Below are 72,089 nucleotides of genomic sequence, written 5' to 3'. Positions count from 1 at the left end.
CTCTCTCTGGCACTTTCCTTTGGCTATTCAGCTCTGATTAACAGGAAGCTGCTCCAAGACATTCGTAATAAAAAAAATGGACCAGAATACCAACTCCTCCTTTTCCATCCTGGTAATGAATTAATTCTGCTCAACTTCAAAGCAATCAGCAATTTTATGGGTGTTAAATGATGTTAAGTCCTTATTTACCAGTGGAGCTGTTCACACAAATGAAGACAGATTACACAATAAAAACGTCCTGAGTTACATCCCTAAATAATGTCCAATTACCATTAGGTTTTGCTGTTTGGGACCTATCTTGAGAACGTTGAATGCTGTTGTATTGCAGTATATTTAAAATCTCTGACTTTATGAAATGATATTGGTACAGAGTCTCCTGTATTTCAGAATTGAATTATTTTACAATTTATTAAATAAATCAGATTCTAGCACAGCATGCAGAATGGATTCCAGTCACTGGTATTTATGATGCTTTGCAAATGAAAACAAGCCATTGCCAATTATATTTATGACCTTTTTTATTTGTAATTTTGTTTATATAAATAACAGCTGTTTATACAAACAGTAGCAGGCAGGTTGCATTGCAAGTGAACGTGTGTATACATATGTGGAAGATGTATGGTACATGTATCAACCTCTTGTAATATTCAACTAAACTTTTACATTATCAGCTTTTTTCCCCACCTATGGTCATGAGACTCTTCATTAAATTATGATTTGGTCTGTTAGTATAGCATAAAGGCAGTTCATCAGCCTTCTCAAATATACCAGGTTATTACTCATGTAAATCGTTCACTCCGAGTTACTCAGTTTCCCTGAGAACGAAAATATGATTAGACAGAAGCACCACACAGTGCTTTGGAGGTGAGAACAAATGCATTAAGTGTGAAATAAATGTAGCAGAACATGGCTCTCACTTCCCAACAGCTTTTTGGCAGCATGATGTGTGGATGTGACAGTAATGACAGCATACTGTCCTCAGAGGCAATAAGGCTCGTATCTAGACAAGCACAGAAAATGCATCAGAGTTTCAGGGAGCCCCAGGACAGACGCGTTGCTGCACAAGATGCATCATTTTGGGTTGTAGGAAAGCAGGGAGCAGGCATTCCTACAAGCAGCAGTGATCTCCCTACCCAGGTGGGAAAGCTTTAGCGTTGTGCCACTACCAGAGCAGTGCAGTTAGTAGATAGAGCAGATTTAATAATATATTCTTATTCTTTCTTGATGTTGGTAAATACTAAAATATAGAACTAAGGTTCTATTCTGGCCTCCTTAAAGCAACAGCATATTTACTTTCACATAATTTAGTCAATTTGAGAGAGAGAGAGAGAGAGAGAGAGAGAGTCTGCCTTCCCCCGCTCTGTCCCCCTCCAGCTGGAGGCTGCTGCTGTTGCTGACAAGGGAATAGGGCAATGCACCAGAATCAGGATAACCATATGAGAGAAGTGCAAGACCACTGACAGCTGCTAGTGGAGCATGAGAGAGCAAGGCATGCGTATAAATCTACAGCCAAAAAGCCCAACAGACATGTCCAACACAGAAGGGGAAGAACAAGTATTCAGTGAGCTCTTTACATGGTTTCTATTATACTTTCCTCTGGCAAGTGCTTCCTAAAAATAACCCAAGTCAGAAAAAATTACAAACATAGCAAAAACCCATTCATCTGCAGATGTAACCACCCTCACTTGGGAGGAACTGTGCTCTCCCCCAGGCAGACTTTGCACGTAGTCTGTGTGCGTGGGTGTCGACACTCCAGGCCCGGCTGATCGCACCAGGACGCATCTTGCTACACAGTGGGGGCTTTGCTGCCTGGATAACTCAGGGATGAGCCTTCAAAGGGGCCTCCCCCCCCAGCGCACATCAGTGGGGGTGCTCAGTGAAGGAGCCATGTCTCTTCCTCAAAGACTCCCTACCTCAGGTACCACCAAGGACCTTCTCTTTCAAAGAGAGAAACCATGCACAAGGTGCCAGACAAGGACTGTAAGAAATAAGGGCCACCAAAATGCATTCGATTCATCTTCTCTACCAAAATTAATGATGAGCTACATGACCCCTCAGGTACAGTGCAGTTGATTATAGCTCTATACCATCACCTACCCTTTTAACTTGGGAAAAGAAAAAAAAAAGCAGCATTTATCAGTGATAAATGCTCCTGGATTGGGGGGGGGGGGGAACTGTTTGCCCTGGGTAACTAAACTGAGGGTCTTTGTCAGCTCGCAAGGTATTACTTTCCGTTGCAAGCACAAGAAACAGAAGAGAAATGCAGACTGATGCATATTTATTGCAGATTCCACCTGGAAGTTCTGAAGGGCTACCACTGCCAAAAGATTGTTATTAACCATACATACGCATTGAATTTCCTACAAAGTCCATATTTAATTACAAACAGACAAGTTCCATATCCTCCTGCATACCAAGAATTTTTTTTAAAGTATTAATGTAAAAACAGAGATGTAATGCATTCTTAAATACTAACAGAGCCTTTGTAAACCATGCAGATGCACCAGCAACAGTTTAATTAACTTGGCAATGCCAACTGGTAGGAAGAAGTCATTTTTCTTAGAACCATTCTCCCTTCTCTACTTTCCAAGAACAGTTTTCAGGATACAGCATGATAGCTGTTGACACCTTGTTGGCATTTTGGTTTGATAAAGGTAGATTTGGGATACTGTAAGTCCAAATAATATTTAATTATTTCTGCTTTCTCATTCAAATCGAAACAGTTGATAAGAATCATGCTTGGAAAATTTGGGCATCTTGTTCTTCAGCTAGCAGTATTCTGCTTTATTCTTCATAAAAAAATTCTTCAAAAACAGGTAAGGTAATTAATATTCTGCCAGTCAGTCATTGTATTTCAGGGAGATTAAATGGATTCTTAAGAAAAAAACAGTATTAGTGACAACAGAATAAGTGAGTTCTCTCTGGTACATGCTCTTCAGGGCATGCATGGGAAGGAGGATGGATTCAGAGAAAGCTGAAAGGCTAACTTGTTTATGAGGGTTTTTTAAAAAAACTTTTTAAAGCAAATATAATCTTATAAACAATTTGCCCAGAATAGAAGCTGATTCACTTTGCCATACTTTAACCATTTATAAAGCTAATATCTAGTAAAATCAGTATTCATCAGCACTACTTATGTATGCATTAAGTGTCATATTCAGACAATTTATACTTCAGGGCAACTGTCTTTCAGCCAATGCAGCAAAACATGCATGGGCTAATAAAAACAACGATAAGATTATTTAGCACACAGGATGTGGAAAGATTTGGCCAGGCAGGTATTTGCTACTCTCCAGGAAATTCACATTGAACGTTATGATTCTCTGAAAGCTAATTCCAAAAAGCAAATATGACCCAAAAGAAATCAAGTGTGTTTCAGATCAGGATCTTCATTGAGACCTATACACATTGCACAGTCCTCACCTACAGATACAGCTATATTTTGCCGTAACAAACAGAAATATTTAGAAACAGATAGAAGAAGCACCAAAGCTGGATAGCATCACAAGGAAGATGGAAAGTAGATAAATGATCTGTTATGGCAGATGCGAAAATGATAGGATTAAACAAATGGATATGTATGTATCCAAGGTTAATGCTCAAGCACAGTAGACAAGGAACATTAATGCAAAAGACCATTCAGAAGAGAGAAGTCAGAGGTTCTCTGTGCAAGGGACTGCAAAAAGACAGAATATCAGGCAACTGCACATGGAACAGATTTTCAGGAGAGCACGGTAAAAGAGTGTCTTCCAAAAACTCAATTCCGTAAGTGAAAAATAGTTTTGCCTGCCACCGATATAATCATTCCATCAGGACTCAGGATCAGAGCAAAGGCCTAGATAAGGTCTATCAATAGGCTGTTACCTGTCATTTTCCACAGAAGCAATTCGGTTTTACAGCACATACAAATCCACATTCTGCACAGGAGACAGTTCACTGTAAAGAACCACACTCATTCAGTTACTAAGGTGAAGTATGAATTTTCTGAGGCTGAAGAACAGAGTAAAGCAAATACTGCTTATATATTTCTAATCTTTAGCCAAGCTCTCATTTATCAGTATTAGTCATTTCGGACTTGCTAGCATTGCTCAAAGTGGAACTAGTCCCACTGGATCTCTTTTTTGTGCTCGACTCTTGCTGGTGTTATCACAGACCTCCTTGGCAAGCATGTCTCTGATGCTGTGGCTATGACCACTGCATACGTTAACTAGCACAGTAAAAGGATACTTAATGCAACATGTGTTTTGACTAAACAGCTGTGAATAAGAGCAATCTGCTGCTTATTATGCAATAAATGCCATAATTAAAACCAGATACATGTGAGTACTTCACTTGTTTTAAACAGTAAGCTGAGAGATATACTGATATATTCTGAGAGGTCAGAAACAAGGAAGACACTGATGAGGAGTTTTCTTATTGCTTGCTGTAAAATAAACAGACAAGCACTGCTTTCACATACAAAAAAGATATGGCAAGGCTGCACACCAACTTGCTGCTTATAAGCAAAATGTATTTCTTCAAACCATTAAGTAAAACAGATGAGCATTTTGTTAACACTGAGTTAGAACACAAAGTTCACTTTGTCCAAAATAGAAACAAATAATTTCAAGTAACTGGCATTTCTCTCACTGCTTTGTGCTTTCCCATGACTGCAGACATTACTGTATGTAAACCTACTTTTCAGAAAGACTGTTGTAAGTAAATCTGCTCTCCAAAACCACGTAGCATACCCATGGAAAGTGATTTTCTCAGACTATGGAGAGCATCATTCTAATACCTGAAACAGCAAACTCTTGCAAGGACACAGGAGGATAAAGTAGAAAAGATGTTTAAAAAAAAAATATGACAAAGAAGATAAAGTTGAAAAGATGTTAAAAAAAAAAATCACGTGTTAAGTATCAAATCTTTCCATCTTTTAGCACAAAGGTTTAACAGAAAGCCACAACCCAACAACAGGACCAAGCAGTGATTAAATGAGCTGCTTCCTTGCTGACATATCTTGTTTAATTGAATGAAAATTTACAAGGGAGCATATGATTTTCACAAACATTTTTCTGAGTGTTTTATCCTCCCAAGATTGAAAACACAGGAACTTTTCCTATGGACAGATATACACTGTCTGGAGTATGGATTCCTTGTCCTGTGTTTTTTTGTTTGTTTTGTTTTTTTTTTTTTTAAAGCTTACACCAGTGCAAAACAACAATTCAGAGAAATTAAAATTAAAGCACGGTTAGTTGGACAAAATAAGGTTAGCATGGACAAATTTCTGACACCGCTGCACAAGAATCAGTAGAAATACTACCTATAAGAGAAGGCTATTGATCAAGGAGTTTTGCCTTGAGCAAATGATATATCTCAAGAAATTTCATTCCAACGGCATCTCTGAGCATACAGAAACATTGGCAGTTATCCTAGGACAGGATTTACATTAAATATCCCACATTTGTAACTCTTCAGATTTCATCAAGAGGATGAATTAGTTATTATTTTCATGCTGTCACCATTCCAGTAAATTAAAATGGAAACACATCCCATCTCTCCCTCTCCTGCATGATACCATATTGTGCTCATTTCATTTCCAAGTTATACCAAAAAACAAAACAAAAAAAAATAGGACAAGAGAAGTGCCAGACCTTTTACTTCATTTTGTTCACAGGACATTTACATATGCGCTTTAGAAGAAATAGCCATATGGGCACCTGCGGTTCTGTTTTCAATTTTTACTGTCCTCACTGATGAGCAACATTAGATAAAAAGCTGCTCACCCAAAATCAACTGTAACAGAGAAAGAACTTGACGGTGTTAACAAGGTAGCATTTCTTTTTATTAGAGTGTCATTGAAAGGGTCTTTTTGCATTGTTTAATATAAAGCTTTGATTTCTGGGAGGAATAATCAAAGCTAGCATCTTCAGTCCCTCATTGTTCATTTAAGTCACTAACAAAGACATTAACTTTACACTAAGCAATAGAAAATAAGCTTTAACTGACATTTCAATAGCATTTCTCTATTAATGTTTAACGTTGTTGAGAAAAGAGTATCATTTCTCCATTAGCAGCTTCAAGGGTTGATGGTCCTCCATGAGGGCTGACTCTCTTGCTTTGCCTAGCACTGCTAACAAGATGCAATTTTTAGATAAAAGCCTTCAAATTTTACCCTAGAGTGCAACAAAAGCATTCGCACTTAACTTTTCATGGGTACAAATGAGCCTGCAGCAATGAGAAATCAACAGCTTCATTCCAAGTTAAAGTTAGCTACTGTGTGACATCAACACCGCCAATTCCAGGAGACAGCAATGATGTGAGGTCCTGATGCAGAGCATTAGCTTGCAAGAGCAAGCAAAGCTCGCTACCCCATGGCTCCTAACCCTCAATACATACAAAAAAAACAAATACCTCCAAAGATACAGAAGATCTTAATTGGGATTTACCTAAATCTGACATAAAAGTTAGAAACAAAGACCAACAACCTGCCTTTAAATTCTTAGTTTTTCCTCCTGAGATGTTTTCAATAATAATCTGAACTTTTACAACTCATTAATTGTACCAGGACTTACAATTTTGCTTATCTAGGTAAAGGAGATTCAGGTTTTCCAATACAATTGCTCCTCTAAAAATCTTTCCTTCTTAGCTGGAGAGGAAGTGAAAAGGACTGTAAATAAAAATAAAGCTAAAAACCTCTGTGATCTCATACATGCATTTAACTCTCCAAATCTTATTCAGTCCAAGTTTCACAACGTATAGAGCTGTAAAATAAAGTACATATTCTGAGAAAAAGAGCAGTCAAGTTCTCTAGACTCAAAGTCAAGTTCTCTAGACTCAAAGACTAATTCAAGATAGCAAATCATCTTCACAGATGAAGCAACTTAAATTATGGAAAAAACACAGTGCATATCTCCTTACTACTAGTAAAATGTACAAGCAATACAGTTTTCTGAGAGAAACTACATTTTACAAGTATAGATATGTGCCCACCATAGTCTCTTTCAAATCCCTTTTTATAAATAGCTACATTTCTTTCATTTTATTTCTGCCTCCCTTGTTTTTGCTCTCTCCCTGCCAACATTAAATTCTGTGGTTTTTTTTTTTGTTTGTTTGTTTTCTCTTCCTTACGAACACCGAAATAAGCGTGAGCTCTCCAGGGCAAGGCTAATCACAGTGGACAACTTTGCCTTACTAATAAGGGTTAGAGCCCTTCTTCAGCAGTTTTAAAGGTCTTGAGACAACAGGTTGCCACTGAATAATTTCTGGCTGGAGGTTACAAGGCCGTGAAGCAGACTTAACAAAGACAAATACACAGTGGTTAATCAAAATCAGTATTTCTGCCAACTGCTTTAATTTTACTGTTCTCAGCACATCATCAGTTACTACCTGATCTAGTTCAGTACACAACATCCAGACAGCCCAGGTCACAAGGTGCTTGATACTGGAGCTGCACCCAGCCATGTTTATAGCCTCCCAGTTTAGTAATGAACCAAAAGCCATTAAAAAGCAAGCAAATCATGATGACAATAAATAAATAAACCAACAGAAAACTTATCTGACCAGATTGTATCACCCCACTCCCCTTCAGCCTCCCTCTTCACCACTGGGCATTTTTCACAGGTGGGGCAGGCAGAAGTTCATGGCAATTGGGGCACCTCATTAACCCTGCATGGGCTGTCACTATTGCAAAGCTGCTTCCACTATTCAAGTATTTTTAACCATCTGCCATCCCCATCAATCACAATCACTGCAGGTGCCTTGAAGATGTTTTGAAATTGGTAATGCTCTTCCAAGATCAACTTAGAAAGATATTTTTTTGAGCAAATGTGCAACAGTTAGCCAAATGTAATATGTTTGCCCTGATTTGGGGAAGAAGACAGTTATGCAGTTGAAAATACAAACATAATCTAGCAAACTTGATCCAAACTTCTATATTCCTATATGCTTTAGAGACCTCTTACATTTCTTTTTAGCTAGGAATATCCATATTAACCTTGAATAAAACTATGTTCTGATTTCTCAAAGGGAGGTAGGGCTTCTAAAGATACATAAAGACTGATCAGAATAACAACATATACTTAAGCACCAGTTTCCACCCTTGTGAGCTCTACAATAAGAAAACCAGCGGAAGCAAGTTACACATCTTAAGCTGCAGGCATCAAAATTAATTATTTTACACCAATGCATGCCTCAAAAGGGACTACTGTAATTAGCATAATAAGTATTACTGCACATTGTGAATTTTATGCGTTTTTTTTAAGTTTATAAATCCCTTTTGGACATAATTATTGTGTTATTGTTATTTGTAATAAAAACGCAAAAAAAATTGAAATCTTATTAAAATGTATGCAGTTAAACATGGACTAAAGTGTATATAATTATCCCACAACTTCAGACTTTATGGACAATATCTATCATGGTAGGTCTTTAAGTAAATTAATTGCATGGATTTCAAGTACCATTAACATTCATTCAATATTGTTATTCCAGAAAGCTTCCAGGTAGGATTAGGACCTTTTGGAAACAAAATTTAATTTGCAGAGAAGATAATCATAACATTTTAATCCTTTTCAATGTATTAAAAATGAACGGAAAAATCAGCTAATATTGTTTTAAACACTGGAGACCTGTCCCACAGCTTACAGAAATTAAAACCAACCCCTCCATCAATAGCAGGCAGTAGACCAGAGCATAAATGAAGCAGGGCCCCAGCTGGGGCATAGTTCACCATGTACCACATGTTCACTGCTGCAGGGAGGTGTGAGCTAATGCACTTTTTCATGCTCTCATCACCTCAGCTGAGGCCCCTAACTAAGACAGGGAGCAGATGCTGAGGGGGAAGCAGACGGTGCATTAATTGCTTCTTTTAGGATTAGCATTAAAGTGTGTAATGTGTAACATTTAACCCCCACCCTCACAAAACACCCTCTGCTCCTGCACTTTTTGATCAGCCACTAGCACGCTGCAGTGATAGAAAAGAAGGATTTTGCCTTAAGCCCACAGAACATTTATAATCATTTGACTTTGTACAAACAGCATAGCTTAATCTTGCTTCTGTTTCTGCATGCAGTAGCTGTTTGCTTTCAAAAGTGCTATGAGGCAACGTAGAGTCACTGGTGCCAGATACCATATTTATAATTACATCTCAGAGTCAATTTATGAAACAATTTGTTAACATATAATAACTGTTCTTGGTGAGAGGAATATTTTTGACGGGCAGTTCTGCAGACAGTCCCTCTGAAACTCCTGGTACTTAATCTCGTAAATTTACATTTGTTAACCCCAGGCTCCAAGCAATTTTTTTCCTATTAATTACTGCTTTCCTTCCCAATTTTCTCTAAAGTTTTGGTAGTCACAATATGTGCAATTTCCTCCCTCAGATTATTTCACAGCATTACAACTAGCTTTAAAACAACTCATTTTCTGCTCAGAACTTGCTATGTTTTAGAAGTGAACAAAACATTTTTTTTCCTACTTTCAGCTCTGTTGTAAAGCCCAATTAGCACCTGTGGGTACTCCTGTACCCTAGATACAAGCAAAGGAAGAGCAAGGAAAGAGTTCTTGTAACTGCCCATGAATTTCTTCAGGAAGAAAGGGGAGAGAAGTATCACATAGTATCACACAGATTTCTAGGTTGGAAGAGACCTCAAGATCATCGAGTCCAACCTCCGACCTAACACTAAGTACTCCACTAAACCATATCGCTAAGCTCTACATCTAAACGTCTTTTAAAGACCTCCAGGGATGGTGACTCCACCACCTCCCTGGGCAGCCCGTTCCAATGCTTAATAACCCTTTCGGTAAAGAAGTACTTCCTAACATCCAACCTAAAACTCCCCTGTCGCAACTTTCGCCCATTCCCCCGCGTCCTGTCACCAGGCACGTGGGAGAATAGACCAACCCCCACCTCTCTACAGCCTCCTTTAAGGTAACTGTAGAGAGCGATAAGGTCGCCCCTGAGCCTCCTCTTCTCCAGGCTGAACAAGCCCAGCTCCCTCAGCCGCTCCTCGTAAGACTTGTTCTCCAGACCCCTCACCAGCTTGGTCGCCCTTCTCTGGACTCGCTCGAGCACGTCCATGTCCTTCCTGTAGCGAGGGGCCCAAAACTGAACACAGTACTCGAGGTGCAGCCTCACCAGAGCCGAGTACAGGGGCACAATCACTTCCCTAGACCTGCTGGCCACACTGCTTCTTATGCAGGCCAGGATGCTGTTGGCCATCTTGGCCACCTGGGCACACTGCTGGCTCATATTCAGCCGACTATCAACCAATACTCCCAGGTCCTTCTCGGCCAGGCAGCTTTCCAGCCACTCATCTCCCAGCCTGAAGTATTACACGACAATTTTTTCTACCCCCTTTTAATAGAAGCACTGGATATGATATAGCATAAAATTTGACAAAAAGAATTTTCTTGCTAACAACTGTGACTTGTATTAATTGATACATCCCCTTTAGAGAGGGAACACACGTGCTGCAAGCACTGCCTGAAAGGAGAAAGGAAAATTCCACTGAGAATTTGATCTGACACTTACTGTTGCTGAAATAACAGCTGATAGCACAAATCATGCCAACCAATCACACTGCTAACATCTCTCCCATGTTAGTTTCCACTATCCCTATCTGTGAGCTGTTGCTGTATACATCTTAGCTGTTTACCCATGTTACAGATATGCTCCTCAGGACTCGAGAAGCGAAAGGAAACCTTTCTGGTAACATCAGTGGGCTTTGGATAAGATCTTTGAGCCACAGACAAGGGCAGAATAGGCACCTAGGCTGTCTTGAACCAGCAACTATCAAGTCCTTATCTACAAAATCAAACAGAAGAGAAGAAACCTCAGGAAGGTAAAGTTTCAGGACTGGTACCATATGCACGTAACCCAGAGATGTAAGACCGACATTAATTAGCTCACGTGCAGCAGAACATTTTAATTAACTAACCACCATTAATGTTGTCTTTTTTCAGTTAAAAAAAATAAAATCTGAACAGCCTCAAAAGACATACTTCATTCCATTTGTATGGTGGGCGGGGGGGGGGGGGGGCGTGGGAAGCAGGTAGAGGGAAGCAAAGAGAGCATTGGCGATTACATGACACTCTTCAATGTGAGAGAATTATGAGGAAGATAAACTTGACTGTGTAAATTTAAGTCAGGAAAACAAGCATGTTTAGATCTGTCTGAAAATGAAAGGACTGAACTGAATTCAGTAGCATCTGGCTTATGGCAAATCTCACATCATAAATGCCTTGGATAAGTATCTGCTGACCAAACCTGGACTTGTTCAGGACTTTCCAGTAATTGCTATATAGCAGACTTGTTTAGAAGCAAAGTTTAATGTATTAACTTTGGTCTATTTTAGAATCTGTTTGTAGCCTACATAAGGGATTGAGGCATACAAAAGACTAACTACATATTGCCATCCATGCTCCCAGGCCTACCTGAATGTGAATGACTGCCATTAGCCACAAACATGAAAGCAAGCTCTAAAAGTAAAAAACATGAGAGGCTTAAAAACTGGAGGGGGAAGCTCCTGAACTTATCAAAATTGTCAATAAATTTCAGGAAGCAGAATAGGACAGCACTTGAAAGACTAGTGACGCTACTACAGCAGCAATGCTTTTATTTCCTGCCAAAAAGATGGTGAGTGACTTTGGCACACACAAAGCACATCAGTTTTACAACTTTATAGAGCTCCTAAATTCAAATGCAGAGGATGAATCTATGAACGCTGTCCAGGGCCTGTCTTCTAAATACAAACCAGAGTTAATATTGCTGTAGGAAAGAAAGATGCTACCCTATAAAGCATTTTACAACAGGAATAATCAGTATGGCAAAACCACCAAGCACGTACAAAGTAACGTGATTAGCCTGTGTAAAAGACTATACCATCTAGATGCCTCTGATAACAGCAACTACACTGGATACCATGCAGTACCTTCTATATATCCTAAAATCTCAGTCACTTGGTTACCACTACACAGGTATAGTGTAGGCATTTTCCTACCACTTACCTACTGCTTTCTCAGTATCTCTGACAAGACACCAGCCCTTTTCCTGACACCTGTCTTTCAAATAAACATTTATTTGCTCCCTCTCCTAGGAAATTGGCTTTAGCCAGTCTTTCTTGAGCTACCTTTTGGAAACACAACTGCAATTTATGTTCTTAATCACTAGCTACATTTTAAGTTTCCAGACACAGAAGGATTATAATACAACTACTTCATTAAAAAACAAAACAAAACAAAAAAACAATAGTGAACTGAGCACTTTTGGTTCATATCCTCATTTCTTAACTGGATCACCACTCCAATTTTCTCCAAGTGCCTGTGCACCATCCAATGCTTTTCTCATACAGATTTTACTTCAGGAAACAGCTTCATTACATTTTGAATCAGATATTACATTTATGTCTTCTCCAAACTCTTGTGTTTTTAAATACTTTTTACTTACTTATTTCCCTACTCTAGAATTGGCATTTCATATACTCACCTCTCATAAAGCCTGTTTCTTTTCAGTCTCTTGACATCCAAGTCATGTTTTCATTGCTTCTCTCTATCATCAGATTTTTGCAGCTGTAACTCCTCTCCATCCAGCTGGAGTTCAGCCCATTTAAGCCTCAAGGGGGTGAACTTGACCCTGAACAGATTCTTCCATTTTCTCTGCAGCTTACAACAGTTGCTCTCTTCAATGAAGCCTAGATATGACTGATTTCTACTTCCACTTATTTTCACTGTCAGACTAGATCCTCATCTAGTTTCTCTCTCTTTTTTTTTTCCCTTCCATCTATTTTCTCCTAAAGCGAGGCACATGGATGCACCTTGTTCAGCTTATTGCAACTTATTCTTCTGCCACATTTCCACAGCTACATCAGCTACTTCCTTAGGTGTTCAATAATTTCTATTCCTTCTTTCAAAAAATAACACAAATCAATTTTCTCTGCTACTTTTTAAGCATTCATATCACAGTGTTGTATCACTTTCGAAAGAAAGCCATTGCATCCTGCGATTCCACCAGCTTGGACTCTCCTTGCTATACAACAGGGCTCACCAACCTTGTGTACACCACAGTCCCTCTTGTGTGCCTGATAATTTAAGACAAAATTTAAGCATTCTGCTCCCCCAGACAGAAGTTTCAGTAGTCAAATTCAATTATCAGAGATGTTCTACCTATGACTCTTAAAAACTTTTAGCTTTCCTTGGTCTGCTTAAGTAGTGATGGGGCTAGAAGAGTGAGCCTGCCTTGTCCAGGTGCATGGTGTTGACTCCCTCTTTTTTTTTTATCATCTTCTGAATCCTTCCTACAACCTTTTATGCATTTCAAACATTTTTGTCTACATTTACCACCTCTGTCTCCTCTCATTGTATTTGAGCAAAACTGGTTTATTCCTCTAGACTTGTAAATAATTTTGCAGCTGCCATGTGAATTGCCTTTTGGATGAGATAACTGAGCTACATCAATTCTCTGTACCCACTTACCTCATAGGGTTAAAGTGCAAATCTAGCATGATGTAATCTCTTTAATCCCAGTACTTCCCAGCAAACTAATAAAATGAGGCAAATTTAAAAACCAATACTACAGGAACCTCCTACATTTTCCTTAAAGCAGCATGTAAAATGGACAAAAAGAAAAAAAAAAATCAGTGAGCTCCGATCAGCAACTACAGGCATCCCCAAGACAACACAAAACAGCATGAAATAAATCAAGTAGTGGTTCAAGCTTTTTTTCCCCAGAGTTATGCACTAAGAAAAAGGAATATGTTGTATTCATATTCATATAACCTTTGCATTTAAATTTAAAGGCATGAGAATTACACAGGTTAGAATTTGGGTGTCCAAGTGGCTGATGATTCTTGAAGCAAATATTCTTTCTAGCAATGTTTTGGTGAGTTCTTTTTCTATTCATATTTTATTCCTGACTAATTTCACCACTTTTTTTTTTTTAAATAAAATAACATTTTCAATAAAATCCTGTTGATATTTGTTTCTGCCAATTTTGCTCTACTAAATTCAGTTTTGCCTGTAGCAGCATTTCAGTTTTAACTTATGACTTTCACTGGGTGAGGCTAGTTAAGTCTCATGATATCACTTTTACTTAACCTAAACAGAGTTAAGAGTTTCCCTAAAAGCAAACTGGTTTCTTTCTAAGCTATGTTTCAGGTGATGCAGGAATGCTGAAAAAAATACAAGTCCCAGACCAGAAAATACTCCACTGCATTTGCGAGCACCAGCTGTTTTAAAAAAAGCCTGCCAAGAAAGGCTCAAAATGAGTCTTGGAGAGCTTGGAGATAGAACATTTTACGTGTTGGAGGAATTTCAACAAGTGAAAGAGAAAAATAGCAGAAAGAAAAAAGAATAATCATTTCTGGTGTGTGGAGCCTCCTACCCAGGACAGTCTGTTCATTCTCCATGAGTAAGCCAGCGTCCTAAATTCTTGCTGTGAGTTTCTATTAGACATCCTATTGCACCTAAGCCAAGCTCTCATTTTTTGCTATTGTCCTGGTTCCAGTTAGGACAGAGTTCAACAGGAGTTTGATCTGCTTCGGAATTGGTCGGTACTGAAGCGCAGCTCCTCCTGGCACCCCGACTGCTGGTACTAGGCTGGATGTTCAAAGGAAGGGTCCCCTCTACACATCATGCAACTGATGCTACATGGAGCAAGTGGGTTGCACTGATTACTCAGCGGGCTCGAATAGGAAACCCCAGTCGCCCAGGAATCTTGGAGGTGATTATGGACTGGCCAGAAGGCAAATACTTTGGGATATCATCATCAGAGGAGGTGGTCCGTGCTGAAGAAGCCCCACTGTACAACAAGCTACCAGAAAATGAGAAGAAATACGCCTTGTTCACTGACGGGTCCTGTCGTATTGTGGGAAAGCATCGGAGATGGAAAGCTGCTGTATGGAGTCCTACACGACGAGTTGCAGAAGCTGCTGAGGGAGAAGGTGAATCGAGTCATTTTGCAGAAGTGAAAGCCATTCAGCTGGCTTTAGATATTGCTGAACGAGAAAAGTGTCCAGTTCTCTATCTCTATACTGATTCATGGATGGTAGCAAATGCCCTGTGGGGGTGGTTACAGCAATGGAAGCAGAACAACTGGCAGCGCAGGGGCAAGCCCATCTGGGCTGCGGCATTGTGGCAAGATATTGCTGCCCGGGTAGAGAACCTGGTTGTAAAGGTACGCCATGTAGATGCTCATGTGCCCAAGAATCGGGCTACTGAAGAACATCAAAACAACCAGCAGGTGGATCAGGCTGCTAAGATTGAAGTGGCTCAGGTGGACCTGGACTGGCAACATAAAGGTGAATTATTTATAGCCCGATGGGCCCATGACACCTCAGGCCATCAAGGTAGAGATGCAACCTACAGATGGGCTCGTGATCGAGGGGTGGACCTGACCATGGACACTATAGCACAGGTTATTCATGATTGTGAAACATGTGCTGCAATCAAGCAAGCCAAATGGTCAAAGCCTCTTTGGTATGGAGGACGATGGCTGAAATATAAATATGGAGAGGCCTGGCAGATTGATTACATCACACTCCCTCAAACCCGCAACGGCAAGCGCCACGTACTTACAATGGTGGAAGCAACCACCGGATGGCTGGAAACATATCCTGTGCCCCATGCCACCGCCCGGAACACTATCCTGGGCCTTGAAAAGCAAGTCCTATGGCGACATGGCACCCCAGAGAGAATTGAGTCAGACAACGGGACTCATTTCCGAAACAACCTTATAGACACTTGGGCCAAAGAACATGGTATTGAGTGGGTGTATCACATCCCCTATCATGCACCAGCCTCTGGAAAAGTTGAACGATACAATGGACTGTTGAAGACTACACTGAAAGCAATGGGTGCTGGGACATTCAAAAATTGGGATACACATTTGGCAAAGGCCACCTGGTTAGTCAATACCAGGGGATCTGCCAACCGAGCTGGACCTGCCCAATCAAACCTGTTACGCACTGTAGAAGGGGATAAAGTTCCTGCAGTGCACGTAAGAAACACGCTGGGTAAAACAGTCTGGGCTACTCCTGCCTCAGGAAAAGGCAAACCCATTCGTGGAATTGCTTTTGCTCAGGGACCTGGATGCACTTGGTGGGTAATGCAAAAGAATGGGGAGGTCCGGTGTGTACCTCAAGGGGATTTGATACTGGGTGAGAATAGCCCATGAGTTGAATTGTAGTATGTTAATTATTATATAATACTGTATGTCATCACTACCATGATTGCTATATATCATAGATGAAAATGGTGATTAATTACAAGGTATTGGAAAGAGTGTAACCTGAGCATGACATAAATGGTATGGAATAAGGGGTGGATATCTGTCCTGGTTCCAGTTAGGACAGAGTTAATTTTCCCTCATAGTAGCTGGTAGGGTGCTATGTTTTGGATAAGGATGAGAAGAGCGCTGATAACATGCTGATGTTTTAATTGTTGCAGAGCAGTGTTTACACCAGGCCAAGGACTTTTCGGCTTCTCGCTCTGTCCTGCCAGCGAGCAGGCTGGGGGTGCAGCAGGAGCTGGGAGGGGACAGACCCAGGACAGCTGACCCAAACTGGCCAAAGGGGTATTCCATACCATCTGACGTCATGCTAAACAATATATAGGGGTGGCTGGCCGGGGTGGGGGGCTGGGCTGCTCGGGGATAGGCTGGGCATCGGTCAGCGGGTGGTGAGCAATTGCATTGTGCATCACTTGTTTCTTACACATTATTATTATTAATACTATTATCATTATCACTATTATTGTTATTGTTATTATTATATTCCTGTCTTAATAAACTGTCTTTATCTCAACTCACCGGCTTCACTTTCCCGTTTCTCTCCCCCATCCCAGAGAGAGAGGGGGGAGGGTGAGCGAGCAGCTGTGTGGTGTTTAGCTGCCAGCCGGGTTAAACCACAACAGCTATGAATTTCCCCAGTTCCAACCTATAGACACATATCACTAAAAGTAGGCAGAAGTTGCTGAATAGCACTTTTGTTATCTTATTTTGCTCATATTTTCCTTAATCTCTGTGATCTGTCTATGGCAGCACATTGCCACTCAGCTGAAACAACCCAAACTGCTTTCTTTTCATTTTCCCTAATTTAATACATTTGTGGGGCAATCCAAAACCACCTGATGATGGTATTTGGGCACCTATTTTCAACCTAATCAGCTCTGAATTGCTATTTGGAATTCATTTACCCTCTTCTCTCAGCAATAATACAGAAGAAAATGAGAAAAAACTTGCATTAGAGTAACATATCTTCATGCAATTTTAAGAAACCGGAGTTCTACAACAATAAATAAATAAATAAATAAAATCCAAAAGACTTTTTTAAAAAAATAAAATGGGAATGCAGGAGATAGGCACTAAAATACCTGCTTGTGAATTCATATTCTTTCTCTTTATTTCCTGATTATTACAAACTTCCTTTTCTTTTTCTTTTTTCTTTTTAACAGTTCTTAAAAACAAACAAACTTGATGCTTTTACTTTCTTCAGAACACACAGGGAGGAGAGGTCCCAAATTAATGTGCAGGGGCAGACAAATCCTGTAAGGCCTCCATAAATGGAGAAAGGGTAGGAAGCTGCTGCAGAGGAAGCAAAATCATGACTAAAATTCAGGATTCTGAGAAGTAACAAAGCTTGCAATGAAAATGAGACCTGATAACAAGCTATCAGAAAGCTTTCTCCTGCCAGCTCACTACTCCACATGCAGTTGTGGAGAGTTCACTACAACTATAACTTCTAGGTAAGTACAAGCCAACTCTTCTAGGACCTGTTTTTTCCATCTTGGTCCAAATTAGAACTAGCTTTTTCCTTGCCCAGGCATACAGAAGTAAATGGGAAAACTAGAAAACAAAATGCAGTCTATGAGAAACAGAGTGGTATATTTTTGACTCTAAAAAATCTGAACAATGTACTGTGCTGATTTTATGTTGCTTGGATAGAAGGAAAATTACCAAGAATGTTGCTGATTCTGTGAACTGATAAAGTAAAACCGCTATCTTGGACTTCCCGAGGGCTGACTTTGAGCTGTTCAGGACACTGGTTGGCAGAGTCCCTTGGGAGGTGGTTCTGAAGGGCAGAGGAGTCCAGGAAGGCTGGGCACTCTTCAAGAAGGAAATATTAATGGCTCAGGAGCAGTCTGTCCCCACATGCCCAAAGACGAGCCAGCATGGAAGAAGACCGGCCTGGCTGAACAGAGAGTTGTGGCTTGAGCTTAGGAGAAAAAAGAGGGTTTATGATCTTTGGAAAAGAGGGCGGGCCACTCAGGAGGACTATAAGGATGTTGCGAGGCTGTGCAGGGACAAAATTAGAAAGGCCAAAGCTCATCTGGAGCTCAATCTGGCTACTGCCATTAAAGATAACAGAAAATGTTTTTATAAATACATCAACACAAAAAGGAAGACTAAGGAGAATCTCCATCCTTTACTGGATGCGGGGGGAAACTTAGTTACAAGAGATGAGGAAAAGGCTGAGGTGCTTAATGCCTTCTTTGCCTCAGTCTTTAGTGGCAAGACACGTTGTTCTCTGGATACCCATTACCCTGAGCTGGTGGAAGGGGATGGGGAGCAGAATGTGGCCCTCATAATCCACGAGGAAATGGTTGGCGACCTGCTACAGCACTTGGATGTATGCAAGTCAATGGGGCCAGATGGGATCCACCCGAGGGTACTGAGAGAACTGGTGGAAGAGCTGGCCAAGCTGCTTTCCATCATTTATCAGCAGTCCTGGCTATCAGGGGAGGTCCCAGTTGACTGCTGGCTAGCAACTATGACGCCCATCTACAAGAAGGGCTGGAAGGTAGACCCAGGAAACTATAGGCCTGTTAGTTTGACCTCAGTGCCAGGGAAGCTCATGGAGCAGATTATCTTGAATGTCATCACGCGGCACTTGCAGGGCAACCAGGCAATCAGGCCCAGTCAGCATGGGCTTATGAAAGGCAGGTCCTGCTTGACTAACCTGATCTCCTTCTGTGACAAAGTGACACGCTTAGTGAATGAGGGAAAGGCTGTGGATGTGGTCTGCCATGACTTCAGTAAGGCTTTTGACACCATTTCCCACAGCATTCTCCTCGAGAAACTGGCTACTCTTGGCTTGGACTGGTGTACACTTCGTTGGGTTAGAAACTGGCTGGGTAGCCGGGCCCAAAGAGTTGTGTTGAATGGAGTTAAATCCAGTTGGAGGCCAGTCACTAGTGGAGTCCCCCAGGGAAGGCTCAGTACTAGGGCCAGTCCTCTTTAATATCTTTATCGATGATCTGGATGAGGGGATCGAGTGCACCCTCAGCAAGTTTGCAGACAATACCAAGTTAGATGCGTGTGTCGATCTGCTCAAGCGTAGGAAGGCTCTGCAGGAGGATCTGGATAGGCTGGACCGATGGGCTGAGGCCAAACGTATGAACTTCAGCAAGGCCAAGTGCCAGGTCCTGCACCTGGGGCACAACAACCCCAAGCAGAGCTACAGGCTGGGTGATGAGTGGTTAGAAAGCTGCCTGGCAGAGAAGGACCTGGGAGTACTGGTTGATAGTCAGCTGAAGATGAGCCAGCAGTGTGCACAGGTGGCCAAGAAGGCCAACAGCATCCTGTCTTGCATAAGAAACAGTGTGGCCAGCAGGGCTAGGGAAGGGATTGTCCCCCCGTACCCAGCTCTGGTGAGGCCACACCTTGAGTACTGTGTTCAGTTTTGGACCCCTTGCTACAAGAAGGATATCAAAGTGCTTGAGCGAGTCCAGAGAAGGGCAACGAAGCTGGTGAGGAGTCTGGAGAACAAGTCTTACGAGGAGCAGCTGAGGGAGCTGGGATTGTTCAGCCTGGAGAAGAGGAGGCTCACAGGGGCGACCTTATCACACTCCACAGGTACCTTAAAGGAGGCTGTAGTGAGGTGGGGGTTGGTCTATTCTCCCACATGCCTGGTGACAGGACAAGGGGGAATGGGCTAAAGTTGCGCCAGGGGAGGTTTAGGTTGGATATTAGGAAGAACTTCTTTACTGAAAGGGTTTTTAGGCATTGGAATAGGCTGCCCACGGAAGTGGTTCAGTCACCATCCCTGGAGGTCTTTAAAAGACGTTTAAATGTTGAGCTTAGTGATATGGTTTCGTGGAGGACTTGTTAGTGTTAGGTCAGAGGTTGGACTCGGTGATCTTGGAGGTCTCTTCCAACCTAGACGATTATGTGATTCTGTTATTATATCACGTGTCTATATTTCCCTGCATGGATTCTCTTTTTTGGCTTAATGTAATTATACCAGACCAGACATTGTTTCCAGTCAAATTGCGTTAATGTGTAAATTTTTTTTTTGTGGTTATAACCCTGTGCTCAATGCTAGAAACCTAAATACAGCAAAAGAAATAATAGTTCATGGAAAAAATGTGCAGGATCCTGACACCTATAAATAATTTATTGAAATACGACCAATAACATCTATCTAGCACTTCCAAGTAAAAGTTTATAGGGTAGTACCAATTCACTAAAATTAGTTCGGGCTTTAAAGGGGATTTGTGTTTTAGAGCTGCATGTCACAACAGGGAGGTAGTATGTTTTATGTCAGTTGTTCAAACACCTCTGCATTCCTTCACTGGTACAACACTGTTCCAGCCAGGCTGCGTCAGCTCCTCCTTCAGACAACAGGCATCCACATCCTTGCAAATTGGTCAGGAAACTCACTCTGAACTGAATATGAACTGTGCATGGAAGAAACACATTCTGTTTCCCAGTCTCTGCTGAAAATTTACTTGAATGATTAAATGTATTCATAAATATAGCATCACTCCCTTACTGTAGTCATACCATACTTTACTCACCTGCAAGGAAGTACACACATTTCATCCAGTACATTTCTAAAAGGATATGCTTGTCTTTGTGTAATATTTTGACTTCAGCAATATTTCAACATGTGGACATCATGCCTTAGATGATTTCAACATCCAATGATTGCTGACTGCAAAACATAGAATGAGCCAGACCCTTTAAGTATGTTTCAGAGGAGAAAGTTAAGAACATTAGTCATCATGATCAGAATTGTCTTTCTAAGCCTGCTAGTCCAAGCTACTGCTATAAAAGGCAACAACATCAAAATACACCTCTGTACTTTGGATAAATTTTTTTGCATGAAATACATGCAATGCATGCTTTTTACATATTCTTATGTAGGTATACAGAGGATATAGGTAAGTATATTATTTAGACATGTTTGTATTCTTTCTTTGCATGTACACTAAGAAAGTCTTTAAGAAACTGTCATTCACCTTCTGGAATTCATATTTTCTAAATATCAAAGCATTCTAAATGCTGCTACTCGTTGGTGTTAAAAACTTTAAAATATAGATCTATTCAATAAACACACACACAAAAGCACCTGATAATCATGCTACACTCCTCCTGGTGGTCTGTTGCTCCTATCCTCCTATTTACATAGTTCATTTAATAAACCATTCCAGCCCACTGCAATAAACTAAACATCACAGTAAACAAGCTGAAGTCATCTAAATGATGTACAAACTAACATGTTCTTACCATTCTTTAAGGTTTCCTAGGAAACAGTTCTACTTTTTTGAAAAACAGTCAAGGTCAGAATAAACAACCCAGTCTCCATACATGCAGTAAAACAGATAACATCCAAAAGCTATGAAACAGAAGTGTCAAAGGCACACCCTGGCCTGGCTGGGCTATCCAAGAGCACTAAGAGATAATGGCTTAGAAATAGGGATGGGAGTGTGCTCTGGCCAAGAATTAAATAAAGAAAGCAGCCACCTAAATTAGACTTTTCAGTCATATATAATCATATAAAGAACTATCACGGTTCTTGGGCCATTAAGAACCAAAATTAGAAACAAACAACTAGGTCATCTTGGCATTCAAATGGGAGGGTAGTTAGCCACACTAACTAGCCTCATCCTCTGCCCCAAGAGCATTCCCCCATGTTTTTATACAGTGCCACAATGTCTGTAGGCCCTTCACTACCTGCAACAAGGGGTGGAGGGCCAGAGAGAAAAAGTACAGAAGTGTCTTTTCTCCCCACTATAGCCTCAGAGCACAGAGCTCTTGCAATGGGAGGGGAGCTCCTGCGTGTTCACCCACATGCTCTCCCAACTCTTTGGCTCTGTAGCTAATACACACATTTTCAGTTCCATATTGGGTAATTAAACTGGATTTTGATAAAAGTGGCAGACGTGTGAGGAAGGATTGCTTCTACAGTGGAACAGGTACCGTTCCATGCTCAGAGACTTGCACCTATTTTTTGGAGTATCAAGCTGATGAGGACTGGAATTTAGCTGCTCCTTATCTTACTTTATAAAATGTTTTCTTTTACTTATAACAACTAGATTAGAAAGTGCTGATCACAGTGGTTTGCAGATAGCACTGCTCTGGGCCTCAGACAGTAGGGGCTTGAATTCTTGCTCTGTCAAAAGCTTCGTGAGGATCTCCAGCAAGTTACTGAGCATTAAGTGGCCTAATTCCCCTGTGAGATGACAGTAATAGTGATTCTGCCCTGCCCAGTTTTATCCCACGGGAATTCGGAAGGGTTGGGTTGGTAACTGATAAGTGCCTGGAACAACCGGGGTGTTCAGCCACAGCTACAGTAATCCTCATCCTTGCTCTTAAATACTCTGAGGAGGAAAAAAGTGGTGTTTTTGCATAAGGAAGAAAAGAAGCTGCTTAATTCCTCTGTGTTAAAAATACCGTCTTTTACTCTTCTGTTGGTTATATTTCTTTTCAGAAACAGCAAAAATCGCTTGTAATAAGAAAATAGTGTTTCCTCCAAGCAATCTGCACAGAGAAAAAAATCCATCTTTTTGTGCTTCTGCTTAGCTCAAAGAACATGGTAAATAATGTTAAGATGGTCTTATGGCTGTGTTTTTTGGTAAATTGAAAAATTCCAGACGTAAAAATTGAATTCTGCATCTTTCCACAGTTAAGCTGGAGGGGAGAGGTTTTTTACATAATAATTATTACTGATAACACTACACACTCTCCATTAAATTTTAATCACAATGATTAGGTTCAATAAGAGGTGGAGGCCAACTCAAACACCAATCTTTTTTTCTCCTCTCATTCCAAAATTATAAATGTGTTTTTATGAATACGTACTGTTTTCAGGCTTACCACAATGGGAAGTCTTGTTTGTTGTTTTGAGAAAAGACATTTTAAAATTACTAATTGCACATTAGTCCAAGCCCATTTTTCAGGGATGATAAAGCAATGCAAACAACAGCTTGCTTTACCATAACCACAGCCTTTTCCAGAAACTGATAATTTTATCATCAGTTAGAATTAAACGGGATATTTCTTAAGACCTATAAGAGCCTTAAATCATTAATATGTCAACAGCAGGTTTGCAAATGATCCTGTTCTACTGCACAATTAAAGAACTTGATATACTCTGAAGGAGTCACCAGTGTTACAGCTGGGATTTCTCTATTTCCATTTTTAACACACTCTTTTCAAATTTTAACTCGTTTCTACGTTGAACCTCATTTTTACATAAAGTTTGCTTCAGGTAAGATGAATTTACTCAGGAAGAGTAAGTAAAGAAAGGGTAAACAAATGGCTAAGAGGTGTTCCCCTGCTAACACTACTCAATTCAGTTCACACGTAGTGTCACATATTGAAAATAAATCACACAAGCTTTCCAAAATGTACTTCACCACTATCAGCACTGCTTCCAGCACTAAGGAATTTAAACATAATCCCTTCTACAGGAACACTTTCTTGGCTCAAATTTTGCCCTCGCATCACCTGAAACATAAATTATGCCAATAGCATGTTATTGCATGGTGATTGAAAGAGATTCTCAAATGGACATGACAGTCCCTGATGGAAATGGCAGTCTAGCTTCAAAGGCTTTAAGATTATGATCATATTCAGCATTCACTGTGTCCTGTGGTGCATTTTGTAATAAATAAATAAATAAATAAATGCTTTGAATCGCATGATCTGTGTAATACTTTTATTTAATGGCATGTAGCATTTAGAAAATGCATTTAAAATACAGTGTTTTGCTGCCAGTTCCCAGAAAGAACATTGCCACAATCAAGCAGAATGGGTGAACATCCACAGGGACAGATTTAAACAGCGAAGCCAAGCTACATGATATATCTGCCTGCAATGAAACACCATTAAAAAGTAAATCCTGTAAGTCTGAGGGGAAAAGGCTGATTTCCCCTCAACATGTTTGGATATATAAAGGACTCCAAATAACTGGTTCCTCACAAATGGAATGGTTTTACAAGAGCCTGACATTTCTGAGGGGCACGTAAAAGATGCTTTGTCTTGGCTCTCCCTGCCCCAGTCAGGTGAAAGGCAGCAGGAACAGAATCAGAGTAAAAGGTTCCTTATCAAGAGTGTGTTTCATTCATTTAAACAAACACCAGATCTTTGACATGAACAAGAAAGACAAACGAGGAAGATAAAGAAAGGGAAGGAAGCACAGGAAAGAAACACATCCTGCAGCAAAAATAACCTCATTCCTGCCTGCTTTAATATTAAAATAAATACTGAGTCCTGCAAACCAGGGTCAATTTCACATCCAGCTTGGCCTCAAATACTTTGTTCACGTGGGAAGACAGGTATCTGGGTTTTGGGCCTGCCAGTCCTGTACCAGCCTATGCAGATGGACAGGGCTGTTTGAGCAACAAAAGCAGCCTCCCTGCATTTTCTTTCCACATCCTTCACAGCCCGTCCGCACTCGCACCCAACAGCCAGACTGCACCGCAGAGCTGCCAGCTGCCAGCAGCCACAGAAATGAGGTAAGAGCACGTGTTCATTGAACAGTACCATATTTCAATGCTGCTGTCTAGGATTTTCCAGGATGAACTTTATGTCATGAACCCTCGAGAAAGGTTTGCAGAGCAGAATGAGCTCAGTTCAGGGAGCCCAGCCCAGCCCTCTTCAGCTTCTGGGCTCATCTGGCTCTGGTCTGGCTTCCCAGCAGCGCAGCACCCAGCACTTGCTGCTGATGTGGAGGTCCCTACCTCAGAAAGAGATCCCTACCTCTCTCTCTTCCACTTCCTAAGACAGCAAAAAATGATGTGGCTCTGCCACATCAGCTTCCTTCAGATCCCTGGGAGCCCTGAGAAGGTTTGAGGGGGACAGGAGGTCTGCACTGAGGCAGCCGGCCTCCCTCTGATGCAGACAGCAGAAAAAGCTCCTGGAGAAGGGCCAGGGTTCTGCATTAATCTGGTGACCTGACAGTTTCATCAAGCAAGGACTTACTCTGGGAATAAGAAAAGTGTAAGTCTCCTTCTCTCCTCTGCCCATACTGCCGTCAAATATTACTTCACGATCAGAAGCAGCAGCTGCCCACGCAGGGTGGGACGCATTGCGCTCACTGCCAAGCCACAGCCCCACTGCAGGCTTGCTGCAATGCTGAGCCAGGGCCAGCAGCCTGCCCTTGCTGCCACCTGCACGGCAGTCTCTGCTCTCCAAGCCCATTCCACCTTATATCTGCCTCTGGACTCAACGGTCCAAACCCCCAAAGCAGTTGTTGTTAAACTAACAGCCCAGCAAAGCCCCACCTACACAGAAAAAACAGTACATAACATACCATATTTTATAAACTTTAAGAAGTGATGTCAACACTTTCACTTCAGTTCAGCTTCCTAAATTCACAGAAGTAAATCAAAATATCTACTACTTATCTACCAAAATAAAACCAATTAAACTCTCCAGTGATGAGAAGATGCCAAGATTCAAAACATCGACTTCCTTGGAGTCTTCACATTTTTCAGCCCCCCCCCCCCCCCCCCCCCCCCGCCCTCCATTTTGCTGTATGCCACAATGACTATAGGAGATACAATTAAAACATAAAAGCTGACAAAGAATAAAGTTAAACTGTATAGCTTCCTAGAAGGAGATTAACTATCTTAATTACTTGAGGAGAACCTCATTAGAAAAGAAATAATAATGTAAATTTCCATAGCCCTGGACAGGCAGACCTTGTGGATATTAGTACCGCTGCTGCTCAGAAGTCTACTAATGACCTCTCTCACTTGTCCCAAAACACATTTCTCCATCTCACACTCGCTTCTTCTCTGACATACACAAATACATATTACCAGAGCCTTAGCAGAGCCTTCTAGCCTTAGCAAAAACCTTATAGTCTCCAACAGTCTCATGCAGAGAGCAGATGACAGCAGTGACATACGTTCCTGTTCCTACAAGACAAGCTGCTAACATTTATTCCTACAGCTATACAAGTCTGGGTTCAAGAGCAGGGCAGCGAGACTCACAGTGTTTATCTTTCTTCAAAATTTTCTTTCCTCAACATTTTCCAGTAACTTTCAGTTGTGGTAGACAGCAAGAGAACACACTGAAAATGCAGTTCATTGACAAAAGAGAATGACAAATTCTAAATAATAGATGCAGTGACTTGGGATCAATTCCTGGTCTCTTTTCTTGGGAAACATTTAGATGTGTAAACAGGATGTGACTGAAATACTCATTATGATAGAAGGAGTGTCTTTTGATGAGAAATGTTCCTAAAGAAGCATTTGCAACTTTTCTCATCTTCAGGCAAATCTTCAGCATGCTCAGATCAGCTTGCTACCAGGACATGTAGGGGTTTCCAGTACAGCGGCAGATCTGCCTCTGAATTACTTGTTCTATGTTAAGCAAGTGCACAACTATATTCTACGTGCAAAAGTGCAATCAGTTTCCTGAAATAACCAACAGTGGGAAAATACAACAGAAATACATAATAAAAAAGAAAAATGACTAGAAGCAGTGTGCCACAAATCTCACAGCCTGCAGTGCTTTCCTAAAGCCTGGTTCTTGAAGTCCCGTGCCGTGGGGATCCATGTATGGAATGACAGCTTTCAACAGATAATTTTTTTCTTCTCATTCTTGCAGAACAAAAAATCTATGAAAATGTGAATAACAACAACAAATACCTGCAAGTTTCAGATACAAAACATTACAAACATATTACGAAAAATCAGAGGTTTTAAAGGCAATGTTATTTTGAGGTCCCAGTGAAGAAACACTTTAAAGTTTTTAAACAATTTATTCTCAATATTGTTCTAGTGATCTTAATAAACATCACTATTGGAAGAGGTATCTATTTGATTTTATACAAATCAAACTGCCCAGCACAGTCACCTTCTTAACAATAGTTGCTTGATCTAACACAAGTAGTGGAATAAAACCTGCTCCCTGAAGCCCTTTCTGCATTACAGGAACCTCAATCAATTCTGGAAGGAAGAAGGCTTTTTATTTACACAGTTCAATGAAAACAGAATTCTAGTCAAGTCTATTATTCACTGGATGTTCTTGTAAACCACATTTCTATAACAAGTACATGTTTCAGCTCATCATATTAAAATTCTGTTACTGAGATTCCAGACACAAAACTCCTAGTAATGAGGAGATTCTCCTAAAATTACATGAAATTACATCTTCTCTCATGTGAGTACTCTCCAGAGGTGGACCAAACTCAACAAAGATATGCAGAACCAAAATCAATTTACACATATCTTTAAAAAAAATAAAAATAAAAGCATGTTTTATTTATTTTTTCCCTGATTTATTACGGTGGTGAGGCACTGGCACAGGTTGCCCAGAGAAGCTGTGGATGCCCCATTCCTGGAGGTGTTCAAGGCCAGGTTGGATGGGGCCCTAGGCAACCTGACCTGGCGGGTGGCATCCCTGGCAGGGGATTGGAGCTAGATGGGCTTTAAGGTCCCTTCCAACCCGAGCCATTCTAGGATTCTATGAATTTATTCCAGTAAAAGTACAGTGATCACCTACTTTCCCTATCCCTTTCCTAAAACAACAGGATGCTGGAAGGTAATAAAGGGAACAACTGGTTGCAGGCAGTGACTCAGACATCCAGGGGCATTTTGGAACTCTAAGTAGCAAGGGTTTGATGTGGGCATTGAGATTTGGCTTCAGTTTCTTCAGCTCAGCTTTAGGAGAACTGAAACACCACTTGAGGACAAACCCCTGTAAGCATCACCTTACAGAGGTCTCCTTCCCACCAGTTCCATCCAGCAGATTTTACCATGGAAGAGAGCAACAGAGTTGTGCCTGTTACCCCAGCAATATCTGCCAGATACATTGATACTCAGTGTAATTGTATAATCACATCACACATGTACAAAGAAACATTTGGATAGAATAAATGTGTCCCACATGTCAGGAGCCCCACGTAATACAACCAATAACATATCTGGGAATAAAAGAGCAAACTGCAGTAGTTGGATTCAGGGACTGCAAAGGCCTGAGTAGTACTTACTGGCAGTGGCTTCCAGTCCCTGTCATGCTAAATCTGTGAACATACACACAGTTGTGCACATTAGGTGATATCTCAGCATGATCTCCTCAGAGAGGAAGCTAATTATAAACTCCCCCAGTGCAAGAGGGCAGCAAGCAGCCAATATAAACGGTTCCGATCCTGACTGTTCTGATGAAAAGGCAGGTGTTTTGTTCTTGATGTGACATAAATAAGGCCAGGGCAAGAGACTTTATCATCGGTGAGCTACGGTCTCCATGTAACACACCCATGATCCATCCTGGAACAATTAAGTTTATGCAATACACCTCAGTTCTATATTTCTATCCAAATCTCCATTTTAGCTAAGAGACTTTTAAAAACAAATTATAACCGGCCAGTTCCTTGCTGAAAATGCACCTGCAGATGCTGAAGAGTAATTATTATTCCAGTACAGTTGTTATTACTGCAGAATGCAAATGTTTCCTTATGGTGTGCCTGCTCTTATCACTAAGATTGCTGTCAATCCTGATCACTCTTAGCCACAGCAAATTTACATTACCAGTCCCATCCTAGGTCACCACATCTTCCTTAAGAGGGCCTTCAAAAATGCAGTGGGTATATAAAAGACTAGAAAGCAATGTGCGGTAGTGCAGTTCTCATTGGAAGCATTAGCTCTGTCTGTAACCGTGGACCTTAAAATAAAAACAGAACTCGTGAAACGCTGTTCCTGGTGAGCATGGCAATGTCAGAAACCCTGCCTGAGAGTTGCTCCCTGTTCTGTTTACTAGATCCAGGTTTAGAAAAGAGAAAAACAAAGAAACAAAAAATCCCTCACAAAGTCTTTTCATGTCAGCAGTGAGTTGAAGAGTGCACCTCCCAGGACGCCCGTTCCAAGGGGGGTAACAGACCTCCTTCCTTCTTCGCCCCACTCCCTGAGAATAAAGTTTGTCAGATTCATTGCACCTGTTTTGCATCCATTGTAACTTCGCTAACAATGATCAGATCACTTCAGGTGTGCTCGCGAGCAGCCCGGGGAATTCCTAGAGAGACTACAAACGTTTGTACGCCTTGTGGCTGCTCCTGCGGCCAGCCGCAAGCAGGAGCATCCTCCTGCCTCTGAACCAGCAGCCCCGCGCCCTGCGCAGTGCCAGAGCTGCCCGTCCAGTCCCATCCCGTCCCGTCCCATCCCAACCTGTCCCGGGCACCCCCGAGCCCCCTTGCCCGCAGCGGGGAGGGGTCTCCGGCCGCGGGCGTGCCGGTGGCCGCGGGCTGGAAGTGGGAGGGAGCCGGGCCGGAGGGGGGCACGTCCCGGGAGAGGGGTGGGGAGAGCCGGCGGCGAGCCGGACTGCGCCGCAACGCCCCTCGCTATAAAGCCGGGGGCCGCGCAGCGGAGCGAGAGGAGTGGTACGGCCGGGGAGGGAGAGCGGGGCGAGCCCAGCACGGGGCCGTGCCGTCCGGTCCCGTCCCGTCCCGTCCCGTCCGGGCCAGCCGCCGCCGAGACAGGTAAGGCGGCCCCTGCGGGCTGGCTGGCCGGGGGCGCACTGCCGGGCCCCGGGGGGAGGAAGGCGCCTGGAGGTCGGGGCGCTGCGCCCTGCTGCCCCCTCCCCCGCTCTGCTCCTTCGGAGGTGGCAGGGGAAGGCTCTTCTTCCGGGTAGGCTGCCGGCAATTAAACCCTGCGCCCCGGCTTGCCCTTCGAGACCCACTCGCTAAGCCAACGCCACGCGTTTGTCTTGATTTTGGAGATGGATAAAGGTCCCCCACATTCACGGCCGTGCCCTTTGCGTGAGCTCTCCTGGCCTGCACCAGCCTGAACACAGAGCAAAGGCACGCTTGGCATAAGACGCGGTGCTGGGGACAGTCACCTCCTTTCCCCACCGAGGCGACTCCGCAAGCCCGCAGCAGCCAGCTCCCTTCCCTCTGGGCAAGATCAGAGGAGCACTTGAAGTTTTCATTACTGTGCTAAATCCGTGTGATAAATTTATCAAAAATCTCTGAAAGCAAGGCTGATTCATTTTTAGACTTGTGCAAACATTTGTTTCCTTAATTAATAAATAAAATTTAGCAGCCGGGCGATACAACTTCCACCAGTTAGCAACTGGTACCCATTTCATCAAAAATGCGGTAGCATGCTGTCTCCATAGCCAGCTCCCAAACTCAGCTTCGACTCATAAAACTGAATTCAATATGTTCTTTGACCTTTATAGGTGAAATTCTGTAACACTTACTGTCCTCCTATTTTCCATCCGTTAAAAATATTAAGTTATTAGTTAATTACAGATATAGAAGCCATCTATTCTTCTGAGCAAATCAACAACCAGATCACAGTATGTATGAGCATTAATTTGCAAGATTCAATCTTGCCAGCTTATATATTTCTGCAAACCCACTGGAATTAATGAGTTGTATGGCGATAAATGACAGCAGGACTCTGTCCAGAGCATGCTACAGCTCACTGTAAGTTTCCATCACTTCCATAAGCAGCAGTATGTATCTCAAGTGTGTGGTGTGACATAACATGAGGCAGTCTAGTAAATGGACCCAGTAAAATCACAAGCCTCAAGAAGGGATGAAGGGCTTTTATAGTTTATCTGGAGGCAGGGAGGGGGGAAGTGGGGTCTGTCATCTCTTTTTACTTACATGAACCTGCACCGTTAATATGATTAGATTTTTGCCTGAACAAGGAGAATTGAGTATGGCCTGAAGCAGGTTAATTACCATGGTGATATAGAAGGGCTCTCCTAGCTCTGTTTTAGTGCCTGACAAATCTTTCATGCTCCTGACTTTGGCAGCTCATTTTGCTTGTTGCCATCATAATCTCTTAAATTACAGTATCTTTCAAAATCATGAAGTGCCTTCAAAAATAAGCTCTCATTCATTTATTAAGAACTTAAAGAACTTTAGCAATGTGCCTTTCTAGCAGGAACGTGGTGTTTCTGTACAATTCTCCTCTCTACAGCTTGAACTACATAGCAGAGAAAAATCAGCGATTTCTATGGTGTGCTTCCTAGTTTGTTACTAAACTGAGAAAGCAAAGTGGTCCTGTACAATTAAGAGATGGAAGTCATCTTTATCATGAAATAGTTGGTTTCATTCTCCCCTTACTTTTGCCAAGGTAATAGATGGAAAGAGTTAATTCTCACACTGGAGTAGGTAAAAGTGGGCCCATTTCCAATGATACGAGATGTCCTGCCTTCCTGCTTTGAAAAAAAAATACCTTGCTTGGGTTGGACAGCATGTGCAAACTGCAGCTAGAAGCTACTGCCTTAAAATACAGCAAATACCAGCCTGAAATCTATCCTAGTATCCACAGCACTGCAGAAGTGAGGAGAGTGCTGCCTTTCAGTTTAAAATGTCACAACTCCACAGCCTGCTTAGAACAAGAAGGTGCAAGATTTGTAGGTGCTCCCTGGTGAATATTACCATTCTAAATTATGTTCAATATCTAAAAATATCTGGAAGTGCATCTCATTTCTTCTGCTACTATTTGGAGTACTACTTAAAGAGGCAAATGCTCAACAAAGATGATTTATTTACACTTTCCAGAATACTCTCAAAACATAGAGACTGTGTTTGCAGACATGGAGATAGGAATTGGAGAGGGTCAAATGAAAATTTTCATTTCAGGTAGTGGGTAGTCAGTGCATTTTCCTACACTTCTAGGTTTTCTGTGATGCATTAATTTTGTTCTGTTTTCTATAAAGGAAGGCATTTAGGGAGTTCTCTTCTCTTGCACTTCTATGGTTCCTTACAACAGCCCCACTGATTAATGTGGTAGCTTAAAGTTGCATAAATCACAAACTCACAGTCCCAGTTAAACTCATTTATGCAAAAGTATAGTCTTGATTGAAAATGTTTCAAATAGTTACAAATTACTCTCATTTGCTCACTCCCTCTCCTTTCCTTTGGATGTCCAGAAGCTACTAATGTCACCAGGAGTATTCATAATCTGTCTTGGGTCTATTACTGTCCAAATTTAAAGCATCTAATCACACCATGAGAACCACCCAATTGTTTCTGAGTCGCTGGCATGCATCTCTTTGTCCCATGCTTCAAGTGTCCTTTTCTCCCTTGATAAAAGGTCAAGTTTTGTCACAAGTTGGGTAGGGAACATGGATATTTGTCTATTGTTTTAATCTACTATTACATTTGACTCACTCTACTTGGTTAATTTTTTTTTTTTTTTAAGCTGAAGTCAATAGTTATTTTCTTACAGGAGTCACCTCTATAAGAGGAGAAAGACTAAAATTTAATCTGAATGTATTACACCTAAAGCTGAGCTGGGGACATAGATTATTAAGATTCATTGAGATACGAATAGATGTTTGGACAGTATATTAGATATGCCAAAGCAAGTGACCAAATGGATAAGCAAAATAAACTGTCACCTATCTGTGACAGGAATACCAGCAATCAATCAACATGCATCCTCTGGCAACAAAAATACTAACCTAAAGAGAGGTCCAAACAAAACCAACCAACCAACCACCCACAGTTTCCTTAGCTATAATGAAGGGAGCTTGGGCAGGTCAGTGAAACAGCACAGACTGTCTGAAAGAGACTGTTGGGTGGGGAATTATTTGCTGAGGAATTGGATCAGACCGATTCCAACAAATGACAGAGCAGAAAGGCAAAAGGGAAGTCGAGTAAGTACTAGCATTCCAGCATTAATTCTTCTGAATTCCAATACTAGCTAAAGGGTAATTGCACTTCAGACCCCTTGCAAATTCTTGCATCCATTCATTTTAAACCATCTCTCTCCAGAAAGTATAATCTGAGAATTCTTTCAGACTTCCAAGCCTGGGAAGTCTTCCAGCTGCAGGAACTGGGACAGGGCAGCATAAGCCTGCCTACTACAGGTGCACAGCAGTCTACTTGTGTTGCAGACTCTTACTGCGTGTTTAGCAAAATAACCTTTAGGTAAACTCGTTTCAGTTTTTAAGCCTTACCTAGCTTACTGCTGATGTCTGTGCCTCATTGCTCTCAGTTGTGCAACAATTCTACCAGAAATGTACTGGTCATTTGCACTCATGTTGTGTTCTGCCCTGTGTTCCTCTGAAATGTTAATTAGTAATTTTGCAGTATTGGGTAGCAGCTCTGAATTTTGACAGTTCTTCTTTAGGGAAACTATAGCATTTTTAAGAAGTCAGCCTCTGTTAGTATCAGGTTTGAGAAGCTAGGTGAAAGAAAATTGCCAAGCAATTGCCAAGACATTTTTAGTATTTTATAGAATTCTGAAGATAAAATGGAAAACGTGTTGCTTTTGAGAAGAGGGGAGAGTGGAAGGAAGTCTTTTTCCCTATTTTACTCTTGTAGGGTTAGTTTCCACCTCACTAACAGGAATAAAGTGTTGCTCTTGGTGAGAACTGAACCCATGCTACTTATCAAGACATGATGTAGGTAGGTTCCACTCTAAAATTGTTACTATCTTCCAGGTGAGTCAGAGCAGTTCTGGAATTAAAATTTTATGCAAAGTTGAAATTTTTGCACATAGGCACAAAGTGAGTTCAAATGCATTCGAGAGTTTTAAGTAGACACAACAGGATTTTCTCTTAGAGTTTAAGAGTGTATAGACTTCATGTAGGGGGTCCAAACACTGCATCCTGAAGATCAGAAAGGTTTCAGCGAAGCTGTTTTGCCATGTACAGCTGCTATTGCACAGTAAGTTCCTAATCATGGTATCATTTTGGACCTCCTCCTTTTGGTCTTAAAAACTCTACAATGAAAGCAAGCCAGTAAGCTTTTGGTAACCGCAATATCTCTTTCAGTTCACTCTCCATCAACAATAGATCACTTTCAACAATACAAAGTCATTGTACTCAAAGCTCTCATACCATGTTCTAAAACTTATTGTTTGCCAAAATAAAAATTGACAGATGTACTCTAGAAGCTTGTGTAATTTTTGAACATTTTGGGGAATTTAACAAAACCAGCAAATAAGAGAAGTTATGATACTTGCCTTTTCTTTTTTTAACCTCAACTGTAACAGGCAAGTGAAGAGAGGTTATCTTTACTGTAAATCCTAACAGCTGTGATTGTTTGAGACAGTGCCCATAAAATAGAATGGCTGGTCTAATCATTTACTGACTTATCCTCAGATAAATGATGGATTAGACTAAAATTACTTTGAGCTTTCAACTGAATTGCAACTAAGAGTAGGAAAATATGCTCAGAATGGCATGCTGTTACTATTCTCTGCTGCACCGTCTTCTGAAAGAACTACAGATTTGGGGCTGTCAAGCATCTTTTACAATTTTCATTCCATTTGGTTTTCGCTTGATAGCAAAACTGTCCAGGTATCTGCTATATAACAACTCTGGATAGAATACTTGGTTACTATTTGTGGTGTTTGTCTGCTTTTATTGTAGTTGAGTAGCATTTATCTTATAGGCACAGAAAATGGGTAATAACTGAAGACTACCTCACAGCAGGAAAGAGCGATCAGATTGGCAATGCATCACTGAATGGCATGACTGAAGACAAGACAAAGAGCGGGCTACAACACAAGGTAACATTGGCAATATTTAAAGAAACTGGTACTGAATTTGGGCAAGGTCAATATTTAGACAGTATTTCACTGTTTGGAGTGAAGGCTGTAATTAGAGTTAAGGCCAGAACAAAGAATGATTTAACCAAATGCCTAATTTAACCTACTTAATCTGTTCCTTTATTTCTAGGTCATAAAAAAATATCAGATACTGATCAATTGTTTTCTGTTGGTACCTAATAATCAGTAGATGAAATACAAGAACAGAAATATAAGATAGAACAGCATGACAGCATTCCTGAGTCCTCTCAGTTTTCTGAAAATTGAAGGGGATACACTGAATGTGAGTACTGTGCCTCAGCATTTCAAGCTCAGAAGACTCATGCAAATAGTAAAACATTCCAGAAAACCACTGAACAGCTGTACTTTTATGTTGGGGAGCTTACACAAGGGAGAAAAATGCACTAGTTGACTTCCTAAAAATGTTCTATTGGCAGTTATCCTCCACTTAACCCTGCTTTAGCATCGTCACAGCCTGGGCAGACCCTTTGCCTGGAGCAGCCAGCGCATAATGTACAAGATGCAGACTGAACTTGTTTATTTAGAAACCATGCATGTCCCTCCCAAACTGAGTTTATAGGAGGATGTATGTCTTCCTTTCATCTTTTTGTCTTTACAAAAATGCCTTTTTGTCTTTTGTTATGTTTCCCATTACCTCAGACTCAGACAATTTTCCTCCTTCCCCCACCTCCTTTTCTCCCCTTATGGGCCCAAGAGTTAGTTGGATATCTATCACTCAATTTCTGGTAGTTGCTCAGGTTTTTGTCCTTCAGGTTCTTTACTTCAGGTGTAACAATCAGAAAGGGAAAGCATGGGGCAGGAAAACGCTTGTTTTCAAAGTAAAACTCTAGCTTTGCTGCTAGATATGTCTCTGTTTTTCTATTGACTTGGTTATTAGCCAGCATCAACTTTGCTAATATTAGCAGATTATCATAGGACAGTTGCAGTTTTTGCTCAAATCAGGCTTTAATTCAGGTAAAGGATATTTCTTTACCCATGTGCTTTCAAAAAAGCTCTTAAAGAGACAAGGGCCCTAAAATATTTTGGATTTAAATACTGGTGTTATCATGCTGCTCCATTTCACCAAGTGCTCTTAACCATACAGTGAAAAAGTCATGTCAGTACAGGGCAGCCACATACCCAAGCATGCTCTCACTTCAACCAGTAATATTCCTAGCACTAAAGTAAAGCTCACGTGGCACCTTTTAGAGGGCACAGTGCTACACCTCCCAAGCATCTTTGCAGTCACCTTTGCTTGAGAACCAAGAGTGCACTTGACTCAGGATGCACTGATTCACGGCACCTCAGCTTAGCTTTGTGTGGTTTTGTGGGTTTATTTGTTGTAGCATTGTTTTTGTTTTTTCTTTTTTTTGGGAGAGGGTGGGGAGCAGGGTGATAGAACTGACATCCTCAAGAGATCATATAATGCAAGGGCATTTCACCTTTTTTGGTTTTACCATCCTTCTTGTTTTTGCTTGCTCTGTTACTGGTCCTTGGTACAGGACAAGTCACAGAACCAGGATGATAAAGAGTTCACTGATGAATTTTATTTTCAAAATAGACCAATAAATTTTACTTTGATAAAAAAACCAGAAACAAGCTGTACACATTTGGCAGAACATCTATTTTACTATCATTCTATTAAGTGTGCTGCTTTCCAGACAAAGTACTAGGGACTGCAATATCTGCTTTTTGCATGGGCAGTAATATCTTTCACACTGACTTGAATTAAGGTGTCTCTATTTGAGCTTTCATTCTCTGATTAACCCCTTAGTACCTCAGTAGTCCAATTGACATGCATCAAAATCACAGGTTCATTGCTTGTCTTTATATTTGGCTACTCATCAATTTTTCACCTAGTCCTTATAATGATGTGCCCTTAACAGGAGTTTTGTTTAAGTGAAATCACAATTGGTTCTCTATGTTTTCCATGTTACGCTTACTAACAGTTACAATGCTACTAATTTATCTAGGGCTTAGCTGCATTACCCTTTTAAAAGTTTGTTGTGTTTTCTTTTTTTTGTCTGAGTGAACTCTTGTACTTTACCAGTTACCCATACTGTTTTCTTTCCTTTCTGCCTTTGGTTTCCCTCTTCTGACCCTAATGAGGTATTCATTAGGAAGCCTCCATGCTGATCCTTTGCTTTTAGTCTTTTAACTTCTCCTTCTAGGCTGTTACTAACATTCTCATTTAAGAAAAAAAGGCTTTTCTGAGGCATAGTGCCATAATACAGTATTTTCCCACCATAAGAATATCTAAATTAATTATATAACAAAAATAATCAAGTGTCTCAATCAGACCCAGTGAAACAAATCTTGTTACATAGTGCTGAATTATGACACATGGAAAACAAAGCTGCTTTTGAACAGGGGCGTTGAAATCTAACATCTATTTCCTTACACAGAAACTTACAATACACTTGCTTTCACTTTAAGTTCTCCAGTAGGAAAAACACTATTTTTCACAGTGAAGTCAAAAGAAGAAAAGTGTTCAACATAGGATTTGTTTTTCCCCAGAGCCATAATGTCTCGACTAGCAGGAAGCTGTGTGAAAGTCACCAGCCATGGTATCGGAAATGTAGTGCTAAAACTTCCACGTTAGATGGTTTAATTAACATGACAGATACTTTAGTGATATTGATAATGTCCATGTCCACGTATGAATGCTGCATCTGCATGAGTGTTTATTTTTTAGCAAATGTTTTCATTACTCAAGCAAAAGTTTCTATCAGTTCCTTTAACCACTGATGATAGGTTAGAAACAGGGATGTGATTTGTCAGAGCTTTTTAGTGAGAGTATATTAAATAAAAACATGCAAGTTTTTTTCCCCCTCTTCCACTTTTTGACAGATTAGCTGTTGTTGCAGATGAAAATATCTGTATTGCTCAGCACAATGTATTTCTCAAACTTGAAGAGTCTTCACTGGCTTGTTATTCATTAATTTACACTTGCCTTCTGTGTTTGCAGGGAAAAAAAGTAAAAATAAGAAGCACAACCTGCAGAAGGGTCTGTGCGTTAAACCTGTAGAGCTCTTAGATGCCTCATGGCCCCATTTTGGTGATTTAGCTCATGGCAGGAAAAAGTCCTCTTGAATATACAGGTGAAGCCTCACATGCATTAGAAATTTCCATGCAAGTCAGAACATTATCAATGTGCTGCACAACTTGGAGCAAATTTATGCACCTTTCTTACTGTTTTAAAAGTACATACAGAAAGGCTGTTCCTTGTATCAGTTCCTGGTACCAGAAAGAGTATCTTTGCAAAATCTTGCAGAGTTTACTGCTCATCATGTTTAATATCTCACTTTTAACTAAAGAAAACTGTTCAGGAGCTTGAGTTACATAAATAATGTTAACTTTTACCTCTTCATCTTCTAGTTTAGCAGAACAAGAGCAGAACATGACAGTGGGAGAGGGACTACCAGGGAAGCCTCTATTTGGACTAACCTATAATTCCACAAGGAAGCCCTATCACCCATCGTTGTCTACAAAGTTATTAGCTGTGTCTCCTGCCCTTCCTCCTGCAAACATCTAGAGAAAGCAACAGAAACCTAATTTTAGAACACACTTTCAGTAGTTTTGTACTAGTAACACCACTGATTTTGAGCTGCTTCTTTCACAGTAAATAAAACTAGAGATCTAAAACCTTGCACCTCGATTCAAAAAAAATGAAAGAAAAAACAACTTTTCTCCCAGAAAGAGACCATTTACTTCACAAGGAAACAACTGCAGCTCTGCCTTTCCATTCTGTTCTCTAATGTGATCTCTGCCAATGACAGAGAAGATGCCCTCAGCAAGATGTAATCACTATCAGTATGTCACTCGTGCATTAGCCATTTTAGAATATTATCATTTCTAATTTAGATGCATGAATTCTCATTTTCTGCTAAATTTTCAACCACAACTAGTTTGAACTCAGCAAATTTTACCTATTTTTGCCCATGGGCTGGTAAGTATACACTTAATTACCTCAGTCAGTAGTACCCGGACTTTCACAGAGTAGACCGTAATACCCCTCCTCTTATAGCCGTTCCTAATCTGGCTATACTGATTTTTTTTTTCAGCTTCCATATAATAATACTTGTTTTCCATCCTGTGATGACCCGTGCCATTTTGTTATTTTATCATTCTTTGCAGAATTTAAGAAACATTTTATCCTTTACCACCTTTTTTTCTCCCTTGAGCAAAAATCAGAAAAAGTCCAGGGTTTTACCACATACTACATGTCATTTCACACGTTACCTAGCAGTACAACTAGGCTTAATAAACTAAAAGATGTAACCATTAAAAGATATAACCATTTACCTTGTCATTGACTCATATCAATTAGTAACAGCTGAAGATGTAGAGAGTCTTCAGTGTGGGAGGCAGGGGAGTCTGGAAGACACCTGCATAGCTGTTACTTCCTCACAGCCCACGTGTGGGAGTAACACAGTATTCATGAGAAAAAAATATTAATTGTTGCAGAAATTGCTCTGGCTAACAGCCACGTTAAATGATGCGCATTTCTAATATTTTAGACTTTAAAGTGTTAGGGTTTTATATGCTGCAAAAACTGTTAGGAAGAACCCGTGCATACTTGTATTCTCTTCGTGTCCTGGAGTCAGTTTGGGAATTACAGTTTGTAAGCAAGAAATCTCCATGAGACGCTAATATTTTTGGTTTCAATTCAACAAGCCTTAGTCTGTGTGAGTAGCTGTTATTCTCAAGGCCCCAAAGCATTATTTGCACCATAATTGTGATCACCAAAAAGATAAATCCCAGAATGCAAATAACCTCTAAAGTGGCAAAGATTTCATTTGACTCACAAAAAGAAAGATTTATGTAGCACTCCTGAGGTTCCTAACTTCTCACCCCTTTCTGCTGTATAAAATTAATTTCTATATTCTGTGAATTTTCATTGGATGTTTTAACAAATGAAGAGCTACCTCTTTTCCTACCAACATTGATACATCTGGTCCATTCAACCCTTTGTGTTTGGACACCTTAGGAGAGCCCCCCCACCTTCTTTCCTTTCAACATGCAAAATGTTTCCATCTGCATTTTCTGTATTGTCAATGCCCCTAAAAACCACGCTTTTTTGAAAAGTCCTTATTCACACAACACCAAAAGAGCAATATTTTACATACAAGATTTTCAGCATTTGCCCAACTTCATGGGTAGTGATATCAGTAGGAGTTTCCCAAAGTTTGACTGAGTTTCAGGAGTTTTGTAGAAAGTCACATAGTTACTATGAGTATGATTTAAGCTAACCCAGCAGTTAGCAAAAGTAAGCAGCAGACCATGCCTCACAGCACCCTAAGGCATCATCCTTTTGATTGGTTTAGATAACAGAAATGCATTATTTCTGTCACAGGATCTTTATCTACATAGGATTGTGTAGACTCCACATTTTCCTATTTTCAAGAAGTTGCAAAAATAAAACATTTGTGGTGTGCCATCAGAAGACTAGCCCCAATACTACTACAACAAAAGTAGCCTCAGTGAAACCAGAGAAAGGGCAAGTGACTAAAGTACAAACATGTCAAGTGGTTAAAAAAAAAAGTCACAGATCAAGATCATGCAAATGAGAAGAGAAATCCAGAAAACTTGCTTTTACTTGAGCATTTGAGGTGAACTCAGCTTGATAATTGTATTCATGCCTTTTCAGTGGTATTTCACTTCAAATTGAACACAAATAACTAAAGATCTTCAGTACCACAAAGGCAGCCACGCAAGTACCATTTCTTCCTGTCAGATTCAGTTCAGGTCTTGGCAATGCATGGAATAGCTGGGACCTGCAAGTTGTATATAGAGGTGAAACTATTGTCTTTATAAGTGTGATTTTTAAAAAGAGCTGATCATCAAGCTAAACACGTAGATACCTCTCTGTGCTGCTCAAAACATTGTCTCATCCTTGAACATCCTTGTTGAGACAAAACATTGTCTCATCCTGGTAGAAAGAAGGGCTCTTATCTTACATTCAGGGCAGTTTGTGGAAGTGGTCTTTATTTCCCCCCCAAAAGACCACCCTCCAGGTGATAGTTATGTTCTAAAGGACTGGTGAAACTTTGCAAATACTGAGAAGATCTTGACAGTGAAACTTAGAAGTCTTTCGTTGTTGGATGCACAAAGACGTTCACTCCAGCAAGAAATAAGAATGATCAGAGGCTGATGATACTCCCAAGAGCATGGAAAATGTCTTGTAGCTCCTTATTAAGCCTTTTGTGCTCTGAACCACCACAGTATTTCTGCTGCAAGGTGGAAGGGAAGAGTGGTAGTTAATGCTGTACCTGATGAAGGTACCCACAAGATTGAGTGAAGAGTACCCCATAGCTGTAAAGACAGAAACAGGTATATTAAATACCCAGTAAGTCCAATCATGATATTGTGTGATTTGAAAAAAGGTGAGGTATCTCCCATGTGATATCTGGTTTCTGTTCTGTTAGAAGAGGGCATGATAAGGGTTTTCACCAGTGCTTTTTACTTCAGTAAGTTTCCCCACCACCCTGTTTCTACTTAGCCTTTTTAACAGATCTGGATGAAGGTCAGAATTAATATAAACTCCCTCACTCCTCAGATTGGAGGAGTTTACCATAGCAGTTTATAGTTCATTCTCCATGGAAATGATGTGCTAACAGAAATTTTAGGTGTGTGGTTAGGTGTCTAGAAGCTACATTTGCGTAGGACATGCACTGCTATGCATTAAAAAATACTTTAAAACTTATTCCATGGAACTAAGCTATCAGAATAGTAACTTAAAATTCATCAAATGATTTCACTTGCTCTTAGCAAGCCTGAATTTGATTTCCATCTTTTATTAAAAATAATCACATGGGGCACACTATATTTTATATAGGCAATTCCAGCTGCAATAAAGGAAATGTGTTAATCCACTCATTTACTATCATTTGGAGAAAGTAACCGTGCAGTACGTAACCTTTCACAGCTCAAACTAATCTCACTTTTATTCGTTCTGGGACTTGATGGCTTCATTCTTCTTCTTCACTATGGACTCTTTTGGGTACTTCAAAATACCCTAAAGATACTGCATAATGAGGCATCAGATTTGAAATTATGAATGTACAGTTAGCTGTATGTTTATAACAAAACAGTACCTTATGTTATGTTGCCCTTCAAAAAAATATTTTCATGTTGATGTTGAAAACCCTAGAAGTTCTAGCATTACCTTGATCTGAAATAGATATTTTTTTTCCTTTTTTGGGCACTATGCAGTAAATGGGGTTGTTAAAAAAAGAGAGGAACTGATAGGTCCCTGATAAAAAGCCTTTAGGTTAGCCTACTGCTTACAGATCATTTTTCTCTCCTAGGAGGGCACTACTCTTTCTTTCTGATAAAGCTAATGGCTAGAACAGAGGTACAAAACTCCATGCTGATTGATAATGATAGGTAATACCCTCATTTCAAAGAGCCAATATATCCAATTGTCTGTGGTGTTTATTAGACAAAGAGGCAATTCTTTACCCTGTGGTATAAACAAGAAGACTGACTACCTTCTGTTTTAACAGTGAATTTCTTATATTTAAAAAGAAATTCAGCTACAGGTTTAATAACCTAGATAAGAAAAATCTTCATTTATATTGAGACAGAACAAGTGTCTGTCCCATGACTGGGACACAGGGATATCATTTAGAGATTCACCTTTCAGACATCTTTTCTGAAGCTTACCCTTTTACTGTTTAGTTTAAGTACTGAACTAGAACTCAAGCTAGACGTTTATTTCACTTTATCAGTTTATTTATCTTTTCAGTTCTAAGTTACTGCTCTGTGGATAATTTTACATTTACATCTCCTGAGGATATATAATATCTAAAGACATACTAAACACCAGAGAGTTTTAAACACACTCTTACAGTCTTGTTCAAAGAATGAAATAGAGTTTGCTCTGGAGGATGAATAAAGAAGAAAGAGACCAGAAAATTACATGAAAAATTAAGATACCCAGAGGTACACAGTCAAGCCAGAAACGGTGATCTATTACATCACCGCCTGATCAATATTCTTCAAGAGATTAGATGAATACACTGCATGTTGAGCATGGTTAGTCTTTCAGTGTTGTGGAATCCAGTTCTGCATTTATTAAACCCAAGGATGGTTTTCCTCCATGTAACAGCAAACTAAATTATATGCGTTTACAGGAAAAAGCTCCCAGAAAATGTTTACTGCTAAGCACATACCTAGAAGATACGGTAAACAAAACCTATAAACTAAAATACTTACTGAAAGTTAAGAGTAATACTTTTGGCTAGCCATAATGAGTGATCTGTGGATCAGTCAACAAACCTCTGTACAAAATAACCTAACCATTGCCACGCCAGCATTTACTAAACCACTAAATTCTAATGAGGTTGAGAAACTAGTGAGGTTAAGCAATCCTTCCTTGACACTAACATCTGTGAATAAAATTTCATAGAAATATATATATCAATTTCCCAACTTCTGGGAAAAAATAAAAAAATACAGAGATGAGGAGGGAATTGGTAGAGTTAACTTTGGCCAAAGAGCTGAGTAGCATAAAGAAGTATTTCCAATGTTCCTGGACTCGCAAGTACTACAAAAGTACAGGCAAAAACTTGTCCAATCTTTCACTGCTCCAGCAGCAGACAGAATTCTAACTGTGATATTATTACACTGTAAGTTGTTGGAAAGAGCATGCAGAAAGTTCCTCACGTATTACATTGTAGTATTATTAAGCATTTAGTAATACTACTAAGCTTTAATAGAGATGTTGCTTTTCCGAAGCCAACATTTTTCTGTTTAAAAGAATTTTCTAGCACTTGGATTGCTCTTCATTCAAGGCTTGATCCACTTGCCTGCTTCTTTCAGCAAGTTTTCCCTTCCACCCATGGGCTTTGTGTCTCGACCTTCAATTTTAACAAGTTGAATTGGGTCAGAGTATCCTAAAACTAGTGCAGATCTCTCCCACTCCTAGCAGGATAGGACAGCTTTCTCAACCCTTTCCCAGATCTTGGGGATTAACAGAAGACCTTCAGTGCCCCCTGAGAACAGAGGCTACAATAACAAGGCTGGCCTTGGTGCTGAGCCAGTCTCCTGCAGATGACTAGGATAACTGAAAGCCACTCCAAGTTGTTCTCTTTCTAAGCAAAAGTGGTCTGGAGGTGCTCTTGGTAACTCAATTACCAGCATGGAGGGAACAGAACCTCAATTAATTGAGGTCTTAAAAAATTTCATGGGTTCTACATGCTGAAGAACAGCTTACTTTCTACAGGTAAGTATTGTCTTCAAATAGTGTAACTGCAGGAAAATGTCCAAAAAGAAAAAAAGTGTTGAGAAGTTTTTATTCATTACTCCACAGCCACATAAACTGGTATTTTAGAGGTGGCATTTCACCTATAACACTGTTTGCCACATGCATTTCTAACACTCAGTGCTAAAATATGCAACTGAAAGATTATTTTTGTTAATTATGCATTTTAAATCTGGCTCGCTGCATGCTAGTGCTCTGTCTCTAGATATCACTATAATTCTCTCTAGATGCTTCTGCTTTTAGAAACTTCAAGATAAAACCCTCATAGGCTTGTACAGTGTTTTTTCTAAACATCCCTTAAGTTCCCTGACACTGCATAACCCATTGCACATAAATATAGAATAAGACACTGAATATTTCTACTTATCTGGCACAAGATAATACAGTTAATATCAACTTTTCAGTTCTTCTTTGCTCATCTACTAGTTTCAATAAAATAAATATGTCACCATAACACTAATAACCTTTCCTCTCTATTTGGATCAAAAGCTATTTGCCAGCATTAGAGGACTGGTTAGCTAAATAAATCATTTGAAGCAGAACCATCATCACATCCTGAGTGTCCAAAGGGGTAAAAACATGTCCAGCTGTATAACGAAAACAGAAAGTCTGCGTGTATGTATGACTGGGGAGAAAGATACATTTTCAAATTGTGACATTGCTTATAATTTCTTAAGTATATTCTACAGAAGGTCTAAAAATCACCATTTGCGTAACAAAAACTGTAGACTCGCATTGCCATTTCATCTAAAATTAAAAGTAGTTCTGAAGTAGCATTTTCATCAATAAAAACATCTTCCACTAAATAGGAAAATACATGTTGGAGTCAAGTTAACTTAGAATTACTTTAAATAATACCCTGTGTGATACTTGAGGGAAAAGAAAAGAAAAAAATTGTATGTTTAATAACAGGCAGAGTTAAAAAAAATTATCTATGAGTATGTGCCACTTTTTTTTTTAAGCTACACTGTTTAGGTAAACTATATATCCACTCTCCCCGTAAACATATTTTTTCTTATTTTGGCTTAAACCCGTTAGAGTTTAAGCTGCATATGTCTAAAAAAATAAAGCATCAGGACCTTACTCCATAACTTACTAGTGCATAAATCAGACTCAAGGTCTAAAAAAACAGAAACATACCAGCAGAAAGGAAATTAGACATAAGCAAGTAGATACTAAAATAAATATAAAATGGCTCACACTGGTACATTACACTTTACATAAATGCAGATGTTTATGATAGGTATTTTGTCTTGCATTGCATTTTAAAGAAATAATCTTGAAGGAAAGTGATACTGTGGAAAGTGATGATATTTCATTATGAAATAAAGCAATTATCTTATTTTTAAATAGGAAATACAGACCTCTAGTGGTCGAAATATATATTATACTCGTGAAACTTCAATTTAAATATCACCATGCTTAATTGTGTCGTTTTCCTTTATGCCCCCTCCACCACCAAAAAAAAAAAAAAAAAAAAACATTCAAAATAACATCCCCCAGCCCAATTGCACTGTTTAGTCATTCTTCAAGCATTGATGTTTTCAGAGGAAAAAGTTGCAGAGTTGAAAGCTACTTGGGAAGTGAAGGGAAAATAATGAGAGTAGCCTATGAAAATAGATGGAAGAGATGTTATTCTTTTCAGCATAAGTTATGAAAGCCATCACGTAGAAGGACAGACTTTTGAAGTATTCTCAAGGAAGTAAATACAGAGAAGTTCTTACAGAGAAGGTCAGAGTACATAAACAGTTTGTGTTTATGAGACAGCAATAACTGGTCCTCTGCTAGCACAAAATAAGTAATACCCAATTTAGAGTTTTGATGCAGTAGAACTATATCCTAGGAAGATCACAGGCAGTTTATTTGCCATTTCTATAGAGCTAGCATGAATGAAGGTGACCAGCTCGAACTCCTGCAAGGGGAAGAACATACAGAATCCACATATAGGTTACAGAATTAAAAAAGATAAATATTTTAAGTAAGTTTTTAAAATGTATATACAGTTCTGCATCCTAAGACTGACAAGAAAACGCTAGTACACCTCACCTCTACATGATTCTAAGTTGCAATAGTTAAAATAATTAATTGCTAAAAAAATTTAACTGCTGTGTGTTAGCATAGGGTAAGCCAAGCATAAGTTAATTAAAATTTATTTCAGATCAGGGCCCCATTCCTGTGAAACACATGAATATGGATAAGGCTCCACTTAACTTATGGAATAAGTGAGAGTAATAATCGAGTGTAATACAGTTACTTGGAAATATATTAGCATAGGTCATAAAAATACACATTTATACAGCTAATACTGTATATTCAGAGCATACTTCTGAAGCAAAAAGTTAAGCGCCGTACTGTGACTCAGAAGATTACCCAAACCAAACACCACAAAATTAACAGCAATTTCAGACTGATTGTTCCTTTATGCAAGACTGAATAGGACAGCTATTCAAAGAAAACGCACAGCCAATTACAAGGTCCTGTAAATTCTACTTGTTCTTATATCAAACCACCTTTTGATCCAAAATTGCAAAAGCAACAGCCAACTTGACAGTTACTAATAAGAATCTTTTGAAGCTTGCTTTCTGTTCTTGTTGCTTGTGAACCAATGCACTGTGTTCCAGTTCTATACCGCCTATTGGAGTTCCATTTCAGTAATGTTTTGATTTATTGTCATTTACCATGAAGTCAGACGCTGACCTCTGTGGAAGATAGAGGCAGTGATGACAGGAGGCCTGTGCACACAGCAAGGCCACACTAGCTTGAATTACGTGCCTTTGTTTGCCCAAGTGTTTGCATTGCTCTCACCCTCCTCAATTTACATATCAACTGTGGACTAAAAATACTTTTTCATATTTACAATTTCAGTGAAAGTGAGCCTGGAATATTCACTTTGAGAAACCTGAGAACGTAGTGCTGTTCTAGCGCACCATCAAAACCATATAGGATAAGGGCACCTCCAAATTAAAGAAATTAAAAACATTTCTGTCTTGAGCTGCTACATGACACCTTGGGAACAGACTGACAACAGGCATATGCTGCTGTGAACAGATTTCACTTATGAGACTGGTTTGGAGCCACTATCCTAGGGAGTGCAGCAAGCTCAGCTTTGCCATTCCACTGGGAATCTGCTCACTGAAACAAGTGACAACAGCCACAGGGCTCCCAAAGAGTATTCTTTCCCCCAGTTCTGGAGCATGGTTTTATAATTGCATGAGCACAGGTTTTCTACCAGAATATTTGCCCAGACAGGAACTGCAGTCACGTTTATGTTCATTTATCTTCTAAATCCATATTTGTTAAACAGTAATTCTTTTATCTGAACAGACTCCTACTCCATTTGATGCAGGCCATTTATGGAATATAATCTTACTGCCAGGTGAGCAGTAGTAGTGCTCTAGAACCCCAGGAAAGCAGGGAAGAGGCTGAAGTAGGTATAGGGCTGGTATTAAGGCAGTGGTGATAAAGGGGGTTGTTCTGCTGGGTATAAAAAAGGTAGTGAGATGAGACATTTGGGAGGTATCATTAGTTTATCAACAATTAGAAAAAGAAAATGCAAGAAATTAGGAAGGGGAGGGGAGCTAAACTCCCAAGATAAAAAATGCTTATGGCACAAGAAAGAAGTGAACATAGTTAATATATTGAACATACAGTTCCAAACATTTCACAGCCTCTCTTCTACCTGTGTAATAATCTTATATAAAATTAGAATGCATCATCCTCAAACAGAAGTATCTTCTCATTTGTAAGAAAAGCAAATAATCCACCTACCATCAGAAGGAAAAAAAAACACACATTACCTAATGGCAGGGTGGGTAAACTGTGGCAGGGCTGGTCAATCAGAGTTTACTTAGTCTGTCAAAGCAAATATTAAAAACACATTTTTGTTTAAAAATTGACTTGTGACATCTGTGTACCTATTTATACCTGATCAAGTTCTCACAGAAAGCCACGGTCAGTGTGATCTTATCTTTCACCAGGCAGAGTGCTGTTTACCTTGCACAGACCCAGCATTCCTTGTTTCAGCAGGCAGTTTCATAAAGGTGCATGCTCACCCAAAAGCAGTGATGAACGGAACGATAAATAATAGTTGGTAGAGCAGTCTGAAGCATTTCATGATCAGTGACTTCTTATAGTCATCATAATTAAAAATAGACAAAAGGTCACAGGACAGTAACATACAACAGGGGTTTGCTGCTCACCAGATAATTTGGTTTGAGATAGATGTTGACATACAATTCATAATCACATCAATTCAAACCTCTTGGAAAAAGCTCCTTGTGTATCAGCCTTCAAATGATCCAATTATCATTATATTAACTCAGGCCATTTCAGATGCTTTAAATGGCATTACCAATGTGCACAATTTCAGTATTTGCATTTAACTTAGCCTGGTGTGGTGAATTCTGGCAGCATAAAGCTGTACTAATCATCTTTTTCTGCAACATTTTCAAACACACATCAGTACTTCTCATATAGAAATACCTGCTTTGTATAAAATGTGTATAACCACTAATCTAGTCATGGATAAATGTCTTGCTCAGCCTTAACTGGGCCCTGGTCTACTTTACTGCATGTCCGGCTTGCAATGCTCATTTTCTTGGTAGAGACTTCACTTTGGTTTCTTACTGCTTACTTTGGCCGTTATCTCAATGGGAATAAGTGAGCAAAGGCTTCTATAGTGAATAAACCACACAGCACCTTTGCAGCAAGGCAAATACCACATTGTGGAATCTACTGGTTATTGTCAAACCTTTCTGGGCACTTCCACAACCAAGGGTTGAGATAAGAGGATTTCTTGATCTTGCAAACTTTTATGTTGGCTCTCCCTGTCCTGCAGGCAGCATGACGTTCCACAGAGGCAAACACCAACTACTCTAGATTTGGTGCAGTTTGAAAGCCAGGAAGTTGAGCTCAGGATGCATTACACTGCCACACATGATCAGAATGGCACACATTTGTTTTCATGAGATGCATTTGCTTGACTTTTTAACATCTTAAACATGGTTAAAATAGCTGATGTCATATCAAGACATCTTCACCAACCAAGGAAACAAGACGAATTCACATAATGAATTGGAGATGCTGGGAGGTGTTGCACTGTGTATCTTGACAAAAGGTTTGTCATTGGTTGCAGTTAACTAGATATTCCAATTCTGATAGAATTAGCAAGAACCTACATCTTGAAATTGCACTGTTAGCTTTATTGAAATGAATCAGCTAACTAATGCAGACCTAATAATAGAACATAAAATAAGACAGAAACAATAATATAAAATCTTAAAAGATAATAAAGTGAGAGCCAAAGGGATACTTTGCTCAAAAGGTACTGACTGCAACTCCTGTTCTGGGTTTGGTCCCTGGCTCTTCTACAGGCTTCCTATGTAGACTTTGCTGAGGTGAATCTATGCCTCACTTTCCTATGAAAACTTTAAAAAGTTTTTTTGGGGGGTTGGTTGGTTGGTTTTTAAAGCCAGAAAAAAAAAACACACTAATTTGTATTCAAAAAAACCCTAATCTGTATTCATTTCTTTTGTTAATGCAACATGTTAAGGCTTAAGTGTAGTTTCTGAGGTATCTGAATAACTTTGCTCATGAGATATAGCACCTATCTATGAAAAAAATAACCTAGATAACTGTACATTCATTTGGTACTTTGAGTCTCTGTTACGACATATGTTCATTAACTAGTTGTATTTTGAACTGTAAACTTATTAAGTAATTGAAAGAAGTTTGTTGGCTTTCATTTACAGTAAAAAAATAATCTAACAATGTACACCTAACTCCTAACATTGTTACCTCTGTTTTATTCCACAAAGTCTACATTAAAATAGAAATCAGTTGAGAAAACATTTAAAGTTGGCCCCCCATATTACATCTGGTATACAAAAAAAAATTTCCCCTTATTTTTTGTGATCTGAGAATCAGTATGCTGTTTGCCTTGGGCTGGTTTGGGATTTATTTAACTACTGAACTGTTACATACTACACTTGTGAACAACAGCTCACTTCCAACTCCCTACAGAGTCACTGATAAAGCTCCTGCTCTAGGCATTGTATCAAGACCGTCATGAATAATCTGGTCTTTCATGCCATATCAGAAAAAAAGCAAAATGAAGGAAACTTAGTTAAAATTTGGGTCTACTGGCTCCATCTGTGTGCATTCCAAACAAAAATGATCCAACAGAATTCTGTAGCGTGAATTTCTGAATCCAGACAACGCAAGTTCCAGACAAACACATGCTTCGTAGTTGAGCCAACTGATATCTGTGGTGTCAGGGTAGAACTCCACAGGGAATGAACTGCAAGTTCACAACTTGTAGATTTAGAACTTGATTACTGCTTCAATTCAAAGCTAGAAAGAGAAACATATCCTCATGTTTTTAGAGGGGAATTGTGATTGCACAAAAAATGAGGACAGGATATAGCCCAGGAATTATAAAAATCAAGAAAAAGCATGAAATACTGGTAGCATTAGCCATAAGACACGTCCATGGAAACAAAGAAAAAACATAAGTAGATCATACTGTGTATATTTATGAACAAAAATAAAGAGGGCAAAAAAACATTTTCATTGCTTTCCATTAAAAGTTGTTCAGGAGGAGTACTGATTAGCAATTGGGCCTATAACCCAGTTTTCAACTGAAAGCCATAGGTAGCGGTCTGTTAACGAAAAGTAGATTTCTTACTCTTCCATGACTTATTAATCAGAAATTGAATTTATTACACTGAATTATCTCTCTAGTTAAACACAAAATCTTGATATTTCATTGAAATTTTTAAAAATAACTAAATACCGTATGAATTACTTTCTCCTCCCTCTTTACCTTTGCCCTGTAGGTGTGAACTTCACATTGTTTCCCTGAAACAAGTGTACAGCTGAAGAGATCAAGATGGTCCCAAACTATTCTACCGAAGAAACCGTTAAAAGAATCCACGTCGACTGTCCCGTTTCAGGAAGGCACAGTTACATCTACATTATGGTTCCAACTGTTTACAGTATCATCTTCATCATAGGCATATTTGGGAACAGCCTAGTTGTTATTGTCATTTACTGCTACATGAAACTGAAAACAGTGGCCAGCATCTTTCTGCTAAACTTGGCACTTGCCGACTTGTGTTTTTTAATAACTCTGCCACTCTGGGCAGCCTACACAGCCATGGAGTACCAGTGGCCATTTGGCAATTGTTTATGCAAGCTAGCATCTGCAGGGATAAGTTTCAACTTGTACGCCAGTGTGTTCCTACTCACATGCCTTAGTATTGACCGCTACCTGGCCATAGTACATCCAGTGAAGTCGCGAATCCGGCGTACCGTGTTTGTTGCCAGAATAACTTGCATTGCCATCTGGCTTCTTGCCGGTGTGGCCAGTTTGCCCGTCATCATTCACCGTAATATATTCTTTGCCGAGAACTTGAACATGACAGTCTGTGGTTTTCGGTATGACAACAATAATACAACACTTCGGGTTGGGCTAGGCTTATCCAAAAATTTGCTGGGATTTTTAATTCCTTTTCTAATCATATTAACAAGCTACACTTTAATTTGGAAGACCCTAAAGAAGGCATATCAGATTCAAAGAAATAAGACCAGAAATGATGATATCTTTAAGATGATTGTGGCAATAGTATTTTTCTTTTTCTTTTCCTGGATTCCTCATCAAGTATTCACTTTTCTTGATGTATTAATTCAATTACATGTAATAACAGACTGCAAAATCACTGATATTGTGGATACGGCTATGCCCTTCACTATTTGCATTGCTTATTTTAACAACTGTTTGAATCCCTTTTTTTATGTTTTCTTTGGAAAAAATTTTAAAAAATACTTTCTTCAGCTAATAAAATACATTCCACCAAATGTCAGCACACATCCCAGTCTAACAACAAAGATGAGCTCCCTCTCCTACAGACCACCAGAAAATATCCACCTGCCCACTAAAAAGACTGCTGGGTCTCTCGAAACCAAGTGATGCGTTTTACGATATACTTTTTTGAACAGCCTTGTGAATGAAGCAGCAAGAATGACAAAATTCATCTGCAGTCACAGACATCACAGCTTACTGCTCATTACTGAAACATTAAATCACCTCAGAGAAATCGCACTGAAAAGATTTAGCAGTGGCCTTTTATTTTACAGTATGCGGAGGACGGCTGATTTTCATTTTGTTTTTCTTTGTTGAAAGCAATGTATATGATAGACAGGCACACCAGAGTTTGTCAGCATCCTGCCATTTACTCAGAACTACAAAACAAGGGTAGATAAAACTTCTAAAAAGATCTCTGAACTTAAAGGAAAAGCTTTTGTAAGTTACATGAATTGTGAAGGACCTATTTTACACATGAGCTATTCCAAGTTTTGTTCCAGGAGTTGAGAGCTAAAAGGCTTGGTTTCATTTCTTTCTTTCTTTCTTTCTAAACATGAGTTATATATCAGAGTTATATTATAACTTGTTTTTCAAATATATGCTGTATCTACAGGCCCAACTTTAAACACAAATGGAAATTTCAGGACCTTGAAACTGGTCTCATTCTAATTTGTGCTACTATTTTTCATTTTAAAATAGCAAAAGTTCATAATATATGCAATAAAAGGCAGGTTTATTTATTAAGTATAGAAGAAATATATTTTTAGATTTATACTCCTACCTATAGATTTCAAATATTGTTTCATAAACGTTTTTATCCCAGTGTGTATTTTTATAGTAGTAACATACATACACACACACAGAGACACATGTATGGGGTTTACTCACCTTTCTCCATAATATGCCGTGCTGACTCTGAAGAAAATTATTTATGGAGTGGGTTGACTGCATAATTTTAGTCATTAAATCAAAAACTATTTGAAACAGGAGTTCTGAGACAGAGGTGATCAGAAACTTTCAAACTATTTTTGTAAAATATCCAGAGTACTCTATGAGAAAAGTACCAGCTAATGAAATCCATTCTGTTTTTCAAATTCCTGGACATTTAAACTCAGATTCTGACAAGCAGAAGTGTGACAATGATTATATAATAGTTTAACAAATAACACTTTTAATCATATCACTAAACAACGGAGACCAAACTTCATTCTTGGCTTTTACTTAATTACTCTCCATTTATATAAAACTGATCTTGGAATGAGGAGCATTTGCTCACTGTAGAACCTTCTTTTATTTGTATGGAACGATTTCAAGTTTATAGTAGCATAAATCAGAACAGAAGTCTGGCTCAAACTCTCCATACAAATGAAGGGGAAAAGGCGATAAGCATTGTAAGAAGTTCCAGCTAATGATATCCTCGTATATCCTTTTCATATTAGATAATAACTCCAGAAAGTATTTGCTCTTGATTCACTCCCATTTATTTTCTTCAAAGATAAGTGAACTCATAAATGCTTTTCAGCATAACAAAGCTTAAGAAAAAATCCAGAACTTTACATGTCATGTAAGCAAATACATGACCCTCAAGAATTTGCCATATTTATAATCTATATTTAATGTGGCTTAGCTAGCAAGTGGCTGGATTTTCCATTTTTTACTTACATGTCACAAGATACTGCGAGTTCAGTAAAACTTCTAAAGCTGTATATTTAGAAAATGCTCTTTCTTTGGAGGTTTATTTAATTGAAAGCTAGTATTTTAAAAGAATTGAAACCTGAATGTGACGTTTAAAGAGACAGGTAAATTGTTCTCACATACAATGCTATTTAGCTTATATCCTTACACATGCATGTGAGGCAGCCATTCAAAAAGAATATAAGTCACATGCATTATAAATAGCATCCAGAGCAGCAACACTGCCCTAGCACTCAGTAAGCTGATGTGGGACTAACAGAGCTTGCCATCACCTGTATGACGTTTTGTTCATGTACACATGTACGTATGTCAAACTGAGTCAGGAGCCTCCAATTCCAGAAGTAACTTTTTCTCAGACATAATTTAGTGTGCTGTGCTTGCCACCTGCTGGATGCAGCCACAAATTTGTTGTTCATCTTAAAAGCTGCTATAGGAAAAGAGCAGTATTTTCCTGCTGCTTGATAGATCTGCAGATCCTAAGACTGATGGTAAGACTACTGTAGAAGTAACTGCCTCCTGGACGGATGATCTAGTATGTTAACTTCCTTGGGAAGGGGCTAAGCAGGTATTTCCTCACCACCTGCTGATCCCTTTGGTCACCAGTATCCCAGACTACAATAGATAGCTCAATAGAAAAAACAAAGCACATTTGTATAAGTGATAACTAAATATTTAACTGAAAGGACTCACTTATCACCAGGAAGAAAAAGCAGCAGAATCAGTAGTGACCACAAATGATAAAAATGACTGTATTGCAGTGAAAAATAGAGCAAAAAAAGATTGGTTGGTGATTTTGACAACTTCAGGCTAGATCCTGCATGTTTAAGAGACTCAGTATCCCTAGCTGCTGGTGCCACCTGTGCTTACCTGCGTCATGGGAAAAAGCAAGAGCATGCACATTTGGCTGGGCTACTCCAGGAAAGGCAGGAAAGGATTGCAGCTGGTGTGCTTTGAATAGAAGACCAACCTTGGATTGATAGGCAACAAATAACATTGGGGAAAAAAAAAATGTTCTAAAGGGTAGGAGAATGATCATCAGCTGCCAAGGATAGTGGATCCTAGTTTAGCATTTCCTAAAACAAACAAAAACCCCCACAAAGTGAAGGGTATTGAAAACCACATAAAACCAGAGATAAAATCTTCTAGCAACTCTAACTGGGCAGCAGCAGAACAAACTCCTCTGGAGCACAGCACGATTACTGCGTACAGCCACATCCTGCAGATTCAGACAACCCCACAGAGCCCCAGACTAAGAGTTAGTTGATGCTAGCCTCACCCCTCAGCTCAGCCACACCATTTTCTTCACCCACACAGCTGCCGTCAACACAAGTGCTGACGAACACCTAGTTGCTGAGCCCTACACCCCCCCTGCCCACCTGCTTGCTTAAAATATTGTGCTAGAGACCTGCGTATGGGGCACACATAGCAGCAGTGCCAGAGTGTGGGATCAAGCCCTTCTAGTCACAGCCTCCCATTGAAGCAGTTTGAATTATTCTGACCTCCAGCATGCAAGAGGCATAGACTAGATAAAGTCTGTTGTGCCTCTTGTCATCTGTAAGCAGCAGATAAGAGCAGCAAAGAGATCTTCCCACTTTTGGGTGACAGATTGCATTGCTGGCCTCTGCTGTGGGTATGTGGCTGCATGGCCTCCACCGAGGGGGGAGGAAGGAGAAGGCCAAAGAACCTACTCCTTGCCAAGAAAGCAGGAAGGAGCGAGATCTGGCCCTGTACGACTGCCATTTTGGCAGAACTTTGGACTGACCCTTTTTAATTTCATACCAAAATAAGAACTAGTTATATATACTTTAGAACAAAGTCCCACTATCTTAAAGAACACAAAGTTAAATATGATGCAACAACATGATATTAGTTTAAACAAATATCCTAAGCACTTTTCCTTCTCAGGGTAACCAAAGTAAAATACTTGACAAACTTTTAGTCTGCCCCTGTACTTTTCTGGTGTGAGGAACTCAAGCCAGTATTAATGGGGACAGCCTATAGCCCTAAATCCAGGAATCACTCCTCCTGAGCTATCACCATTACAGGCTGTTGACTTGTCTGAATGCATACTTTCTGCTGGCAGAATAATAGTTAGATTGCATTGTTTGACACATACATGCAGAATATTTATTTCTATTTATTGTGCAACTGTGCTTTATATGACTCATGTTTCACACTCTACTCGCTTCCGCATTACATGCCTACCCGAAATCACACTATATAATCTGCACTGGTTAACCTGAATTCCAACAAAACCATTACAGACACAGTGGGGATTCATTTGGCTTCTCAGCTCAATAATTATCTTATGCTTATACAGTTAATCAAGATGTTGCAGAGTACATACTAGGCCAAAAGTCCTTTCCTTTACCAGAATTGCTGTTTAGATGATCATCAACTTGGACCTGTGATAGAAGCAGAGAATATAGGAGGATTCCCAGGTTTTGGCTTGCTTGCATAGCTTCAGCAATGATTTATCTTACTGGCCTCTTTTTTCAGTACACTGAAGTGCAAATGTTCCCACGGAGAAGCTTGCCATGGAAAGAACAAACACACATTAAGGGGGAGTGGCATGGGAATGGCCTAGAAAGGAACTTGTTAATTTTGGAAATACTTAGTGTTGCATGTAAATAGATCTTTCAGTTAAGTATTAAAAACTTCCAGAAAGTTTTGAGAGGCTCTTAAGTTTCTTTAGGACATCCTGCTTAGTTCAGAACATACCGAACCACGAAACCCTGACCTTGAGAGCAGGTTAAGACAGCTCTGCTCTTCTCCATTACAGGCTTGGCCAGCACATCATCCCACCAGCTAGCAAGAAGCAGTGAGGTTGTTTTGTCAATCATAGAGTCCATTTCATCAGTGACCTTGCTACCAAGGATGAATTAACAAATCCTCAGTGCTAACTACAGGGCTGTCAAGCTCATTGTCGCTGGCAAGTTCTGCAGATGTGGCTAGACACTGAAGAAAGAGGTACAGATAATGTTTGAGAACAGGATTGTGCAAGTCTTTTTAGTGGGCTAGTGCTGTAGCCTTCGGCTTTAAAAACACCTGCTAAATAAAGTAGCAGGAACTAGATATTATTTTCATTTAAATATTTTTGTGCAGTCAGAATGTGTGAAGTGGCAGATGTCAACGTTTTCTACTTCAATAGAACTAGCTTTATATTGTAAAAAGGTTACTACTGTTATAAGAACTTTTGTTGTCTGAAGTATTACCAAAAACATACATCATCAATAGATTATGTCTTTGTGAAATCCATCTCCACTGCTGTATTAATCCACCCAAGGAAGAGAGAGATGTTTCTGTATTATTATAAGTTCTCCAGTATATCAGTGTATCTATGGCTATATCTTACGTGATGTCATTCTTACCAAAGTATTTCTATTCAATGCTGTAATACTTTATACCACTGTTCCTCATTCCTTGTAATCTAAAATCTAAGACAGCTCCCCCAAAACTCCAGACTGAACAGACTGTGTCCATAATTCATTCTGGATAGGATATCCACCTAGCACCAGCTAACTCCAGAAATCACACACACAATAGGGGATCAGCAATTGGCTTGTGTTTTCCAGGACCGGCTAAATTAATGAAGTTTCCTTGCACTGGATATTCAGCAAATTGCTCATTTTGCTATATACAGGTTAGATCTTAAAGCAGAATCTAGGCTTCACATTTTAGAAGATAAATGAAATTATAGGGACAGATTTTAGAATATTGAGTCAAATATAAAGTCATATTAAATTATGAATAATTGGCCCTGCAAAGCCAGACTCAGGTTGCTGGTAGCAGAGCATTCCATGTAAATATATCCACCAATTTAGAACAAGCTTTGGTGTTTCCAAGCAGTGCCACATTGTGTACTGCGTAGATGTCGCAGTGGCTTCAGCAGAAACAGGATCAGGTTTGAGCATAAGAGGGGGACTCTTGGTGTGGGTTTTGTTGTTGTTTTGTTGAAAGAATGGCAGAATGGGTCACATTTCCACTTCGAATTTGTGTGAAAAATAAATTGAATTTAATTTTGCATATCCCTAGTAAATGCCACCTCAGATTAAGTTTTATACTGTCACACACCAGAAAAAAAAGTAAAAACAGTTATGGGCCAGACCTATGAATTTCTTATAACTTACATACTAAAAAACTGATTTTCTATGTATTTTAATTATTACTTAGTTTTATATATTGGCAGTGCTGTGAGGTTGCAATAAAGCACAGACCCTAGTGCAAGAAAAGATATTCATGCACAGAGAGAGTCCCTTGGAGCTTTAGAATCAGAGAGCAAAAGTCTGTTAGAACAGAGTGGAAAGCAAAGCCTGCTGCTGAACAAACAAAAAGACTGCAAGGATATTTTCACCTTGCAGTTAAATTAAAAATGCCATGAAATAAATAAATAAATAAATAATCAACAACTTCTCTCATTAAAAATAAGAAAATAAAAACAGCAGAAAGGAAAATACTGAAAGGCTTTTATGTTGGGAGCTTATACAAAGCTGACTGAAAAACACCCACCCTATGTGTGTTCAAGCACTTCCCACTGATACTATGAAGCAAATGTAAACTTGGCTATTTTTATGAAATTGAATGAATAACCAGAAATGTTTCAAATCAATGAATGTATAGACGTCATTTAAGATATTAACTGATTTGCTACTATTGATCTCTCTTTCATTAAATCAAAAAAAAAAGTTAAATTATACACTGTAAACTCATCAAATAACTGTATGTCCAGGAAAGGCAGACAATGTACTGCATATAGATTTACATCAGCTTGGCCTACCTAGCCTGAATGCCTCCTCAGGCTCAGCAGAACATACAAATACAAAAGAACAGAAACCAAAACAAATTAAAATAATTTCACAAAAATATTACATATATTATAGTAGTACTATATATATATTTAATATTGCTGAAGAGTTACAAAATACTAAAGGATCTACAATAAGGTTGTTTTCACAAGTTTTTATTCAAGTAGCATTTTTTTGAAGCTTTTGTAAGAATTCAGTTTGGCACTATAAAAAAACCTCCAAGCACAGTAAAAATTTGCAGATCCAAAGCCCTTTCTTGTATAAAAGCACCTATAAAATCAGAGAATGTCTATAATTTGCAGGATACCTTTCAAAGCAAGGGTAAAAATAAAGGTATATGAGATGTAATTTAACCTACTAGAGAACTGTTAATGTTAAGCCTGTTTTTTGTGATATGATTACTCTAAATGGAAGTGTAAGGCAGCACGCAGAAAGGCATTCTTTATATACTAGACTGTTATACACTGCAGCATGTACCTGCTAAATACAGACAAATAGTATTTCTGTTATTCTTGAATTTCTCTCTTTATTTATGATAGCTTTCTATAACATCATCTGTACGCTTTACATGAGAGTGAACAGCAGATATGCACTGCTCTGTTTTGGAAAGATTTTGCAGATTTTAGACAGGTTTTTGTCTAAATGAATATTGCAAAAAATAAGTAAATCATTTCTCACAAACACCTACATCAGAATGATGATATTCTGAAATATTGAAAAAAATAATCTAAAATACATTTAACAGTATTGGTTCAAATTAATCTTCACAGAATATGGTTAGATTGTTTCTTCCAAGTTTTACTTTTTGGTCTGATTAAAAACAAATGTGTTTGTAGTTCTACTTCCCAACACCAGTAGCAGAACAAAGTGCAGGGTCTGACAAGGACACTGGATTCCTAGTGAAAACAAACACTGTTCTACAGCTCACCACCCAGAAATTCTGAAGTTGTAATGTGATTCTGTTTTGATCAAGGCTTGTGAATCAATTCCTGTTAATTAAAGAAAACTTTAAAATGCTTATTGGAAAAACACATTGTACTTATTGCTTGAATCTAGATAATGTTCTGCCAAGGGTTATGCTCCTACAATTCTTTTACCTATGCTCTCTTACAGCATCTAACTTCATTTTTCCTGTGGGGCTTACTGCTAATGTGGATATCCCATATGCTTAAGCAGCTGAGCAGATTAGCTCCAAAACAACATCAATATTCATTGTTGTGACCCACAAATAGGTTCTGGATATAAACGGGTCACTCAACCATGATACTGTCAAGACACCAGAAAAGTATGCAGTACATTTAAAAAGCATATTCCAATTTTGACCTCTTACCTCCAGCCCAAAGGAAGATTGCAAACTTAACATGCAAGATAAAAATTTTTCTTTACACTTCACTGCTTATCTTGGAGCTGTCTAAAGGCTAAGTTTTCTACCAAGCTAATTCAAATATTTTGACAAGGCTATTCCATGACGAAATATGCCTTTATCTCTCCTGTCACATCATTTGATTGATGATCCGCCTATGTCAAAGCTGGTCAACACTGCAGAGCTCCACAACTTCCAGCTACAAGCAGATCACCACCACCAATACTCGCGCTTGTACAGAATAACAGCATGCTCAGCACATATTAAGTCTAGTTTCACCCACCACAAATAAAGTTCACTCATCAATAAATCTGTAAAGGTAATGGCATCCTGAAAAAACTGCTGTAGATAGGGTCATCCCTAGATTTCACTTACAGTGACGTACCTGCAGTGTTTGCAGTAGCACATTATAACACTGACTGCCATCCAGCATGAACCACGTGCACTCCAGCAGGCCACAAATACGCGCTTGTTTAAGGTTTTAAGGTTTTAGCCAAGCCCTGTTAATTAACCATATCTACACTTAACTTTTGCTTTCTCTACAATCTGTTCTCCTAACATAGAGAAAATTCATGTGTAGCTGTTACGTTCACTGCAGCAATGAAGAATACATGTGACAGTACAAAGAATGTGCTGCATAACTGTATTCATCCTATGCTGTTTTTAAATGCATGTTTTCACAGAAAAGAGAGGAATCTAAGACTTTCTCTATATGCTTTAAATTTGGGAAATGCTCGATTTTCCAAAAGCACAGTGCAATTCTCTCAGAAGCTCTCTAACAAAACAGGAGGGGGGGAGGAAACACAAGTTAAAAAAATTCAAACATTGTTATGCACAAATTTTGAATTGCAATTTATGATTAAACATTTAATATGATTACTTTAAAAAATAAACTAATTTTCTGGTCCATTGTACCATTGTACATGCATCTGAGGGCATTTTGCTGACAGGCATTACAACATTTTGTTCTCCTTCAGAATCCTTCTGAAGGAGAAGTAACAGTAGATAGTGTATTTTAAGCTGAGGGGAAGAAGTAAAACAGAACTAGAAACATTTGAAGACGGGTCAATGCAGATGGTGTTTCTAGAGCTGCATTACACACTTACTTTCACTGCATTGAAAATGGGCACATTTCAAACCAGGAACCTACCTATGCAGAAGTTGTCTGGAGGCTCGATATTACCTTAGGCAGTTTGAAAAGTATAAATCTTCAGGCTTTACAGTAATCAAAGTTGCAAACATGCTTTTAAGCGCGCTTTAAAGCCACTAATATTCTACATTTAAATTTTCAAATTCCACCTTTTAATAGCAAGCCTGGCCTTTGATTTAGAGAAGTGAAGTGAAAGCAGTTCTGGAAACATGAGCCATAAACCTGTCACAGCTCTCCTAATGAGCCAACATGGCAGTCTAAAAACTGCTCTTGAAGATTTCTGTAGTGCAGTACTACAATCTGCTTGCTTTATTTCCATCTAAAACTGTATTGCTGTAATAATCTTTGGGCATGATTATAACTGCTAGTCTGTTAAATGAGACTTTGCATTTTTAAGATTATTGAAAAAGAGAAAAACATGCGGTCACCTGTGACGCACAAGAGCTTTGCTATGGGGAGTGGTACCGTGGTGTGCAAAATAAATTGATCACACAAGCTTGAACACCAGTTGAAGCCCATTCACGTTATGTCAGCTGGATTTTTACCACTGGCTTGAATGAAAAGACAACTCTTGGTTTTAAGAATCTCATATGCACCTTTAATTTTAAAAGCAGAGCAAAAACAGCACCTGAACAATCATTTCATCTCCTCCTGCATATGGATCAACCTATAGCATGCAGCCACAAGGAAGCTACTTGCATCATCACAGCATATACAATGTGCAATCAGCTGGGTTGCTCAACACAAAACAGATCGAGTCAAAATGATGGAACCAAGAATTTGGTCCATCTGCTTGGAAGTGTTGTAATAGATACAGACAAGACAACTTAAAAGGTAACAAAAAAAATCCTTATGCTATGAGTCTGCTATAGTAGGTGTCTTTGTAGCATATATTAATCAGGAAATTAACCTGGTGTTATTCTGTCTCACTATCGGAAATTTTGCAGTAATTTGCATGAACACCATGTACAGTGTTGCTTAGTAACAGAGACAGCGGAATAAAGCCGTAAATTGGGAGGAGGAAGATGAGGCAGGAGGAAATCAAAGCAGCATAAAAAACTTTTATTGGCACTTAAGCATACTTTTCCCTGATTGTAGCAGAATTCATGAAACAATTACAACCCCATGACAAAGGCTGGTAATGATTAGCCCTTAAGAACTACTGTTATTTTCTGACAGTTTGGAAGCTGTTTTTGTTTATTGCAGGAAAGGAAATATCAAATCTTCTTCGGACTACCTAAAACCAAAGACAGAGATTAACACCAGATAATTACCCAATGCCAGCATGTCACTAAAGCTTCCACTGTAGAATAGATTTATGGAATAACTTAGAATTGTAATTGATTCTTGTCACCCAGAGTTTTTAAAGTAATAATATGCACTTAAGTACCCAATATTACATAATGCTGTACAAAAGTGGAAGATATATATAATTCAAGGAATTATTAGGGAAAATAATAAGGAGCTGCAACACTATTTTAATAAATTCAGTCAGAAATACTGACAAAGATAAATGTTATGAGAAGAATTTATTGTTATAAAGCCTACATCAAGTCTTTCAGACATTGCAGCAAAAACTGTAATACCATTAGGTAAACAAATATATACCTTTCCCATAGTAGCTAAAAATTACTTCTACTCAGGAAAAAGATTTCTTGTTCTATGACTATTAGATTAAGAGCATACAACAAGATTTACATAGAACAAAGCATTCACAATTCCTCATAGCAGTGACCATGTTTCAGACATCACCACACAGATCATGTCTTTTTCCAGTCATCAAACTACTTGAAAATATATATAAATGTATCCCTGCAGCAACTAGACTGCTAGATTGCAATACCCTGCTTTGTTCAACTGCTTAATACAGAAAAGCAATATTGAGAAATAGACTGTATTTTTGTTGGGGTTTGCATTTATTACAATTGTTTTCTCATTTAGAGAAAACACATATCTCATGGTCTCTTTGTTCTCCTCTTCACATGCCCCTTCCAAATAATCTATTCTTCTCTTGACCCAGGAAGAACCATTTTGTTGTTGCTACTACTGCTTCCCAAAGAAGGCCTGTGTCTTGGTATTCCCTAATGCCATTACAATCTTGGCTTTGATTTCATCACATCAGTTCAGTAAATCTTGAAGGCTTCAGTCATAACCCTAATCCATCTGGAAGTGGCTCAAAGCTTTAGACAGACAACAGCTTACTCCAAACACCACTTCCAAGCCCACCATTAACACGTAACACACATAACCATAAAGCCAGGCAGAAATGCAGCAGTCCCTATGCCACCCAAGCAGAGCCATCTGTCATACAGGTAAGCATTGCAGGCTGCTTTCTCTGGCCAGAAGAGGCAACCTTCTTCAACCTGTGCTTCTGCCACTGATTTGTACAAAGCAGCAGGATTTTCCTGTTCTGGTCTTCCAAGTGAGAGCATGGAGTTGTAAGGGAGATGCACCAAAGCAGAGCGATCCTGTGTTAGGGCACACCTGGTGCCACTCAAGGTTGTTACAGAGCCAGCTGTCCTCCATACAATACAGCCCCTGCTCTCAGGAATGCCCTGTTCTCAATACTATTGGCTAGGCTTACTGCTGGTGGTATGCTGGTCTTCCACTAACATGAGGCTAATCTCATGAACTCCTCAACTTGACTGCCAGGATTTGTTCAGTTCACAACTTGGACATTTAGTCAAGGTTGCATCCCAGGCAAACAATCTCTCTCTTTTTTTTTTTTTTCTCTCTAAGAAACTCAAGCAATCACTTTTATCTAATTTACAAATTCCCAGTACTCCTCCAAATCACATTTGCACCTACTTCCTTTGCTTTGTTGTTGAACTTCTTGTTATGCCCAATTTTAAAATGCAGTGTTTTGCAGAAAGAGTCCATGAACTTACTCAGTGAGTTCATTTTTACATTTGTGATGCTGGATAAGCAATAAATAAATGCCAGTTTACTGTATTGAGAAACCCAGAAACAAGACATCACATCATAACCATATTGTGCTTCAGATATATTAAAACCACTGAGCTGTTAGAAAACTATATATAAAAAAGAATTTCTTATTACAAAAGTATCTGAACTTACCTGAGAACCTACCGAGCCATAACCTTGAGGTCATAACATGCACCTTTGAAGATTTCTCTTTACATAAACATCACCAGTTTAAATACGCTTTTTGATAGATAATTTTTAAACCTTTACTTGTAACCTCAAGAATATGAGAGACAGAAGGGCTAACTAAAACTTCTTTACAAGCACTGTCACCTATCAAATGAAACAGGCAAGAAGCAAGGAATGAATGCAAGGAAAAAAACTACAGCTACACAAAGTACTAAAGAAATAGTAAGACTAGGCTCAGGCTAACCCTGCCCCGTTTATGCATGCAGTATTCTGTTTGCTAGAAAACATTTTCTCTCAGGCAGCTGTTTTAAGATGGAAACAACATAACATAGTCTTTTGACCACAGCCCTTTAAGATTGTTTATTACATCACACCCCTTACGTCAGTATCAAGTGCATCCACAAAGTCTCAACCATTTCAATTTTCATTGACAAATTGTTAAATAATCCCGTTTGCCAAATTTTCCAAGAAATACAAATACTGCTGTGAAAGATGATACTATGCAAAGTTAGATGCACAAACAAAAATAAATCACAATAAGACATCATTCCATGTGATTTCCTGAGGGAGAATAGCCCATAGGATTTCCCGAGCTGAGAGCAAAACGAGAGACAATCTGTAAATTAATGCTCAGCTCCAAACACAAGGACTTTAGACCCCAGAAGAATGACTATTCCCCCCACACCCCCTCAAAAAAAACCAAAACAAACAAAAAAAAACATAAGCACTGTTATTTATCAGCTCCCTAGTGCAAAATATTTGTGGTTTTCTTTTCAAAAATGATGAAGCAAAACAGATGCTGCAGTGCAGGGAGCAAAACAGAGAACAGTTGTTTGCTGGCCCTCCAGTGTGCCATCCACATTATTCACAATCATGCAAGACCTCATTAGGCCATGTGCTGAGCCAAGATGCAGCCCTGTTGCCTTGGGAGCTGCACACGTGCAACTGAGATCAGAATTTGGCTGTGTGCTTTCTTTCCCAACCAAACCAACATAATCCTCGCAATATAAATTCTTACAGATGCACAGATAAACTGAGCCACAGTGTAACTTCACTGCTGGCGGAGCTCACATTCCCAGCACCAAACACAACTCACAGATGTCAGATTTGCACTCTCATTAGGACATCAACCAGTAAAACATTTACTTCATTTTTCAGCTAGCACAAAGGGCAAGGAGATCTTTTTAATTCTGTCACATTAAAATTCACCAAATTAACAGCTTACCTAAACCAGCAGCAGAGTCTCAATGTTGTGTGCCAATGGCTGGCACAGCTGCGGCATTAGTCCTGGAGCCTGGTACAAGCTGCTGGCCAAAGGGGAAGGCAGTTATACAAGTCTTTCCCTCCCTACTGCCTAAATATATTGTTTTCCTTTCAAATCAGGGTTGGGGGAGACCCAGCCCCAAAAGAGGTACCCCATCACAGAGGAAAGAGAGGAGCTAGGGACTGCACCCTCCCAATACTGCTCTTGACAGGACTTCTCCCTTAGGTGAACTCTGAAGGAACTGCCTTGCTCCTAAGGGAGCAGCTTCAGTGCCCTGAGGGCACTTACGGGCCTTAACCAGACCAGTCCCACCTGGCACCACATTTCAGTCCAGCCTGGGGCCACCTGTCCTAATCTAGGCCAAAATGAAGGATACTGTTTTCCAGTCCTTCATGAGCATGGGCCCCCTGGGTTCAGACCTGACCCACAGACTGATGGCCTATGTTTGACCCTGCTGCCCTTCATTAGGCCTGACCCTGAAAGAAATATGCTGTCAAATCTGAAATTACTTGGGTAGTGGTCTTGGGAGCCAGAAGTTGACCATGGAGGAGACTAGGATATAGATGTTTTCCACACAAACTTAGCTAGCACCAGGGTTGCATCCCACATGAACACCTAAATCACACCTCGGAATTCAAAAAAAGGCCCTGCTTTGGTTGGGATTGATAGAAAAATTTCAGTCATGTTTTAACATCTAGCTGCTTTTTAAGACTCGATCTCACCTGGGCTTGAGTTTAGCTGGAGATTTAAGGTGATTCAAGATAAACCAAAGGCTTCTCCCAAACCTCTACGGTGCATTAAAAAGCCACGCAGGAAAGAGATGGGCAGCACGGTCTGGCTTTGGCCTAGTGATGAAACTCTTGAGCAGGCAAGTCAAATGGGATATTTATAGCTACATTCCTTAGCCATTTCCTGTTTGCCTGTTTAGACTAGTAACCAGGCTTGGTTTCCATATTTCAAAGATCAACCTACTTTATCCATTCATAAACAACTTTTTTTTTTTTTTAAAGAGGTTATCATTTCTTTTTATAGCATCCGTGAAAGCAAAATGTGGCATCTCTAGTACTGGAAATTTTTAAGAACAGGTAGCTTGGCCAGCTATCAGGAATGACAGAGATTTTCCGTTTGGGAATCAAAGTGATGGACTAGCAAACCTGTGAGGAACTTTCTGTTGGTTTAGAAGGCTTCTTCTGAGGCAGAGGGTTAACTGATGGAATAATTCACTTAGAAGACATCAGCTTTGGATTTCTCAGCTCTTGCAGAAGTTCATAATAGCAGACTAACTTAACTGCTGTTTATTAGAAACAGTGTTGGCCTCAGCACAACTTGGGGTGTTTTTTGCCTTTTTCCTTGGGATGGTATTCCTCTAATAGGTGTTGTTTCACAGGAAAACATTAAGATCAACATTCTTGAACTAATTTTGACTCTTCTAGAACTTGCGGCCTCTCTCAAAAACAGCTTACAAATTCTGATGGCAGTGTATATAGTTCAAAGAAGGCAGGAAAGTCTTTCTTTGCTTTATGTTGTTTGTTAGTAAGTTCTGAAAGAGGCATGAGTCCCAGTGGCTTATGTTTATGATGAACCCTTTGTGTTGTGAACACATGCATTGCAAGGTTCATCATTTTCTCTGCAGAGCTTATAAAACCTTAAAAACATTAATGTTAGTGTAAGTCTTCAAGCTTTGCAAACCTTGTGTATTCTGCAATGCAGAAGGTTCTTAGATTACAAAATCTACCAGTTAATTGTCCTTACATGTAAATTGTAACTCCCTCCTCTCCCCAAGTCTCAAAAACTTGGTCTAGCTTGCAAACAAATCAGAAGTGACTCCTTTTGGGGTCAATTCTGGAGTAAAAGCAACAATCTAAAAGAAGAGGAATGGAGCTGAGTTCTGAATGATATTGAAACAAAACTTCATAGGAGCCATGGCAAAATAAACAAATGAAAGGTTTCTCTTCTGTTATTTACAGAATGTCAAATTTTCTTTTTAAACAAACCTTTCTCAGCTACTTCACAGCAACCTAATTACGTTTTTACTAAAAGGGCGTAAATGTTAAACAACTGCTTTATTAATGTGCAATTTGGGACAAGAGGGAAAAAATAAATAAATAAGTACCTGAAATAGTTCTAAAGCAGCTTAAAAAAATGAACTTGTAATATTCTATAGCCTTCTGTAGTGATCCGCCAAGATCTCTGCATCTTTGTGACTGCATGGGATTGTGGCCTAAGTCAGCAGTTCTCAAAATGCTGTCCCTGGGAAGCAGACTGTTCCTCTAAGTTTCCAGATGCTAGACTGCATTAAAAGAAGTACAACATACATTAAACACTTTTCCATGTAAGTAATTGCTGCTGTAATATTAGAAAATCATTAAACGAATGAAGGTCAGCACAATTTGTGAATGGGTGCAACAGGCAATCTTTCTCTAACCACGTGGCCTATTCCAGAAACAAGCTCAAGAACTCCTGATGCAAGCCCATTTGAAATGCAGATTTCTGGTTTGTTTTTATTTCTTAATGCTTTGTGCTTGTCAGATTGCTTATACATGCTTACATAGTTTGTGTTCTTGCAGTCTCCTAGCCTTCTTCTTGACTGTGGTTCCTCCAGGAAGAACGAATTACAAAAGAAAAATTATATAAATTAAAAGTCCTTGTAGATTACACTGTGGAAAAAATAATAATAAAGAAACATAACGCTCTTACCTGCTAGATCTCAATTACAGAAAAATAACATCAGTGAGAAAATAACTACTTTCATAATTACTCTTCTCAATAACTCTTTTTTGAAATCCCATGGAAAGCACTCAGAGTGCATTTTAAACTTTGAAGCCATGAAGTAGATCAAAGTACATGTGTTTATTCTCTATTATTAAGGAAGCTGTACAGTATTTGACATCTACAAGCAGTGTGAATTGTGTGAAACTTGCAGGATCATAACAGCAATAAACTTGAAGCAGTATGTGTCCCAATAGATTTAAATACAAAATAAGAAAGTAATGTTGCCAGTTAAATTGTTTGTGGGCCATGCATACAGTGTTTTAGACAAAAAGGAATAATGGTTAGAGAGAAAAAAATGTATTTCTTTTTAGACAGAAAAGTTACAGGAAAGTATTGCTTTCCCATGTTTTAACCAAACTATATTTAAAAAAAAAAAAAAAAAAACTCAGTTGAAGAGATAGACAATAGTATATGATTAAATTGATTAGATCACCTCTGGAACAAATTCAGTCAGGAGCATTTGTATTGCTGTATACACTATCTCCAAATCTTCAATACAAATCTTCAGTAGTTTTAATAGAGGGAGCAATTGCAGAGATCAAGAACACTTCTTTCTCTCATTCATTGCTTTGATAAGTCCCTCAGTATACCTGTTTCTTATAAGGCATGGCTACATTTGCTAGAGTTATATCTGTAAAGAATGTGGCCTCTGTGTCACTGGCCCAGCCTTTGCAAAGAAAAATTCATAGAGAAGCAAAATACTGAGGAAGATGTTGTGTCTGAAAGCACAAGTTCATCCTCCAAAGCAACATCTACCCTTTGCTTTGTCAATTTTCCAACAACAGCTGCTAGTTATCTGTCATATTAATATGCTTTCAATATATTGTGCTTGAAGTAGCTGGACCAACTTGAAACCAATTTGAAAAACATGTTTATAGAGAAAGGCAAAGGAAATGACCTGTAACATAGGCACAATATGTTCCACATGAGAGCTCCATCGGTCGAGTTTTTACCAACTCAGTTGTTTTATTATCATTCAACATCTCCAGTTTTCATTTTGCTGCTGTTAGTAGATTGGAAGTATCCCAGACCTATCTTCCCAATATTTTCTATGGTTCTTTGGTCCCAGAGATGGAGCAGCAGTAAAACAGCCATTTAAGTGAAGAGCTTCACCCTCACATTCCTGTGTGTCTGCAGCAGCATGCAATGACAAAACCAGAATTTGGTTACTTAGTAGGTGAGTGAGAAGAACGAGCAAGCTGGTATTTCTTTTCTTTCGCAGTTATGAAAAGACAAAAATGATATTCAGAGTTAGTGCTACAGAATTTGGTGTAATAGGACAGTTAAAAAGATTTCAGTTTTAATTATTTTGGATGTTAGGAAGGCACTCTAGAATGTAATGAAGGAGAAAGAGTTGATGGGAAAAAATCATTCGTCTTTTGTTTTACATAAAGTTATTAAGTTTATCCAGAAGTATTTCCACATTTGCTACAGTGCAGAAACCAAGGCTGTTGTCTTTAGTAATAGATACTTTTCATTCTTCAGATTTCTGCTTGCTAAATTTTACAAACCTCATGTCCCAGTAAACTAAACTAATTGTGTCTTTCATGCAACTTTGAAGCTTAGAATGTAAACTGGAAAAAAAAACCTAATAAATTCCCTACAAATACTTTATATTTTTCCCCATCCATAAAGAATAGAAATATATGAATGCTTTTACATAAGTATTTGAGAAAAGAAATACTGCAGACCTGTTGCTGTCATTTGGCACTGATAATTTTGAATGTTTTGGTGGGTTTGCATTTAAATTCTCAAGCCTAAGTCCAACATCTATGGAATCTTTTGTGTTTGTCCATGTGATTTTAAAGTGGAAGTTACAAAGTGACCAGTGGCATTTTTGAAATAATGAGCTATTCAAAGTGTCAGCTGACTAGGAGGAAAAAAAAAAAAAAAAAAGCAAAGATTAACTAAAACACTTAGCTCTACACATTCTCTATCAGATTCTCAAGATGCTGTTGGTCTGCAGAAACATGCTTGTTTCAGTTGTGGTCAAACACAAGCTGATCATAAACTTCTGATGCAATGCCATTATGGGAAAGCCACTGCAGTGCTACAATGTGTGACATGAAGAGTTGTCAGGATTTAGGAAAGTACTGATGCTATTAGCAAAGTCTCTAGTGATTCGTTCTCCAAAACGCTTGTCTGGTAAGCCATGGTTAGAAGAAAAGTTGAGACTGAAACAACACAGAGCAAGGCAGTAAGGAACAGAGTGCGTGCCTGTTTTACAAAAAAATAAAAAACAAACAAAAAAGCTTGTTTAATCCATCACATACTTTAGTTTGTTGAGTCTAGCAAAATAAAATCTAAGATGATAGGATTATTCCTCATAAATACATCACAGAAAGGAAAATGAAGCCCTTCTTAAGCTAAGGGATAATGCTGGTACATGAATAATTGAGTATCAGCTTATCAGAAACAAATTCAGATTATTAATTAAAAGGCAGTTTCCAAACATCAGAAGAGGGATGATCAGGAAGTTTTCTTATGGGAGCAGAGGGAGCAACAAGCTAAACAGACTTAAGGTGGCACTTGATATGTTTGTAAAAAGGATAACACAGTGTGATGCTTGAGAAAGCAAGGAACAAGGCTGGTTTGGAAGCACAGAGACCCTGTTCCAGCTGGGGAACTGCATTACACAGCTCCTGCTTTTGAGGCATATGTTAATCCAGAACATCAGGGGAAATAGATACAAGGCCAAATTTTTGTGTACATAGAACATCCTGTGTCTGTAAATTACATTTTTTTCCTGCTTTTACTATGTTCTGGCAACAGGGAGTATTTATTTAAATAATACTTATACAGCAAGTAAATGTGAGCACGTACAACTTGCAGGGTATCTGAGCATGCAAATACAAATCCCTAACTAATGACAACCACATTTTTTTAGACAGAACTGCATCCCACAATGAACTGAAAATTTGCTGATAAAGTAGAAAATACAGGATGAGACTGTCCTCATCTCAGTCTCTCAGTTCTTATTCTCAGCCTGGATTCCCACTTCTTACTACCCCTTCTGAATTTCTTATCTGTGTTTTACATCTGATCAGCCAGGTGATCAAGAAAAAACAGCTGAAACTCAAGCAGCTTCAGTTTTTAAAGACTATTCCTAGCTTTCCTGGTCCACATGTTGCAGCCAACTGCTTTGCCACCCAATTTGAACTACACTGATGCCAAATCTTACATAAGATGTTCTTTCATATATGTATACATACACACACATATATATATATTTCCAGCCCAGATATCCTCATTTTGCTGACAGGAAAGCTTTAAGCCAAAGTAATTGTCTCATTTCTACCAGACCATATAATGGAAATGCTGAGCATATTACAGCAACCTTTAATATACCAGTTTCAGCAGGCATATTAATTTACCCTGATTCTGCAGAAAACCCTACAGCAAGTTTGCATCAGGACTTAAACTGGCAAAATTGCAGTGCTTTGCCCCGTGGCACATAGCCTCATGAGCTCAAAAGCCTGAAATATTAGGCGTTGCAGCTCCATGCTCCATTTATTAGTGCAGAGGTATTATATGGGTTTGGAAATGTCACTATCCCAACAGGCCCCTACAAATTCTACAAGGAGAAAAGTATGAACTGTAACTCACGCTGAAGACAAGTGCGAACTTTCCATCTGTAAAAAGTCTTAGAAAGCCTATAAATCCACTCTTCTATGAAATATCATGAAGCTCTGCACGGCAGGACCAATGAATCTTTATAGGAATTTTCCATTCAAAATGGAAATCAGAGCACAACAGTAGGATAAGGAAAAGCAGATCTTATTGTCCCCTTGGACCTAGGTAATCTTCCAGAAGTGTTTTTAGTCAACTCCCTCACCTACAACTTACACTGCCACTAAGTACGTAATTGTCTTTGCCTATATATCACTTCTAGAACTGTAGATATTAGTCAATCAATTAATTAGATTTAAAAACAATGACAACAACAAAACAAATTTTACATGGCAGGAAAAAAATTGGCAGCAAAAGAGGGGGAAAGAATTCCTAAACCTTCCTATCAGCACTCTGCTGCTGAATAGACAAAAAACAGCTAACCATATCAGTGAAGGAA

At 39.2% G+C, this 72,089-nt stretch overlaps 1 protein-coding gene across 4 annotated transcripts; it reads left to right on the top strand.

The window, feature by feature from the left end:
• The first annotated feature begins 29,530 nt into the window (after nt 1-29,530).
• On the top strand, nt 29,531-59,388 carry AGTR1 (angiotensin II receptor type 1). 4 transcript variants are annotated; one of them, XM_048055111.2, is made up of 4 exons: nt 29,531-29,684; nt 34,569-34,686; nt 34,856-35,008; nt 50,830-59,388. In XM_048055111.2, the coding sequence occupies exon 4, from the start codon at nt 50,883-50,885 to the stop codon at nt 51,960-51,962; it is 1,080 nt and encodes a 359-aa protein (XP_047911068.1). In that variant the 5' UTR covers nt 29,531-29,684; nt 34,569-34,686; nt 34,856-35,008; nt 50,830-50,882; the 3' UTR covers nt 51,963-59,388. The 4 variants fall into 4 exon arrangements, with proteins under 4 accessions (XP_047911068.1, XP_047911067.1, XP_047911070.1 ...); XM_048055113.2 differs by having other exon boundaries at nt 29,539-29,684; nt 34,607-34,686; XM_048055110.2 differs by lacking the exon at nt 34,856-35,008.
• The last annotated feature ends 12,701 nt before the right edge of the window (nt 59,389-72,089 follow it).

The sequence above is a fragment of the Anser cygnoides genome, chromosome 9, assembly GCF_040182565.1.
Source record: "Anser cygnoides isolate HZ-2024a breed goose chromosome 9, Taihu_goose_T2T_genome, whole genome shotgun sequence".
Taxonomy (NCBI): Eukaryota; Metazoa; Chordata; class Aves; order Anseriformes; family Anatidae; genus Anser; species Anser cygnoides.
The sequence above is the reverse complement of the archived record's forward strand: the minus strand, read 5'-3'. Positions and strand labels throughout refer to the sequence as shown.

Coding starts and splice junctions, on each gene's coding strand:
- AGTR1 (XM_048055110.2), top strand. CDS start 50,883: ATGGTCCCAAACTATTCTACCGAAGAAACCGTTAAAAGAATCCACGTC.